Here is a 70,685-nt window from a genome sequence, read left to right on the forward strand (position 1 = left end):
CACACGCTCCTCTAAGCCAAGGTACGGATTTTTTTTTTCAAAACCTTAAATAATTACTAATTATGCCGTTTGTCTACCGCGGTAGTCGAGATAGAATAACCTAAGTCCTCGCCTAAACCTTTACCATAACAGGGGTGTCATCCGCATTAACTAAGGACATGTTTAGTTATTATTTCATGTTGTTGGCTGGAATGTCCTGTAGTTGCCACATCCTCCAAATATTAACCCAGAATTAATCCTATCTTAAGTTAATTCTTTTCTTCTTTGATAACACGAAAACTGTTTAGAACTGCCGTTCATCGATTCATACATATTTTGGCACTCGAGCCTAATTTCAATTTCTCCCCGGCTTTGATCGTGACCTTTTTTTATCAATCAATAATCAAAAATTTATGTAGAGCTCATTGATGTTTAATTGACGAAGTGTAATTAACCAAAGGAAATTCCTGATTTCCTTAAGAGTTTCCAAAAGGAATCATCTCTGAAAATCATCCAGTAATGTGGTTTGTCATCATTAGTTGGGGTGTGAAATGTAGCGGGGAACCAAAAGAAGAAAAGCAAAGAGTGAGGAGATTTCTACTGCAGATAAATATCAGGATTTGTGTGCTGTTGCCGACTCTAGTAGACGCGTTGAAGCCAGTCCACCACCTTCTGGTAATTTTGTCTCATCCAGTTGAGATTGTTCTTGGCCCGGTCGATCGCCTGTTGAGTAGCTCGTTCCGCACCACTAAGCTCTTCACTCCTGTCCTCCCGGAACTGAATAAACTATTGCGTACATGAAACAGGAAATTTAGCATTGATCAGTCAGTCATTTTTGCAACTTGATTTACTTCTTTCAGTTCAAGTTCGGTGTTGAACGACTTCGCCACTGCTTTGATAATGTAAGAAAAGAAATTGGTCGGAACCCTACATCAGAGAGGGTATCAATCAAACAAATTATTTAGGATGAAGGATACAGGCAGTAGTAATCAAGCACTTACACTTTACGCAATTCCGTCCACTTTTCACGAATGAAGTTGAAAGTCATGTAGCGACCCAGTGAATTGGAAGCAACTTGGCTGATGACGCGACCAGCGTCTTGTTTTCGGATTCCTGAGGTCGGGTTGAGACTCATCTCCAACATCCTATACCAAAACAAGAATTTGTCATCAAAGAATTGAAAAATCAAATCAAATTAAAAATTCTATTTTAAAGCTGATTTTACTTAGCTAAAATCCAGGGCTTTTCTGAACACGACATGGAAGTAAGAAGAACATCTCGTTCGCTGGCCACATTGCTGGCCATGTAGCGGTTCAAAGCGAATTCCCATTCAACTTCGTCGCCTTCCGCGATGGCTGTGCACGCCACAGTGCCTTTCAGGTTAGGTGAAATAATACTTCAAAAAAAGGAAACAAAAAGCTGTAAGTAAATTAAGACTAGATTACTAAAAAAATCTGATTTACTCAATATTCTCAGGATCGGCCATCCACTGAGCGTAGGAATTGACAGCTCGGCTGATGCAGTCCTTGTTGCCTATGGAACAAGCCCACGAAACGGCCTTGGTACGCAATTTGGTCAATAGAAGATCCTCGCCGACCTTTTGGTCGAACCCCACCAGGTTGTACAGCGGCATGATGATTGTGCGGAAATGTTTCTTCAGCAACCCGTATCCGGAAGTGCGAGACATCATTGAGGAAATGTAATTCATGCCCGCTAGGGCGGCATCCCACGGAACGTAATCGGCTTCGTGTTCCAGGTAACGCGTCAGGTTCAGCGCAGTTTCGTAATCCAGCAGGCCGGCTTCGGCCAAATTAAGTGAATCGTCCATAATTTGAGCTCGGTTGATGGCGGAAATGGCCAAGTGGTTGGTCATCAGCTGCTGGCCAATCATCTGCCAATTTTTCGAATCATAGTTGATGCGATAATAACCTGAAATTATAATGCGCGTTAATAGTGAAACTGGCCGAATCATGTTAAACACAGAAACTTACCCATCTGGTCAACGTTGAAAATGACCCATTGATTTTTATCGGCTGGAATGCTCAGTTCGTGTTTCTTGCTAGTCTGTCCGTCAGCTAACCAGGTGGATCCTAACGTCTGGAAGTCTGTCGTGTAGGTTAGTGGTACCCACCAAAGGTAAACCGTTTTGTCCTGGCTGCTGGCGTTGGAGCGTTGCATCAAGAAGCGTTCCTATATTCTCCATTTGAGACACATTTTATTGTCTGTCGAAATCTGATATTCCATTTGTGTTACCTGGCTAAGGAAAACGGAATTGTTTTCGTATTCTCGAGTCACCGTGACGACCGGGAAACCTGCAACAACACCATTTAAACAAGAAAATTAGATTGAGGCACATTCGAGAGCTTCAGTACGCCAAATTACCCATTTTTAAAGTCCAGGTGTCCATGATTTGTTTCACGTCGGTGGGCAGTGGGACCTTGTCGACTTTCGCTTGTTTAGTTAGCGCGTCCCAAAGATCATCTTGAACGGCGTTACCGTATTGGCTTTTGGCGACAAACGGAATCAGCTCAAGAAGGTCTCAAACAGCGAGCAGGGTATTATTACGCTATAAGGCATCTTACCGTGATTTTAAATAGTTTGAAAGTCCTTGTCTGAAGGTTTTTTCACCGAGGAAAGCGGCCAACATCCGGATGATGGTGGCACCTTTTCCATAAGAAATGCGGTCGAAAATTTCGTGGATTTCATTCGGATGGTGAACGACGACGCTGATGGGGTGACTTGATTCAAGGGCGTCCAAGCTCATCACGTTCTGCAGTTCGCTAGTCACGAACTGCTGCAGCCATTTCAGCCCTGGTTCGACATGTTGGGCGCCGAGGTACTCTGCATCAATAAATTAAAACATTCAATACTTATTGAACCAAGATATTTAGCAAATGAATAGCAAATTAAAATAAAACCTGCGTAGCTTGCAAAACCCTCGTTCAACCACAAGTCCGTCCACCTTTTAAATGATTAAGTAAAAAAAGAAAACACAGTGGTGAATGTATTAAAGTAAAAAAGTAATAATAAAAATGGCAAATATCCAATCCTTACCAGTCCATTGTGACGAGATTTCCGAACCACTGATGAGCCAATTCGTGGGCGATTACCTCACACACTCTTTCTTTGTTGGTAACCGACGATTTCTTTTCATCGTACAGCAGCGCAGTTTCTCTGTTAAATTACCAAAAATAGAAATGAACATTATTATGTTTTCAAAATGCCAAAGAATTGTCTTAATTTAAAAACCTGTAAGTAATCAATCCCCAATTTTCCATGGCACCTGAACTCGGAAAAATGCAAGCGAATCTCAGTTAATAAAACCCAAAGCAGAGTCAAAACGAAATTGAATGAAATGAAAAAGACCTGAAGCAAAGTCGGGAATGGCAATCATATCCTGCTTGGGCAACGGAAATGGAATCTGGAAATAGTCTTCAAAGAAAGTTTGAATTTTCGGCCCAATTTCGCTCGCGTATCTTTGAGAGATCACACAAATGAGATTATTATTTCAAATTCAGGAGCGAAAATTTGATTAGTGAACATAAGGAGGAAAGAAAACTCACTGGGTTTGGTTGCGAGCCGAAGGGCGTGCGTAAATGTTGAACTTCCACGTTGCGTTGCCGACGTCGGCCTCGACTTGCGTAAAATTGGCCACAATGAAGGCGACCAGGTAAGTCGACATGGGGACCGAAGGAGCGAAATGGTCCCAATAAAATTCTTCCATGCCTTCCCTGTCAAGCCAAATATTAAAAAAGGATATTAAGAATCATTTTAAGGCGTGAATGCATGTGAAACTGCCGTTAAACCGAGATGCAATCACCAATACGGATGCCAATTGAACATGAAATTGTTAAATAATAAGATAATAATGTCTAGATATTTTATGAGATGATGCGCGACTTGCATTTGTGTTGTCTTGATCAGCGGCATGTTGGAAAGAGCAGTCATATCGCGATGACGACCCAAAGTGACGGTGAAAGTTGCCTTCATGTTGGGTTCGTCGAAGCACGGGAAAGCTCGGCGGGCATCCGTCGGCTCCATTTGAGACACGGCCATGGACCTGATGTCGAAGAGTAATTTATATCGACGCTTTCGAGGAAATTCGCTCATCAAGGAAATTTGATCAAGTGGGAATTTGATTGGATCGGGTGAGAGAGGCTGCAGACAATTAATCAGGTAACTTATAGTTTGCGTGTTTTTACTTTTCAACTCCATCCTCCTTATAAGTGGAACGGTACAAGCCCCGCAGCTGATCGGTCAGGTTGCCAACGAAATTCATCGACAACGTGTAGTTGGCGCCTTTGGCCAGCTTGTCCTTATCTTTGAGACGAATGATGAGAAACTCCATATCCGTTTCATAATGGATCCCGTCGCTAGCAACCGTCAGGGTTTTCCCACCTGGTTTTCCCTGTTCAATCACCTGGGAAAGAAAACAAAATGCTCCAATTAACCTTCAGCATCCCCTGCTGGATATATACTGGGCCGTAAATACCTTGACGGATTGCGGATCGACGACAATGTCAGCACTGTGGAGGACTATGCGGTCCGTTTCCATTTGGCATTGCAGGTCGATAGACACTTGACCCAGAATGGAAAAGTTGCCTTTCTCCAAGACGGGGAAGAGTCGGACATCATAGTGAATAGGCAGGACGGTCCGCGGCAAACGAACGTCCTTCTTGCTGGTGGTGTCGTGCTGAGGCTGGTCTTTCTTGTCGCTACCAGACGAATCGGGAGCAGCGGCTTTATTGGTGGTGGCCTCGGGATCGGGATCGGGCGAAAAAGAGGCCAATTGACCACCCACAGCATACGCAGGTGGAACGGCAGCTGGAACAGCGACGGACCAGGCTGGGTAATAGACACCATGGATGTGGTAGAATTGCTCAGCAGCTTCCAGATCCTGGGCCTCCATGGCGAAGACGCAAGCGGCCAAAGCCGCCAAAACCCAACAAAGGGGCTGGAATAATAAAATGCGATTGCACAATTTAAATCTTTGGTAAGAAGAGAATATTAAATTGGAATATTTACCATTGACTTGTACATGTTGAGGATGAGGAGAGTTGCTGCTGGGCTGATACTTGGCGATCAAGTGTGTCTTTTTCATGTTTCGGCTGGGCCAATTTATACCCCGAAAATTGCTGTCCGAATCCGCATGACAATCCTTCCCTAGATATGGGCCACACCCAAAGTCCCATCCCTACAGGTGCATTCACATGAGCCAGCAACTGGTTTCTCATCTCGCTCGCATATCTTTTTTCTTTCTGACTTTGGTGTATGACCGATGCACGACATTGAATTGATTCTTCGACATATAGGAAGATCGAGGAAGATTGGTGGTGGCTGGGTTTTCCAACAGTTCCCCGGTTACGGACATTGGCCTTGAAATTAATATCAAAACATTTCGCTAGTCATTTTGGAAAAGGAATCGCGCGCGGATTGTAGGCTATAAGGGCGTTGGCCACTCTTGGCCATGGCGGCGGTTGTTGCACCTTCAGCAGAAGAGTTCGCAATTTCAAGCCAGTCCCGGCCAGTCCCAACAACATTACTATTTATGGGCCTTTCTTGAATTTTCCAGTTAAATTGACTCATGCGTGCTTTCATTGTTATCTCTAACTGTGGACGACTCGATCGTGTGCTGCTGTTCTATCTCGACACCCCCTCCTGTCGCTCTCCAACGATCGCGAAACTTCTTTCTTTTCTGAAAAAAACAAAACAAAACAAAAAATAACAGCATAAACAGGTTCCAAAGAAAAATATCATCAAAATAACGGTAACGGGTATCTCTGGTTGTCATCCCTCGCTTTTCATATCCCAAATTGGAATCTCTTCTAAAATTTTCTTGTGTTTTTAAAAATAATAATAACAATAGTCAGAATGAGACGTTCATCACCTATAGACAAGTTTCTATATCGGGAGCGCCAACGAACAGGTGCAATCGAGTTCATTAAAATTTATTAGAACCAAAATAAATCAGTAAATAACGATATCAAGTAAATTACTTTCCTACAATGTCGTTGCTTTTGGTCACAACATTTTTCTGTTTCTGACCTGTGTGCCGTGGAAAAGCGCAAGAACGGGGACGGTTGCGGCTAGGGAAATCCCATGACAATACACAAGAGCAGGTTTTATTCCATTAAAAACACCAAAAATTGAATTATCTGCTGTTTTACCCCAGATTCCCCATGATGAAACATCTCGACTGACGGTGCGGGTACGCAGCAAATGCTTGAATGCTATTGCGGAATTGGGAAATTATTGACGCAATCAACTTCATCAACTTAATTTCTAAATTTTACATTTTAGGAAATAAGAAAAACAGATATTACAAAGAAATAAGCTATATACCAGTTACCAGTGGCCTGGTAGAAATATAATTGCAATAATACATTTGATTACAATAATAGTAATCAAATGTAATCGGCAATACTTTTGATATCAGCAAATAAAGTTAAACGCAATTCAAAGATCTAATTCTGTAATTGGCAGTTATGGCACCGATTGAGGTGACTTGAGATGGATTTGCATGTTCACTTTAGATGAGGAGGAAAGTCCAATAACAAAGGGTCAAATGGAAAGCAATTGACAAAAACAGAAAGGAAGAAAATGGATATCAGCCCAACTACAAGTGTGCAGCCCAATCACATTCATGCCAAACGATTTGGTGTACGGCGCACGTCTTCTGATGAGCTGGCTATGGAAATGTATGGAGACGAATTTCAAAGCTAAGCGCCTAAGCCTTTTCCAGTCCCGCAATAAACTCGCTAGAATCCTGTATTGTAGCAGATGGATGATGTGGATGTACCCACTACCAAATGAGACACTGAACGACCGAATTGCAAATCACTTTGGGTTACAAGAAAGAAAGGCATCAAGGTTCGGTTACTCATCAAAGCTTTCAAGGAAAAGAATTTAAGTAAGCCTAAGCATGGTTCATTTTCGATAAATAATCCAACAGGTATTAGACGGCAACGGAAGATTGTCTTAAAAAACACTTTGAAGGCTAAAAATGAAGATCAAATAAATACGGTACGTAATTTGCAATTTTATATATCGTTCAAAGTGTTGCATAAAATGCAGACAACAAAATTTGTGGTCGCGATTCGATTGGATCGGGAAAACTTGAAAGGTGTTCTTCTATAATATTTCCGGACATTTCACTGTTTACTGTTGGACATTCTCGAAAGACATAACTAGTTTCTGTTGGTCGATTAAAATTGATTTACTTGGGTGAGTTTCTGCAATTTGACGAGGATGGAATTCAAGTTGACTTGGAACTGTTTTGAAATAAAAATCAACATAGACGCACAAAGACGCTACCACAAAGAAGCCAAATTTTTCTTTAAAAAAATTACTTAATAACTGTCGAAAGTTGAATGTATGAAGAAGAAACCGAATTTCAACACACTGATGGCCTGGCACTTTAGAGTTTAGAAAGAAAAGCGACTGACACAAATAAATTCGCAGGCATCAATCACAATAGGAGGACATTTCCGTGCTTATGTTCGTCGCAATCCAATTGACCGAGAAATGAATTGACCAGAGAATGACACAACAACAAAAGTCCGAAACTAAAATATCAAGGAATAATTTGCAATCTCTGTTTGCACTTGACCATGGCCATCTATAGTTCACGGCCCATCATCATACGCTTCTGTGTGGTACCAATTTTGGGTTCCCTTCCCCTTTCCCTGCCCCTTTCCTGTTGCCATAGTACATAGCCAGGGGGTCGTAAGTATTGGTTTTTTTTCCACATTTCCGCAGATTCTTTCCACCCTTTGGATGCCTGTGTGTCTGACTTGCAATGAGCCGTGGTCAGAATATCCAAAATGTAAGCGAATGACAGTCTAGTTGGTATAGCGGCGAATTTCCACAAGAGTAGTGATAGGTTCAAATCTATGCATATCACAATCAATTTTTCATAATTTTTCCTTGTTTTTTCTATATTTTTTAAGGGAATTAGATGGAATGCCTAGATTCTGTAAAAAAATGCGAGTTTTTTCACTTTTTTAAAACAAAATCTGAATTTGTTATTTTTTCTAAGTCCTTGCAAAAGACCGGCAAAAGAAAACAAATTTAGATTTTGTTTTAAAAAATGTGAAAAAACTCGCATTTTTTACAGAATCTAGGCATTCCATCTAATTCCCTTTAAAAACATAGAAAAAACAAGGAAAAATTATGAAAAAATGATTATGACCAGCACAGGTTTGAAACTATTACTTCTATGTTTCTTGAATGGAAATCCACAGCTATATCCATTAGACTGATGATCGCTTGCTTCTAACCGACTCTGACCATGGGAGGATGCAAGTCAGACACACAGGCATCCAAAGGGTGGAAAGAATCTGCGGAAATGTGGAAAAAAAACCAATACTTACGACCCCCTGGCTATGTACTATGGCAACAGGAAAGGGGCAGGGAAAGGGGAAGGGAACCCAAAATTGGTACCACACAGAAGCGTATGATGATGGGCCGTGAACTATAGATGGCCATGCACTTGACAAGACAAGTAAAATGCAGCAGGCTGGAAATCGGTGTGGGCCTGTGGGGTGTGCCATCGAATGGGTACGACATGAGCGCCACCAACAGCGGGGCCGAACAACTCGGGCATAAGCTTACGTCAACGATTACGTCTTAACGTGAACGTTTACGTCGATTAAGTCGCAATCAAACGATATCGGATATCAATACATTGCAAAATTTTTTGTTAAAATTTTACCAAAATAAAATAATTAGAATATAATGATATGTAAGGTAAGAATAAAAAAGTTCCTTCAACTTATTGCTTTTGATTTCATGGCATCTATGCTTTCATCACAATTTATTTTTGAAAAAGTAAATTGAATACATTAGATAGTTTCTTATTCATACACACTTGTTAGACCTATTATGAAACAAAACCGATTGAAATTCAGTGTGTTAAAATTTTACCAGTTTTTATCGTTTGTAATCATGAATCATCGATACAGCAGATTCCATGTTTGGCGATCGTCCGATGAAATAAAAAAATATTACCCTTTTGAATTTATTATCATGGAGGAGGAGCGGGTGTAATGGATAAGGCGTCGCATCACGAATTAATATGATGCACCTTGATACCAGAGTTCGAACCCCCTGGTGAGCAATGTTAGTTTCTCACACACCCGCTATGGCGCCACTTTGATGTGATTCGGAGATCGAATAATCTGTGAATTAAGACAAGGTAGCGGGTATAGGTAAGTATAGTAACGGTAAGTTAAGCAATTCTTCATAAATCAAAAATTTCCCACTCTACCATATTCTCCGACAACGCCCCGATTACGTATAAGCCATTACGCATGTTGCTAAACGAAATGCACATGTTATAAGGTAGCGCACTAGCGAAGCAGCTAAATGCGTGTATGTAACTCGAAGGTTTTAAGGACTAATAATTTAAATAGGATCTAGGAAGCAACTTCCCGCCCCAATTTACGGACTAAATAGGGCATGGCCACCGGGTGGCCCCTTTTTTTCGTTCTTAACAAACTAAAAAAGTTATTGATGATGTCGAATGTAAGCAAATGTAAGCTCAATAACACAAAAGAATTAGAACAGAAAATGATTAGAAAGAGGGGGGTATGAAATAAACTAACCTGAGTTACTAAGGTATACATGCAATAGTAGCTACCAGCTTTATTTAAGGATCAGAGTATGGCGATACTGAAATCAAGCGTTGTTTTTTTAGGCAGAAACCGCCTTTCGATGGTAATACGTATTTAGTCCGTTCAAACTCAGGGGGGATCTCTGCAGGGATGTATAATATGTTTTAAACAATGGGAATCGAACAGTTCAGTGGGCATTGGTCAACTAAATTTTTTTCTTGAATTCTTTGAACTATGTACCATACAGCAAAATAATACCAAGAATATCTAAAGAAAATGACAGTGAAACAATTTAGCACAAAAGAATTTTCAACCCATGAAAAACCGCCAGGTTAGCGCAGATAGCTGTAATTTCATGGTTTAAGAACTCTTAACATGCTCGTTCAACAGTCGTTCAACATTTCGGAAGTAAACGCCGTTTTTGTCGCCGTTATCGGCAACACCATGAAAACGGAGTGACAACAAGAATTTAGTAATCAAAATTCGTAATTTATAAAAAAAAAAGAGTCGTAATCAGGTTACAACAGCTATTTCTTCATTTTGAAAAGCTGGTACAACAAGTTATAAGTATCAATTCTTTAAAAATCGCTAACAGTGTTGGTGGTTACGCATTTATGTTCGGAATTTTTTCATTCGAAAATATTTAACTTGTGCTCAAGGAAATATCTATGTACATTACATTATTAAGAATTAAACATCTTACTGCTTATGGTATTGATCAGTGAAACTGAAATATACGATTATTGAACTCTTGGTTCAAAATTTTTTGAAATATACACGGTGTTATCCTCTATTTGTAGATAGCTAAGGCCAACAGTTCAAATAAAGATTATTTTACTTATAAATAAAACGACCGACGATTGCCTCATCGCAATAATTTACAAGCTTATTGAGCGCATACATGTCTAGATTAACTATAACACAATGTGACCTCGTTCAATCACATGTAATCAACGTGATGGACTGTAAAGAAACGGGCGCATACCTATTCGTAAATCAAACGTCAAAGTCCGAACAATCGCACCATTCCGTTTTTTATGGTTATATCCGTGTTTACTACTTGCTTGCTTATCGACGTTTGGCTCAGTACGGGGCTACTATAAATGAAGAAATGAGTGTACCAGTCGTTTCAGGAGATCTGCACTGTTCCCCAACAGAAGTTCACCATGAAGTTCCTAGCTCTTTTAACGGTTTGCGCCATTGGTGCTCTACAAATTGATGCATATGCAGGTGAATAAAAAATGTAGTAAAACGTAATTCATTCCATTTTATACTCACAAATTCTATCAATAGTTGAAAGGGCAACAGTCACCGATGCTGAGCTCCAGGCTCTTTCCCAGCAGCTCCACATCGATGACGTTAACGCTGTCCAGGGTATTGTCCTTAACATGCAATCAACCACGACATCCGGAAGCACCACAGACCGTTAGTCATTATTCGTATTATTATTTTTAAAATGTACTTGTGTCACTTTGTTTATTATTACCTCTTTTTAGGCTATTTACGAGCGTTCCGGCTGATGCCTTTTCCGGACCGACCATCAGCGCTCTGTTGGCTCTTTTCGATAATTACGACGAGAACTGCAAAGTGACTGAAGTGATCACAGCTGCAGAACAGACCGAAAACGATGCTTTCTTGGACGCTATTCTGGCCACTAGTGTTTTTCAACAAGCCCACGAATTCCTTGTTTCCAAAGGTATTAACTTAATTCATTTAAAAATTCTAGTTAATATTTTATTGGTTACCAAATCAGGATTGGCTGATGCGGATATCGCCGTCTTCAAGGAGTACTTGCGTCTCATCTGGATGGGCCAATACAATCGCGGTGGGGGAATTGAAGGCTCTTCCGGACTGGAACACGTCTTCCTGGGAGAAAAGAACGGAAACAGCATTTCCGGATACCACGGATGGATCAAGTATTATCGCGACGAATTGGCCGGAAAGATGAACTACCTGGGCTACATGACCAAAATCGATTTGGGCGTGGTTAGTATTTCAATTATGAAGACAGTGTACAAAAGTTATTTGAAAACGATAAAATTATTAATTTCAATTCGGTTGGTTATTTATTTACCTAGAGCTCCGTCGTTGAAATGCCCATGAACTGGGACGGCATTTACAAATCAATCAGTTCCATCTCTGTGTCTGGCAGCCCCGAAATCGAATTGGCCCTGGCCACCGTCTGCTTCCTGTCCAGACCCAACGCCAAGTGCCCACTCCTCGGCGCTGATGGCACACCCTACGCTTACCAAACTTACACTTTGGCGTATAATGGAAATACCTATGTTGGCAGCGCATACCCTACCTATTAAATTTAATTTACCCACTGACCAAAACCCAAACTATCATCACCTGCCGGTATTGAAAATTTATGCAAGCCTTCGCCATTGGCTTATCTTCAAGAAATATACTAGTATGCGTATTGCTATAATATGTTAAATTGTTAAATTAGGTAATAAGAGCGGATAGGAACGAAATATGTTCAAGAAATAACAGATAAAGTAACTCTACTAACTACTAACTAAGTACTTTTTAAGGCGAAATAAAAAAAGAAAACCAATGAAACCTAAATTTAAAGAATACGGGGAAAAAGGGAACTTAGTCAAACTTAGTTTCTCTATTTATGCTTGGTTCAAATAACCCTCCCCGATAGCTCAAATACACACAGCAAAGACACTAATATAAGCATTTATCACCTCCCAAAAGGAAACACGAAAGTTTCTTTTACTTCATCACTGACGTATAAATTTGCCGTATAAACACGTCACGTCAGCAAGGGCAAAAGCGATACGAAAGTAAGCGGCATCCTTACCAATTTAACCAATAATATTTGATGAGATGAGAAGACGAGGTGAGAAGACGTGGTGAAAAGACGCGGTCAAAAGACGTGGTGAAAAGACGTGATGAAAAGTGAAGGTGGGATGAGCGAAAATCAGAGCGATGAGTATTTGACAGGAGGGTTTTTATACTATCACGCTTTTATACTATCAACAACTACTAACCTCCTTAATGTTCACTTTTCAATTTTAATTTAACTGGGAATAAAATCGTGGTGACCATAAATATCGACCTTTTTCAATTGTAATCGAAGCCAAAAAAATTTAAGGGAATGTTAAGATAATTCTGGAAATAGATGAAAACCGTAAGTTACTTTTGAATCGATACATGTGCAAACTGCATGAGCAATCTGCTACACTTTCTACGAAGTTCCGAGTAAATCGACAATGGTAGATAGAATGGTACCTGGAACTTTATTAGTAATACTTCTTGGCAAAACTTATAAATAGCCGGAAAATAAAAACGTAAACCAAACACTGAAAATGAAGAATTCTCCTCGACTATACTAAGTCAAGCGATAAAATTTTAGTACCCAGGTAGCAGATACAAGAGAACACTAATATACTAAACGGAATTAGAATAGTCAAATGGTTGGTTCCATAAGATTTTGCCGCCAGCCTTGTGATACTGAGATATATGAGCCTTTAACCCAAAAAGACCGAAGACCTTCCCGCAATACTTGAGATACGATACATCGGCAGGGCTATAAAGACTTTGCATTTTCCTGAAAATGATCAATGGTGATGTTAAACATATGAAACCCGATTACGATTAAGATAATAGTATCATCAAATATGACTTGCCCAATTCCGTATCGATACATGAGGCGGTACGCACCTCAATCGTCCTTAAAACCGCTTGCGTTCCGCTCCTCGATGTCCTACCACGTCGATATGTAGGCCAAACAACAGATAAATAAACACAATGAGCTTACAAGGGCAAAATATAAAAACTATGGTTCGAACTAAAGAAAACTGATAAAAAATTATAATTGAAAAACTCACGGATCAACGATGCCTGATGTTGAGAGTTCTTAACAGTGTTGATACTGAGCAAAATTATGTGTCCCACCATTTCGAGATGTTTTATCTTGTGCCACTTAATAAATGTAGGAAGTAATTCGTATGCATACTGGACAGCTTTGAGGGAAGGGTTGCTTTCCATCGATCCTTCAATGTCTTCCCAGACGCAAACTGCCATTTTAGAAGCGCTCCACAAGTATTCGAAGCATTCGATGGCTTGAGAACGCATTTCAAACTTCACAGAATCACGAATTTCAATCGTGGTGGAAGCGGAAAGTTCTAGTAAACGCTCCAGTAGAGAAAGAACCCCATAAAGGGTCGTTGATGGAGAAATTTGCGCCCTTAGTTGGCGAGCCTCTTCCTGGATTGAGTTTAGCCGATGAGATGGAGTAGCCCCAACTGGCCGCGATTGGCTTGACGATGGTGGGTGTACATCTGGAGGCTCAACTCCCACGACAGATGAAGGGGAACTACTGTCATCGCTTCTCACTTCCATGTCTACAACATTTTCTAAATCAGTGATGTTCTCCTGTCTTGATCTGTAATGTAATGCTGAATGGGGTTCCGGTCTTGCCACGTCTTCTATTTGAAGATCAGGTGGGTCTTGCTCTATGGAATGTGAAATACATGTAGACAACCTGACTGACCAAAATATTAAATAAAATTTATTAAAATGAAGATCACCTTTAATTTCATTTTCATCATTTCTACTGAACCCTATCGGTTCCTCCTCGACATCCGTCCGTTCACGGTTTTCGCTGCTAAGAGTAGAACTACACAATTGACGAATGAGCATCATCTTCAGATGAATTAATTTTGGCAGATTTTTTTAAAAGTACGACTTACTTGTCAATCACCGTCGAAAACGACGACTGTTCGTCATCTGATTCATGCATTTTCATGTGTTTCATTAAAATAGCCATTCGTGCTGCAGAATATTTGCAGAGAGTGCATTTGAATTCCTTGGTATGCATATTTCGGTGACGAAGGAGAGTGGACGGATATTTAAAGTTTAGATCACACATATCGCATTGATACCTGTTTGAAGTGGTGCTATAAAATGCAAATCAGTAAACTGTTTCAAAGCTGCTAATAGACTGTTTATTACCTTTGGTGATGCCGCGTTGCGGCGTTTTGTTTCAGGGACTTGTTTTTGACAAAAACGCTGCCATACTGCATATACTTGGACCTTTTCCCGTGTTTGTGTTTCATGTGGTTTTTCAGACCATTTTTGTAGTTGGTTTCGTATTCGCAGAGGGTACACTTGAATTCCTTGGAATCACCGTGGACAAAGTTCTGATGATTTTTTAGTACAAATTTGGAAGTAAAATTTTTATCACAGTCAGGACATTTGTATCTGAAATTTACGATAGTTAATAATTTGTCAAAATCAGTTCACATTCAATTTTAAAGCAAATAATTTCGACTTACTTATGAAGATGACTTGTAGAGATGTGGTTTTTAAGGTCCTCTTTGCTGGTAAAACTGATACCGCAACACTCATTATCTCCGATAGTCTTGTCGTGGACTTTCTTATAGTGTTCTTTTAACCTGTGCCGCAAATCGTTGCTGTAGGGACATAGTGAGCAGGCGAAAGAGCCTTTTTCTTGGACTAAACGCCACTTGCGTCTCCTCCCAACTTTTGGCATTCTATCCATTTGATGTCACCAAAACCGAAATCTGTTGGCTCGGCTGAGCTAGGATGTAAAACAAGCAATTAGATATTTGTACTTGGAATCTTAGTCAATATCAATTTCAGTGACACATTTAATTGTTATAATAGCATTGATATAAACTAGAGGGTATAGAGGGATCAGACTTACACTAAGTTTCAAATGTTGTATAGCTGAATTCCAAACAGCGATATTTGGCCAAAGTTAATCAAGTTTACTTTCCTATTTTTTCACACACAATTTCAAACTGGAAAAACTCCCTGCCTACATACTTTTTGTCTCAGAGTTAGAACATGATCTTAATTGATGGGGTCATCTTGCAAGCATCACAAAAGGTAATTAACAGATTATTAGCTGCTTTGAGCCTTTGAAAACAGTTAACTGATTTGCATTTTGAAGCACCACTTCAAACAGGTATAAAAATATCAAAGCGATATGTGTGATCTAAACTTTAAATATCCGTCTACTGTCCTTAATCACCAAAATATGCATACCAAGGAATTCAAATGCACTCTCTGCAAATATGTCTCTTAAAAAACCACATGCACAACTTCACCACCTACAGTACACAACTACACAAAATATATTAATTACTTAATTTTGATGGCCCGGTTAATTCGGTTTACTTTTAGCCAAATACTGACTGTGCTGACTAAAGACATAATTTGTTGTTAACTTACCTTATGGTTTTCAGACGATAATAAGCATGGGCGACGGTTTTCTATTTGTGAGCCCAAAAAAGCTTCCACACGACCACACGTTAACAAGATAAGCTTCAACGTTAGTTTAAATTTATTCTTCCGCTCTTTTTCTGGTAACAAATTTTATTTTTGGACTTCTGGAAATGAAATTTTGGAATTTCTTTTGTTTGTGATTCGATTAACTTCATTCATCAATCATCATGACAGACTAACAGCTGTCAGCTGAAGCAGTGTTGTCAATTGCCGAAATAAGTTTCAATTTTGTATTCAGTCTACACATTCTTGATTTGAAATTAAAATTAGCTAATTTAAAGTCATCTAAGTAAGTAGTATTCTCCAAATGAACTATCAAATCCAAATGAACTCAAAGAAAAAGGGCGAAAATTAGAAGATAAAGTAATCAATGTAACAATAAGCGCTAAAAGAGAAGAGCAATGGCCGAAAAAGAAACAATTTATACGAACATTACCTAGATAAGGTTATCTTAACACGTTTGGCATCGCACTATTTTAATAAACTGACCTTTTAAGTCAACTATAGAGTACATTTATTTTTCGTTTTTACGGTCAGTGACTTTTCCAAAATCCAGATTCTGACACTCCCTCCCTCCCTAGCACACCACTTTCTCTATCATCGTCTGTGTTCACTTTTGAACAGATATATCCAATTACTGCAGTTTAAGGTGTCTTTTTCCCTAGTATATAAAAAGACAGACTTTTTTAGAAAAGAGCACAGTTCCTACCATCTCCTCGGTGACAACTGACAAGTTCAAACTTCACTCAGTAATGCACAACAATTTTCTTGGCTCCATTTTTCAGTACACCCTGAATTCTATTTTATTTTACATTAGGTATTAAACAGAAAAGGAAAAGTTCGAGAAAGTATTTACGGTAAAATCTATTGCACTCCGGAGTCCGGAGCGCTCTAGTGTCAAAAGTGGCTATTGCACTCCGGAGTCCGGAGTCCTCTAGCGTCAAAAGTGGCTATTGCACTCCGGAAAGGAAATATGTAGTACTTTCATTTGGCGACCGATGGCATTCTGTTTCTGTGTTTTGAAATTTGAATGGTTTAGATTTGAATTATTTGGAAATTCAAATAAAATGTATTTATAACAATAAAATATATTTGAATCTCACTAATAAATAAAAATAGTCAGTGAATAGAAGGAACTTTTATTTCGTTATCGTTAACTTAGCTAGAGTACTGAGTACAATGTCCAACATTGAATCAGCTTAAAATTCAAATTGTTAATATAGTTAAGTGTCTTGCAACAGGAATAAAGTAGAATTTATAAACATTTCAATTCAGGGTGATATTTCTTGTTAACCATTTCAATGTCTTGCTCTATATGCTCAGTGTTATTATTTATATTATATCATTATATTCAAAGTAAGGATTTAAACAGGTTGTTAAACACGCTATAAACGCACGACATAGTGAGTCACCCTCTGTCGCCCCCTTACTTGCCCGAAGGTCGAGCCGGAGTTCTCAGAACGGGGCTTCGAGGGGTTCTTTGTGACCTTTAAACGCATTGACCAGCAACTCACTATTTCTGCTGATTGACACGTAACGTGTGATTCAGCTGATTTCACGCTATAAACCATGCAATGCCCGTGGGTCTTATTCCAATAAACTAACAGCTAAACACGTCTTTAATATCTTGAAACAAAACAATACAAAACTAAGTTAACATGCAGATGCAGTTTACTTTATTATAGTGAAAATATCAAAAGACATTTTAACTGAATTGTGAGTGCGAAAAATACTTGGTATTTTCGTGTTCAGTTTCACTCGGTGCTTTGTCATCACATGAATGAACTGACAATGAAAAAATAATTGATTTAAGAGGGGAAAGAATTGGCACATGGTGCGGCGTCAATCAAAGATCCTTTAAGAGCGGAATATGGAAGCGCCTTGTCCTTTGATGATGGGTTGCTTTGGGTTCCAACGCCACGGAGATAATCATAAACAAAGTTCAATATACTGAAACCTCAGAAAATAGAGCAAGAAGTTGAAATGGTTATCAAGAAATACACCCTGAGTTGATATGTTTATCAATTCTAATTGATTCATGTTGCAAGACACTTAACTATATTTGCAATTTGAACATTAAGGTACTGATTCAATGGTGGACTCTAGCTAAGTTAACAATACTAACCAAGTTCCATCTTTTATACTGGCTATTTGTGGTTATTAGTGAAATTAAAATATATTTGATTGTTATTATAATTACATTGCAAATTTATTTCTTACCTTTAATTGAATATTTAATGAATTCAAAACCATTGTAAAGTCTAAACACAGAATCAGTCGTTATTTGCAATTCGTCGCCATACATTTCCGGAGTGCAATAGCCACTTTTGACGCTAGAGGACTCCGGACTCCGGAGTGCAATAGCCACTTTTGACGCTAGAGGACTCCGGACTCCGGAGTGCAATAGCCACTTTTGACACTAGAGCGCTCCGGACCCCGGAGTGCAATAGGCGTGACCAGTATTTACCATGGCACCTGCATGGCACCCAAATCATTTCAAATCCGCTGGTTCTTTTGGATGCTGGTCGCAGGCGTCGCTTGGGTGTCATCAGCCGAAGAAAATCAAGTCCGTCAGTACAATTATGGTGACAACGGGCAAACTATTTGGATGTGGAACTGTGACTGGATTAATAACGACATCGCCCAAAAGCCAAGCTCCGCAGACCAGTGCGGAGGCGTCTGCATTGCTAACCCCAATTGCAACCATTTTACATGGACCAATGGCGTTTGTTACATGAAGAGAGCCAAACTCCCAACCGAAAATAGAAGAGTCAATGGTATTTGTGGATGGGTCTTGAGTCGTGCATATTGGTCTAGCTAAATGTCAACAAATGTTTTTTGTTTCGTGAAGGGAAAATACATGTGCTGTTTCTGTAAAAATAATTAAGTATTGCACCTTCAGTATTTACGGTGAAATGTTAAAAAAAAGAAGAAAAAACAAATTTTTAAAAGACTTTTTGTAATTCATCGATAGCTTCAAACGTATTACATTGAAGACAAAAAGAAATTAATTGTACGATCAGAACTTTTCTCGGTTTAAGTTTACGGCGGTTTCTTCTAATTCATCCGGTTGTCAGAGGCAGAAGCCGAGTTCGTGCGGATTTCAGCAGGTTCCAGGCCATTAGTCTCTGAATCCGTGTCGCTCTCGTCGCTCTCAGGTTTCAACGTCTGTGTCGTTGCATCCGATTTCTGTATTTTCACGTCCGGTTGTTGAGGGACTTTGGGTGGAGCTGCCGCTCGTTCCAGAGCCTCGAAGCAGGTCAGCAATTGTCTCTGTCGGGTCGGGGTAATCGAATCACAATTTTCTCCGGGTTCAGCGATGAGCAGCGTCGTCAGGAAGAGGCAGAGTTGCTTAACCGATTCTTCAGTGACTCCGGTCTCGAGACGGTAGATTAAAGTCTCGGCACAGTCTGTGATCCAACCGTCCGGCACTCCGGGCATTTCTCTCTTGAAAATGGCGGCCATCAGTTTGACGTTGTTGAATTTTTCGACTCTCGACTTGCCATTTTCATCGTCACTGTCAAGCGGCCGGTTGAATTCCTCGACGGCGAGTTGGAACAAGAGACGGACGATGTTTTGTGTCCAGCCTTTCTGGTCGCCGCTCCTAAGTCGCTTCAACAGTTTGGCGTAAAGGTGAGAAATGTTTCCGTTTCTCAAAGCTCTGCTGAAAATGGCATCGACGAGGTCTTGTTCCGCTTCCGATCGATGAAGTTGGTGGTAATTCATCAGGACCTCGATGCCATTCGCCACACTCTCGATTGACTCTGGCGTATTCTTCAACATGTCCAGGTAGCGGTTGATTTGGTTGCACCATTCCAAACGAGAGACGACAAGAGGTGCCACTTCATCGTCCATTCCGTTTTCTATGAACGCCGCCATTGTGGATTGGATTCGACGTTGGAATCTCATCGACTCGGGTTGGCCATCTTTGCGGGTCGGTTGTACTGGTAATCCTTGCAGTTTCAGCTCCGATTTGGATGGAGATTTTATCAATGTGCGTATTGTGCGAACGCACCAACTGGCGAAAAGACCCGCAAAGATGACAACAGTAGAGACAGAGACGAGAGAAATAATCATGTTGGTGGAAGACATGGTTGAATTCAAGTTTTGATCTGTGAAATTCGATTTACTTAAGAAATCTTCGGTCCCCCATAAGTAACCTTTGGTCTGACTTGCAGCAGTGGCATCTCCATTTTACCTAGTTTAAACGGTTTTACAAGTAAAATTTAAATGATTTCAAATTAGTAATCATGTTAATCAAATGTAAAATATTTTTCCGAATATTACTCAATAAAAAATAGTTTAAACAGTTGAATAATAAATAAGTAAACTTTTATTTTAATGCGGATGTCAGTGTCAATGATTACATCACCAACGCTTTCCTCAGATTGTGGCGCCATCTACCTATTACGTAATTACAATATTGGTCTGACAACTGAAAAATGTCAAAGCTTACATAACTAACTTAACACCACCGCCACGGCCGACCGTCTGCTGCTGCTGTTGGTGAAACGGAGAGGAGGCGATGAGACAGGCGGCCACTCCGAGCGTCTTGGCGTCGCTGGACGTCCAGGCGTCGCAGTACGAATCAAGTTGGCGTTGGCCGCTGGGTCCGTCGCCGTGCCAGAGAATGTCGTCGAAGATGCTGCGGTTGTTGAAACTGTAAATGTCGTGTCGCAGCTGACGGGCAGGGGATAATTCGCTGGCCCTCCCGCCGCGGAACAGATCGTTCCACGTCCGGAATAACATCTCACCCTAGTCGAAAAGGAATAACAATATGAAAGTAAAAAAGAAGAAGATGAAAGGATGTACCCTCATACCCTGAGGTTGATGACTGGATACCCACGGTCGCCCACGGTAGGGAGGACGGACAATTTTCTCAAGTTTCTGGACAAGCGAGGCCAAAAAGGCTCGATAAGTTCCCTGGAAAGAAACTCAGAAGTTGAAGAAAAGAAAACTACTACAGAAGAGCAGGTTTTATTCCATTAAAAACCAAAAATTGAATTATCTGCTGTTTTTTAAATTTCGTTTTCGCCCTAATCTCCCATGATGAAACATCAGTGCTATTGCGGAATTGTGAAATTATTGACGCAATCAACTACATCAACTTAATTTCTAAATTATATATTTTAGGAAATAACAAAAAAAAGCCTGTCAGAAATATAATTGCAATAATACACTTGCACCACGCGCGTCATAGGATGGATCCAAATCAGCAACTAGTCAAAAGAATAATATACAAGACTAGATGTATGAAAGGAAAGGACTAGAATGTATAAAGAAGAAACCGAACTTCAACCCGGTACTTTAGAGTTTAGAAAGAAAAGCGACTGAAACAAATAAATTCGCAGGCATCAATCACAATAGGAGGACATTTCCGTGCTGATGTTCGTCGCAATAAAATTGACCGAGAAATGAATGACCAGAGAATGACACAACAACAAAAGTCCGAAACTAAAATATCAAGGAATAATTTGCAATCTCTTTTTGCACTTGACAAGACAAGTAAAATGCAGCAGGCTGGATCAATTCCGCTGCGATTCCGTTTGTTGTTTTTTTTTGGTTTTCTTCTTCTCCCGTTTCTAATCTCTCAATACCCGCCGAAAAATGCTCAACCATAAACTGCGTACAACACACACCGGCGTCCGTGTTTTCCTACTTGGAACAACAAAACAACAGTTAAGGGTGTGTGGGGTGGAAGGGAGAGAGATTCTTTATCAGTTCCGGAATTCCGACATCCTCCATCATTTTCTCTCTTTCTCTCTCTGTGTGTACTGTACTGGCTGGATGGATGGGAAGGAATTAGTATATTTCCGTGCTCTTTAGTTTTTCCTTTTTCTGTTTTCACAAAAATTTGACGTTTGCGTGTTAGAAGACGTTACGGGTTCCCGTCAATCTCCTTCCGAAAGGGGACAAAGTTTAAATAGCCGACACACACACACTGTGTCATGGTCTCGGGATGGAAAACAGGAAGGTCGCCGAGCGTTGCGTGCAACTCCACGTCACGCGCTTCAAACGGATACGCCCCCCTCACAGCTGACGCCCTTTTTTTCAGACAATTATTTCGTTTTTCTTTCTAGCCCCCCCAAAAAATATTGAGCAACAGTCGTGAAAAAATGGTTTTCCCCCCAAGTTTTGGCTTCATTTCTATTTTTTTGACGAACGGGCAATGTTGGAATGTTGACAACAAACGCATTTTGTGTGTGCGAGAGAACAGAGCCGGGCACTTTTGATCTTCTGCGTTTATTTTTCCTCCCCGTTTTTTGGGTTGCGAAGGAGAGACGCAAAAAGAATCCCAAGAGAGAAGAGGCGTGGGAGGTACACACATAACAGTTTGGACGATGGTTGGCCTGATTCTATCCGGGGAAAAAAAGACAAGAGAGAGAAATCTATTTTCGGATAGGAGAGAGAGAGAGAGAAAGCTGTTTAGTTCATCTTGAAATTGTCCTGGAAGGAACAAGGAGGAGGCACAAAACCCTTCTCTTAGACTTTTGAGTGGGGGGATATACGTATGTAAAATAGTTGAAGTTGTTGTCAACTTGGTTACGCAACTTTGCGTCTGCTGTCGAGTGGATCCGGCTGATTTTGTTTGATTTATTTTCATTTCTTTATTTTCATTTTCTTATACAGACGCTGAAGCAGAATACTCAAGTCAAATCGCCCAGCCAAGATTCGGCCTCGTCAAAAGGGGGTGATGAATCTCTATCGCCGTCTCAAAACGGCCCATCAACCGAGAATGTCCGGCCGGCAGCCAAAAAGGAATCCGTTTCCACTCAGACCCCGTCACGTTCCGCTTTGGTATTTCTTGACATTTTCTTCCATTTTTGAAGGATTGCGAAGAACATTCATCAAATGTTTTTCCCTTTTTTCTTTTAAAACAAATTCAGAGCCGGAATGATCGCAATGGAAGCACTGGCGGAAGCGGGACCAGACGCAGTGTGGAAAAGCATCACGAGTCTTCTCGGCCTTCGTCCGGCGGAGGAGGATCGGTCAGCGCTATGACCGGGACGGGGACTCAGACGTGCTCGACGTCACCTGTGGCCTCGCCACGCCCTCACCGGCGTCACCACCATCACCATCATCATCACAACCACCACAATCACCAGTGCGGAAGCACTTCGGGCAGCATCAACAAGCACGGCCACTGTCAGCATCCGCAGAGCGACGAGGATGTGGACGAGGCTCACCTGGAGCCGCTGGCCCAGCTCTCGGCCCAGCAGCAGCAGCAGCAGAGGAAGGTCCGTCGAGGCACCAGTCACGGCGGATGGTACAACCGGCACGGCAAGTCTCAAGATTCCGGACGATCCAGCGATTCCAGCACTCTCTCGCTCAGCAAACGCTCCGACAAGCTGGGCAGCAGCGCCGGATCGGGTCCTCTGGGCGGATCGTCGCTGACTTCGCCGCTCCGCGGGACTCCGTCGAGTGGGCGGAGGCCGACCCTGGATCCTCCGCCCCTGGAGTTTGGCATCGGCAGCACGGCCAGCACTCCGCTTTCCAGCCGGAAGAAGGGCAGTGGCGGCAGCAGCGGTGGCGGAGGAGTTGGTGGCGGAGGAAGCGGAAGCGGCGGCGGCGGAATGGAATTGTCTCGCCAGCGCAGCCTGGACTCTGAAACGAGTCCCGTGTCGGGATTGATGGGCTCGGCCGGCTTATTGATGGGCAGCAGCAGCACCAGCACCACCCCGACGCCCGTCCGCAGCCACAAACCCAACGACCTCTTTTATCGCGACGGATCTCTTTCCAGGAGTTTGAGCTTCATGCAACAACGACGACCTCAAACGGTAACGCAACAACAACAACAACAACAACAACAACAACAACAACGAAAAAAGAAGAGATTCGAATCTATTTCTTTTCTTGTCTTGTTGTTTTTGCCCTTTTGGGATGAGGTGAGGGGGGGGTTGATGGTCTCTGTGTGTGTGTGTGCGGAGACGGACCACCAACCATCGCTGAGAGATCCAGGGGGGTCCAGAGCCAACGCACAAAACCGCCCGAGGGACTTTTGATGGCTTCTCGTTAACTGGCGAGAGAGATAACGTCCGCTCGTTAACTGAAAATATCTTGTCCTCGCTTAGTATTGGTCCAGATTGGGCGAAATCTAAACAGCAACAACAGCAACAACAACTACCAGTCCAAAAACTTCAACTTTGGACTAGCACCTAACTACTTTTTTTGTGTGTCTTAGTTTTTGTTAGTTTAACTCGGTTTTTCTCCCCTTTGGGTGGGATATCGTAAGATGGGAGGTTGTGGGGGGGTTAGATGGTGTGATCCATTAAAATTCCTCCGAGAGGGCGGGCCCGCCCAAGATGCTGTCATGATCATTGGACGTCATGATGGGTAAGGAATAAGACAAACGAGTGTTGAGGCCCTCCAACTAGAAACTTTTTTTTAAAGAACTTTTACACGTAACAACAGAAGAAATATACATACAAGTCTTGTGCATCATCTTGTCGCAGCCCCGCGGTTCTCTGGAGTAGGTGGATCAGGATCAAGAAATGTCAAATGGGGGCGCGGTCGTCTTAGCTGGTTATATCAAATGCCGGAGGTGCCAACAACCCGTAACGGTTTTTTTGGTGTGAAATCCTATTTTTTTTCTTTTTCCTATTCAATGGGAAATATAAAAGGATGGGTATAACAGAAAGTTATTTCTCTTCCCCTTAAAAAAAAGTTGGGTGAGATTCAAAGAGCGGGGGGAACGAACAAAAAACGGACGTGAGTATTTTTGAAATGAAAATCCTTTTTGGAAGGAATCAGACGTGCTCTGACATTTGCCCTTAATAGTCACGCCTATGACGTTTTGAAATCTCTATTTTTACGCGTTTTACTACGTCTGAGGATGATTGCATTTTCTTTTAACGATTTTTTTCCTCATCCCAACAACCGAAAAACACAAATTTCAATCTCTCCCCATTTTTGTTGTTTAGATGAGAGAGAGAAAAGAATTTGAAAACAACTGGGTCCCGTCGTAAAATATTAACACGACAAAATGAGAGTGGCGCCGCTCTGATTATTATTCTATTGCCGTTAAAAAAATTTCAAAAAAGATTTTCTCAGTTTGGCATTCCCGAAATATGTATATAAAAAGAAGAAGAAGAAGAAAACAAAAGAGGGCCCTGGACACACCGACTAATAATCAAACCAAATTTTGAATGGATGGCGGGGCGTGTGTGAAATATCTGGGAGGCGGATCATTATTTATGGATGCTTGATTGTCGGTCACGAGGAAGAACAAAACAAATCACGTCTCATCTTCAACAGTAAAAAAAAAACAACAACAACCGGCTCAAAGGGCGAATGCGGAATTCGTGAGGATAAACGTCGTTCCAGATTGTAGCGTCCGTGTTTTATCTCTTGTTTCTGATTTTTGATTTTATTTCATTTTTTGATTTTGATTTTTCAAAGGCTCGCGGCCAGGGTCCGCTGTTCGACTTGTGGTCGCCCCAGCGGGAGCACCAGCTCCTGTCGGGAGCCAACAGCGAGAGCGCTCCAGGAGTGGATAGTCTGTGCACGCCCATGATCAATCGCAAGCAGCGGTCGTTTGAATCGGGCGGCAGCGGAGGGTCCACGGGCAAACCGGCCCGGGTCTACCACCACTCGCAGCTGGACTCGCCGAAATTGCAGCACTTGTCGTCGTCGTCGTCCCAGCAGCAGCAGCAGCAGCAGCCGAGGCAGCAGAGGCCACTGGGCTCGTCGGCTTCGTTCCGGACGTCGTCGTCGACCGGAAGCGGCGGAAGGGATCATCCGCGCCAATATGGAGGCCCAGGCGGCAGCTTTGGGTCTGATTCCAGTCCTAGTCCAAAACGGGAGAGCAAGGAGCAGCGGGACTCGCTGGGCCGCGTCCTCCGATCCACCGACTCGTCACCTCACTCGGCCGGAGATTCCGGATTGGCAACGACGGGCAGTCGGGCCTCTCAGGACAGCCGGACCAAGACGAGCGCCGGCACCAAATCATCTCCTTCTTCCTCGTCTCCTTCGGCCCAGCTAGGAGCTTCGGCCATGGGCAATCTCTCCTCATCTTCCCAGCCGTCGAGCGCGTCCGCAATGGCGGCCGATGCCAACGGCAGCGCCGTGGAGGCGTCCGGCGGTCCCGTTTACGACCCGGTCCCGCTCTACTCGAACATAGATTACAATTATTACCTGGACTCGAAAGCCCAGGCCCATCTCTTGCCACTGCAGCAGTACATCCTGGAACAGGCCAAATTGTCCGGCTACCGATTCGGAGACTCGTCGCCCATCGCCGAGGACGGAGGCGGAGGAGTCGGCGGTGGTGGCGGCGGGCGAACCGGCGCCGATCACTTTCGATCCGACGACGAGGAAGAGAACGACTCACTTCGTCACCGCCTACGGGTTCCCACTCATCTCCATCCGCCGGAACACGACGACAGCGATGACTTTGCCGATGATGAAGGTAAACAATTTGATTTGCGACTCTTATTAATTGAGATGATGAGATGAAATGTCGTTTTGCTTATTGCAGGCATGTCGAACGTGGAGGATTCGTCGTCACTGGAATACCTGGACGAAAGCCAATACCTGGAAGAAGACGATCACTACACGCAGTTCCTCTTGCCACCGGCTCCGCCGCACCGCCAGCAGTCAAAGACTTTGCTGCATCACTTCGGCCCCGGGTCGGGGCCCAATCCCAGCGGCTACACAGTCAGTGCGGATGTGATTGTCGAGCCGGAGTACACGGAAGCCGATCCGGGCATTTCCGGCGGCACTTACCGCAGCCTCCCCGACGGTCCTATGGCTTCCGGCTCGGTTGTTTCTCCCAACTCGTCAGCCCTGATGCATTCGGGTTCCACGTCCTCACTCCGCCCTCGCCCCAAAGAATCCATGATGATCCATCCGTCGAGTTCGCTGTACTCGCCAGTCATGGACCGAGCCGGGGTGAGTGTTAGGTTTCCATCGATTTTCCACTCGATCCATTAATTGGTTTTTATTTTATTTTGTTTTGTCTATGTCCGCAGCCGTTCGCCATGGAAGGATTCCGTCAGTCAGTGGATTCCGCCATTCCGGCACCTTCCAGCAAGACTAGTCCGTTGCAGCGATCTTCGTCAACGGTAGTAGTACTTGAATACTTTCCGTCTGCACTCTGAGCTTTAACTTGATCGATCCTAAATGTTCCTTGCAGCTTGGGCCCAACGGCAAGGGTCCCACCACTCCGACCGAGGGCGACATTGAAAAGTACGCTCAGAGCCACCTCAACATCCACAAGAAGGGCCTGTTCCGCAAGAATTTGTCGATCCGGGACATGCTCAGCTGGTCCAAGGATCCCATCCGCAAGCCGATGCTCCCGCTGGAAGACAAGACCCTGAAGAAGGAGGCCTGCGATCTCTTCAAATTAGTGCAGATTTACATGGGCGATCGCAAGTGCAAGCCGGGCATGATGTGCAACTCTGTGGCCCTGGAACTGTGCAATCACGCCTGGAACAAGCCGGCCCTCCGTGACGAGCTCTATTTGCATGTCTGTCGTCAGACGACGGAGAATCCTCGCAAGTACGTCTTTGAGATGGCCGTTTTATTCTAAACATTTATCTGGAATGTCTTTGTGTTTATTCTGGCCCGTTTCCAGGGAGAGTCTCAGACGCGGTTGGGAGCTGATGGCCGTCTGCCTCTATTTCTTCCCACCTTCGCCCAAGCTGGAGCCTTATCTCGATGGCTACATCAACCGTCATCGCGATCCCGGTCTGAATTTCACCGAAGTCGCCAAATGGCCCATACACGTACGCCGATTGTTAGACTTGGACGCCATCTGTTGCCCAAATTTTCATTCTTCTTTTTTAAACTTTTAGGTGCAAGTGTCTCATTACGCCACGATTAGTTGTCGACGGCTGATGCGGATCGGTGCTGCCGGACGACGCCACGAGCGCAAACCCACTTTAGAAGAAATCGAGCAAGCCAGGGTGTGTTTTGAATCATTTCATTGATAATCTAGGGCGTCATTTGAATAATACCTGTTTATTTACTTTTTTCCTTCTCTTCCGGCACTTAAGTTGCAAATTTTCCGGCCCAGCATGTTTGGCAACACCCTGGAGGAGATAATGATGGTCCAGCGCGATGGCTTCCCTCATCGCAAACTGCCCTGGATCCAGACAACGTTATCAGAAGAGATCCTTCGACTCCAAGGCGCTCAAACCGAAGGCATTTTTAGGTGCCCCAAACAAACTCCGCCCCTAATTGCCTCCTGCCTTTAACCTCATTTCTCTTTTTCTTTTTGTTATTGTTTCACGTTACAGAGTTCCTGCAGATGTAGACGAAGTCAATAGCTTAAAGAATCGAATGGACCAATGGGAATTGTGTCCCGTTAGCGACGCTCACGTCCCGGCCTCTTTGCTGAAACTTTGGTACCGCGAACTTTACGAGAGTCTCATCCCTGATGAACTGTATCAGGATTGTGTTCAATACTGTGCCGATCCCGAGCGAGCCGTCGCCATAGTTCACCGTCTGCCAGAATTTCACCGACTGGTTCTATCGTATCTCATCCGCTTCCTACAGGTTCTTCCGTGTTCTTTTTTCTATTCTTCTTCTATTCCAGTTGCTCATTTTCTTTTCTTATCTATGCAGATCTTTTCGCAGACCGAAGTGTCTTCTGTGACCAAAATGGACGCCAGCAACTTGGCCATGGTGATGGCACCCAACTGCCTCCGCTGCAACGCCTCCGATCCTAAAGTCATCTTTGACAACGCCCGCAAAGAGATGGCGTTCATCCGGACGTTGATCCAGCACCTCGACACCTCTTTCATGGAGGGCGTCGTTTGAATCTTTGGAACTTTGTGCCGTGCTGGGAAAAGAAAATGAAGAAACAACCCAAAAACTCAGCAACAAATCCCCCACCCACATGTAGCATGAAGATATATAGTCCTTCTTCTCTGTCTTTTTTCTGTTACTTTAACCCGGTAGTTATCTCGACTTCATTTTTTAAATGATTAGCCGCATTTTTCTTCTCGTTTTTTTTTCCTCCCCATTTTTACAAAAAAACTTGCAGGTTCAATTTTACGCAATCTAAGTCATTCGATTTCAAATGCAAACCACGAGGTCGCAAGCTCCGCCCCGATTTTTTCAACACAGCTACATCAAGAAACTGAAGGCAGCTTTCTTTCGTTCACCTTTCGTGTGTTTGTGTTTTTACAAAAGAAACAAAGAAAAAAAGAATTTTTACTTTTTTCATATGCGACGGTAATAATTTAGTAATAAAGATTTAATATAAATATCTCGAAGCTAGAAGAAGAAGGAAAAAAAAAAGGAACCGATTGCAGCTCTCGTTTGCATTTTGTCTTGAGGAAGGAGGGAAAAAAAAGTAGAATGGAAGCAGACGAAAAAATTAAGAAATGTCATTTAATTAAATCCCCCTAAAGACAAACCTATTCACGAGATATGCCTCCAAAGTCAATAGTTTTCGATTGTATAAACTCTTCTTAACATCCTCATTTGTTGGATATTTTTTTTTCTTCTTCTTTTGTTTTATTTTTTTATTTTGTTTCGATTAAAATCAACTGAAATTTTTGTGAATTCCTCTGTGGTTCGTGCCGACGTTCGATTGGCCCATACACTCACGCTTTTTTTTCTTTTGAATTATCAAAATTTTTGCAATTTCACTCTTCAATAACGTCTTGTTTCTCTCTTGTCATCAATTTTCTCATCAACAATATGGGGCAGCGATGTTTCGTGTTGGAAAACTTCGGCCACATTATTTTTATCTGCTAGAAAAGAAAACCAACAAAAATGGCGTTGACAAAGTTCAATCGAATAAAAAAAATTATTATTTTTTATTTTATTTTTCTACCTTTTCATTTGTGTTGTGTGTGTTTTTTCCCCCTTTAAAAAAATTTCCATGAAAAGATGTTCATCAAATCCGCTCGGACAGCTTGCAAATGTTCTTGCATGTTCTTCCGCCTGTCTCATCACATTCAAATCTCCAGTCCCCTCGGGCTGTCTAGCCATCTTTAATATTCTCTCTTTTGCCTTCAATAATTTGATGATATGTGCCCATTTGAAAAACACTTTTTTTTTGTCTTCATCTATTTTCTTTTTTTGTTGTTGTTGTTTTCTTCACGAAACTGACACACACACACATACACACTGAACCTTTTATATATATAATCTATTTCTCGTGCTTTTGTACTATATTATACGGCCGCCAACTGAATCCCTCGTCTGATTTGTTCTTAAGCTTTCTTTGTTTAAGAAAAAAAAATCTCATGAAAGGAAACGGTACGTATTATACAGTCAATCTGACAATCTGTCAAAAAACGCATCAAATTTGAAACTACGTGTTAATTTCGATTTTCTTATGTATAAAAAAGGTAATTTTTATTTTTGAGGAGAATCTGCAGCTCAAAAGCTCTCGAGAAATTCGGAGGGGAAGATATTAAAATTAATAAAAAACGATAGGATGAAAAAAAAAATTTATTTTAATTTATTGTGTAAATATTTATAGTTTTTTTATGAAAACCAATAAATGAGCTTTGTTAATAAACTAATTTCCTACATTATAAAGTTTGTTTTAACTTATAATACCTTGTGCTTGTGGTTTAATTACAATATCATTTGTTTAAAACACTATCGTCATAACATTTACAAGGCGGAATAAGTGTTGCCAAGTTCTTTTAATCGAATTGTTGCTCAGCTCAGATGACTTATTGGTGTGATGCAATCAAACATACTAGATATGATATTGTAATTAAACCACAGGATATTATAAGTTAAAACAAACTTTATAATGTAGGAAATTAGTTTATTAACAAAGCTCATTTATCCATCCATATATAATAAAAGAGCAAGCTTTTGGGGGAGGAGCTTATTCATGTCACGGACATTTTTGGGGGAGGAGCTTATTCATGTCACGGACATTTGGGGGGGAGGAGCTTATTCATGTCACGGACATTTGAGGGAGGAGCTTATTCATGTCAAAACATGCCCAATGCCCAAACATGCCCAAACCAATCACCACCAGATGTCTATAGCGTCGCCGTGATGACGCAATCTTTGATGACGCAACCATGAAGCAACAACCAGCATCACCACCAGATGTCTAAAGCATCACCGTGATGACGCAATCTTCAAGTTAGGTACTAACTGGGCAGATTTCCCACGAAAAAATTCTGTTATGGGCAGATGATTAAGCTACAGAAAACCGAATAGCTAAAGAGTCCGACTTTACGCTAGGCCAAAGTTCCCCGAATTTGACCGGGGCTCAGGTTACTCGTTGGTTTTCATAAATGTTTCACAATCTGAGGCCTGTTAGATAAGTTGGATAGAGCGCCGTGCTAATAACGCGGCTGTCATAAGTTCGATCCTCTTACGGGCCACTGTCATTCTTTCATTAAATGTTTTTCACTTTAAAAAGGTACTGATGGTTTCCAAATGTTTTTCAAAGAATGTTATTACAGATATGGCCGAGTGGGTAAGGCGACTGACTCGATATCAGTTTCCATCTTGGAGCGTAGGTTCGAATTCTACTCTCTGCGTTTAGTGACATTTAATTGGTGAATGAAAAGACACAACATTTGATAAAGTGACGCCAAAAGTGATATCTGTTCTTTTTTTGGGAGAACAGCAAGTTTAAAATTAGTAGGGGAGTACAGAGTGAGACAAGAACGAAAGGTCTTTAGGTCTTTAATATATGTGATGGTCTTGGACAAGACAAGTCCTGACAAGACCAACCAAGCACCGGGGTGAACCTGGATAAGGCATGCTAGGAGGCCGGTGCCTTATCCATTAGGCCACAAAGGCTAATAGTGGAGTCAAGATATGAAAAAGGGGGGAGGGGGTTACCGGGAACAAATTGCAACACGAAATTTTTTTTATGAGCTTTGTTTTTACTATAATTTTTTATTTTTGGTAAAAACCCTTCTGAGAAATAATTATTTTTACTGTAAAAAAAAATAGAAAACAAAATGTAAAAATTTCAAAATGTATTATAATTGTTATAAGAAATAGATATAATTTTTTTTTGACAGCTAATAAATGTTCCCCGTCTTTTTATTAATCAGGGTTCCAATTTTGAATGTTCTAGCTTTAACGATTTTTTTGTAATTAAATATACTGTGAGGGACTATGCCTCAAATTTTATAAAATCACCAAAAGGTGTTTACAAGGGACCTTATGGCGGATAGTCCCTCCGTAAACTCATTATATCTAGTCATGTAATTGTCCTAAAATTTTGATCTTTTGTGCAAAATTTGTTAAGATGTCAATTTTTCTAACTGTAAAAGTTGTTTTTTAAAATATTTAATAGCTCTTTAGTTATTCATTGTTAAAGGTCGCAGAAAAAATTTGTTTTCCGCTCTGGTTCATAAAAATGCCACCTCATACAGATGGCGTTTTTACGAAACGTGAAACGAGACGAAACGCCACCTGTATGCGGCGGCTCTTTTATGAACCATAGCGGCAAATAATTTTTTCTGCGAACTTTATCATTAGCTCGGTTATAGAGCCACCCGCTCATGGGGCCACTGCACCAGGTGGCCCGATTACTGGACCGCCACTGTATTCGATCATAATCTAAAAGCAGTGTTAGCTAATTACTCGTACTCGTCCGATGTTAAGACCGTTACTTTGATAAATTAACTCGCAAAGGAAAATATCTTTATTAAAAGACTCCTAACTAATATTTCTAGTTTCGAAAAGTAGCAACAGTTCGCTGAATCGACTCTTAAGCGTTAGTTATTTAAAATACTTGTAGTTTTCAATTTCAAGACCTCAACCTTGGGCGTAAAAAAGGATGGGTCAATTGGCGTCAAAAAGAAAGAAATTGTTAATATGTTAGAAGGAGAATTTGATGCAAGCGCTCCCTTAATTAAAAGGCTTAAGCCGAACATAATCACATTAGAAAACGAAAATGAGCAAGACTTTTCCCTAATTGAATGCCCTCCAATCGATCTCTACCAAATATACGCTTCTATATTACGTAATCTGACACCATTTGAGCAAAGTCTGTTTAAAGGGCTCGATCAATTGGAGATCATCATCAAACACAAATACAACAACCAATTGATTCTTTTAGAGGCTTCAACACATCGAACATTTCATAATCCTTTATGCTCAAGCTATGAGAAGCTCGAATACCTTGGTAATGTCAAATTGGGATGTCTGGATCTTATAAAATAACTGTAATAAAAATTGACTGTTCTATTTGAAATAGCGTCCGTCGTTTCGTAAATCGTTTCGGATTACTCGTTTGGGACAAAAAAAAAACACTCCTGGCGAAATGACCAAAATTATGTCAAAAGCTCTTTGTAGCCTTATGAGGCCTTAGGAGTCCTTGTTGTGCGACACGGTCTGAACGATTTTTAAAAACACAACTTTAATACGAGCAAACTACACGACATCACTAACTTTGTTCAGAATCAACAACTTTGCCGGCACAAATTAATCGACGACGTAAGTGCTACTTGGCTTACCCTACTTAATACTTATAATTTGCTAATTCTTTTTTTTTACAGAAAATTGGTTTTGAACCAAAGGGGATTCGTAACGAACAAATGTCCGTTCGGATCGAAATCCCTAAAAAGCTAGGGGGAATTTTTTGAGTCTTTAGCTGGTGCGGTTTTTGTTGACAGCGGATGTTCTTACGAGACTGTATGGACAGTTTTTTTTAGAGTTTTTTCTAAAGCTTGAATTGGGTAAACAAAAAACGTGTTCTTTAAAAAAAATATATATTTCTACCGCTATTTCGTTTTTATTTTTCAGTCAATGCTAAACAAAACCCCAAGTCGGTTATTCAACAGGTGGTAGGGCTCTATCCATCCGCGAAATTTAAGTAAACTTATTCCCCATTTTTGGAATAAAAAATTATCTTATTTTATTTCAATTATTAGAGACCTTGGCGTCGTTCGAAATAGAGCATCCGCAAGTCTCAAAATTGGAAACATGATCTTCAAAGAAGCGGGATTCAATTTCCAAACTGCAAAGAAAGCGGCATCAAGCTACGCCCTCAAATATTTCGACATAAGAGTTACTAAAAAAATATAAAAAAACTAACACGCTGTAACATAGCATTTTCCCCTTTAAAGCCAATATACCGCGGTTCCATCCCTGCTCCACTTCGCGGAGTTTCAACAACTGGTACACTATTGTACATGAAATTGCATTCACCCTTTCTGGAAAAAAAATCTATAAAATTTAATTTGAGAGCAAGAACTCTTCATGATAAATTACATACCCATACAATTTTAAGCGAAAAATAGTCTAGTCATTTACTGAAAAAATCTGTTATTGGACTTTAGCCCAACCCAATGATGCTAGACTGGGCGTGGTCGATTGGCATCCAACAGAGTGCAATCGGTAACCAGCTGACCTCTTTTGAGAAATTTGGATTGAAAAACGTCGCTCTCATTCAAGCTAAGTAAAACGTCAACGGCACCAAGACAACAAAAGAGAGAAAATGAATGAAAACGAAGCAATTTCAGCCGCTGTCTGTTGATAATAGCGAACTACAATATAAACCAATTAAAATGTAGACTGCTGAAAGCAACAAGTTGTGCTACTTTTGAGGCTGCCAAAACTATCGCAAAGGAAGAGACCAACTGTTTTTTTTCTCTAGTTTGGAACCAACAAGTAAATTGGAAATAAACCTTATCGAAGGCTTGCTTCTATTGATTTATCAATTACCTAATTAACTTCAACAAATACAAGCAACAATATTGAAAATATCAATACACATAAAAAACTATTGCTATTACCCATCTACGACTAAAGCAATTGAGTCCTTCATGTTATAATTTGCTGAAGTTTACAAGTATATTAAAAACTGATTAAATCCTACCGTAATATGGTGCAGCTCATATGCAGATGCCAGCAGCAATTACCAGTGCCTGATGTTCCATTAAAAAGATCGATGCCTATTTATAAAAAAAATAATGTGAGATTATTAGAGCATCACATTGGGCACAAATTCTAAATTTTCTCATCTTACAGTGTTTGTTTAGGTTTAAGTTTGAGTAAACAAAAAGGAAAGTGTTGCCTATAATAGACCTCTTGCACCGTGCGGATAGCAAGATTGTCGGACTACAAGAATCCGACAGCTGATAAAACCACACACTTTTAGTACACAGGCTCTTATGGAAGTATTTTTTCAAAGTGTTTTTTCTCTTAACTGGATAACAACTTCGACCAAAGAAAATATTGAAAAATACTACATCATTCAGGTAATCCGTAGCATGTAAGTTTTCCACTATTGAAGTTGTGAAAGTCATCATATTAATAAAATGTTTTGTACATGGCATCCCCAAAAATTTCAAATCTTTATAAGTAGTCAAAGGGTTGTCAAAGGGTGTTCATTCATTCAAACAATGCAATAGGAGATAAGTCAGTTGGCGTAGTACGGTTCTTTGGTGTTCCTGTTTCTCCAGACAACAGATACCCATCGGATCCAATAATTATTAAACAAAGAATATAACTCTGGTTAGCTAGGTTATACATCAGTAATGGTAACATCAAAACAAGATACTTAGTGTGTAATCGTCATTTTGTATTTGGTAAGCTAAATACACACTAAGAGGTTTTCCTCGTAAGTGACTTGTGAAAATTTTGGACAGCGGATTTGGTAGAGTAACTTTCAATCGTAAAGGGATGAAGTTTTTGCTGTAGTCCAGAAGTACTGTAAGAAGTGCAGATTGAATACCAAAATCCATATATTCTTCCATCACCACTTTTTATGCATCCGTTGAGATTGGTGATGTATCTACTCTTACTTTCTTAACTTTCTTAATTTTAATAAAGACTGGTCTAGAAGTCTTCTTCATCCATTGCATTGGCTTTTCCGTGACAGATAACTCTCTCTTTTGTGCATTGATCAATTCAGCTGCAAATAACACAGCACCAACGTGCCTACAGTATTCACTAATATAAGACAAAATATACAGTTAATAACGAATAAACATATCAACTAAAAAATAGGTACACCCTAACCCTCCTATACAGCCGCTTCATTTCGCTATCAGTGTAGAGACTCTTTCCATATAGACTAGATAGTTCCATAGGTCACCTCTTTCAACTGGTGGAATGACATTATTTATATCCGGTCTAGAAGACCAGAATGTCTTGGATATTGTGCATGGACAATCACAGCCAATGTCAGCCAACTAATAATAATACCTAATAAAACTACAAATAATACTGTCAGACAAATATCTAATGCAGGTCTGGGTAATAGGAGTGTTCCACAAACAATAAAAAATGACAGGAGTCCATAATAGAAATCCATAGAGATAGCCTTACCCGAACTCTCACTGTCTACATCACACAATATCAACTTCAACTTACAACTTCAATTTCAACTATACCAATTACAAACTCAGCATCTACTTTTAATGCCAGAATGTGACAAGGTCATGGCTAAGATGGAAAAAAGTTATTGATGACATTGTCTTACCCTACTTTTGAGTTTGATCTCAACAATTGCATAACCTATTTTTGTTAATGTGTTAATGGAGCAGCACAGGGTATGCTTGGAGAAATAGCAAAAAATAATTGTTCCATCTAAAGAGGATATAATATTGTTTCGATCAAAATTTGAAGCAATTTCCTCATTAACACTTAATCAAATTGATAACATTTTTTTTTGGTTTCGGTACAGAGCATATCGAAAAACAGCTTTGTAAAGAAGGCTGTGCTCAAGACAAGTATTGATAAACTAACACAATTGCTTTAATAAAAGAAAAGTGATACCTAGAATTTTTCACTGAAGCGAAAAGGTTAGTCCGTTAGTGTCGTAAATTGTAGTCTCATTTGTTATAGACCTGACTTAATATCGTAAATTTTTGTTTTTATAGCTGGGGCTTGAAAAAAGAGTCAGCCTTGGAGGAATTTGAAGGAAAATTGAATCATCTCAATGAACATCCAGGATTTACTATCTCAAGAGCAGGTGCACTCATTTAAACTGAATTCCCATTCCTTGCTGCATCACCTGATTCTATATTTTTTTTCGTGTAATGGCAGCGGAGTTATAGAAATAAATTGCCCGTTCAAATTTCAGAACGAATTGATAAGCACAGCATCCAAAACTTTTCCTTTGATTTACAGCGAAGAGAGCAAAATGTATTCAATGGACAACGATCATGCATACTACTTTAGTTCAGCTCCAACTTTTCATTGCTGGGTATCGCTTTGCTTTTGTGGTTTATACTGCGTTGATCTAGTTTATGTAACCGTTCCCTATGGCGCTGATCTACTGTCGGCGTCAATCCCTAAAGCAAAGAAATTTTTCGAAGTCATCATGCCTGAAGTTCTAGGGGGATACTTCTACTTAAAATCAAACATGCGAACGGAAGTACCTCCCATCAGCATTGTTAATCAATAACTGAGGTGTTACTGCCAAAAGAATTACCTGAAAGTTAAAAAACCGTGTTTTGTGCGGACGAAAACTGCAAGAGGAAGAGATTTCACGAATCCTCCATAAAATTGCAACTGAATGCACCGAAAAGGATTACCAAGCTTTGGAAATGTGATACTTGCAGGAAGATTTATCGCACCGCTGCAGCAAAAAAAAAGGATACATACCTTACTTCTTGTTCCTGATACCAATCTGGTGCAGAGAAATATTCTTTCAAATGTTTCAAATATTTTATAACTATAAAATGTGATAAATGGAATGAAAAAATCCGTGGTTAAAAACGATAAGAAACGTATTAAACCAAGATTAAAAGGGTAACATTACTAAATTGAGGGAACCACTGAGGAGAATGGATTGTAAAGCGCGCAACATACCATTACAATCTTATCAATTATTGCGGAGGTATCATCTTTACAAATTGCAAGAGTCGAACGATGAATAGGACCTTGAAAAATACTGAATCTTTGTTTGGTTGCACCTATAACTCACTACATGTACTCTTATGTGCAAGTCCTCTCGAATCCTAAACTTCTTTGTTTGACAGCTGTGTTTGTTTACCAAGAAAAGAAGGAATCGCAAGAGTTGCATTTTTTTAAACAACATTTTTTTCAGCCATGACCAAATCCCCATATTTTTTTCTTTTTTTTTCTTGAATGACGAAAACATTTTCTTCGCAAAAGTGGGTACGTTTGAAACACTCAATGAGCCAACCCTGAACCAAGTCAGACTCTTGATTCCGTGGAACTATTTCATGGTGAGTATCCTTTGCCAAGCCTGCCTGGACATACCAAGTTCAAGAAACAAAATTCGGAATTGGAACTGGAATTTGGTGGACCTTATCTAATGTTAAAGAAGTGAAAACAAAAGAATGTCTCCAGACTGATTAGAAAACCTGTTTCCTCTTTCTTACTATTTTGGATTATGGAAACACGAGAATCCGAATTACAAACGATAATACAACGCACAGCTTGTCCCTTTAAGTAAGCTCGATTATTATCCCTTCTGCCTGGCAACCTTTTAAAATAAATGTTAAAACAATAAAACATTATCAATAATGCACATCTATAGAATTAGTGGCTCACCTAGTACCAACATGGTTGTGATTCCAAATAGACTACTTCGTAGACATTTAAAATTATTTTTAGTGGGTGATGGACTGTGCAGTGAGGCCTGCAGCAGGCATGTATAAAAATATTTGCTTTTAGCAAACAACACAATCTGATATTGAAAACAAATTATTAAATTGATACCTAACAAAATAAATTTTTACAAATCTGAAGTAGGGAAATTATTTGATACAACTGGGTAAATAAACAGCGAATTCAGTTGACAGCGGCTGACTTGCACGAATGATTAATTTCATCTAAAAAATTCCACAACATTTTGAACTTAAAAAACTTGAATTTAGACATAATGTCCTGTCATAGAATTAAGCAAACCAATTGAATGTAGATGTAGGTACACTAGACACATAAATGATAACCAAATATATAGCCTACAACTATCAGACATACGTTTTGTGACTGCCACGAGAACATTTTTTATTACAACATGGAAAATGTTGCCTATAAGCAATAGCAGCATCTAACGGTGGAATGAAAATCTTCACATACTTATTTGAACAAAATAGCAAATGAAAGGACTAATAGAATAGTATTGTAAACTTAAATACCTAAATTGTACTAACTATCACCTACTTGTCAGAATCTTTCAAACCTTTGTCACCTAGAATATACTCTTTTAACTACCGTTTCAAATTAGAAATCCAGATTTCAATGTAGGAAAACTAATTGATGACATTTAGCCATGTTTTTTTGTGTGATGCCCAGATTGTGTAAGTAATTCCTTTCTTGATATTGAGGGAGCAACACACAGAATCGATCCCTCCAGCAAATTTTTTATGCACAAACAAATTCTTTATCTGCCACCCTGATCAAGAAAGGTGACGAAACATTAAAATTTTCAAGAAATTCAAAACATGAGTTAGTTATCTTCAGAGAATCGACCAGAGGAAAGAAAAGGGAGAAAAGGACAGTATGGACCCCCCTTATTTTCATATTTTCCTTTTCTCCCTTTTCTTCCCTTGGGCCGATTCTATGTGGATTCGGTCTCATAACCGTAAAGATTAAGGATAAGATTTAAATTAGACGTATTCTCATAAAAATACGTCCCAAAATACGTGGAAAAACTAATTGATGGCATTTAATTGCCATGTTTTTTTTAGTGTGATGCCTCACATTGTGAATTGATTCATTTCTTGATGTTGAGGGAGCAACACCCAGAATCGATTTCTCCAGCAAATTTGTTATGCACAAACAAATTCTTGATCTGCCATGCTGATCAAGAAAGGTCACGAAATTTAAAAATTTTCAAGAAATTCACAAAATTTTTTATCTTCAAAGAATTGGTCAGAAAAGAAAAGGGAGAAGAGAAAAGTACCCCCCCCCCTATTTTCATACTTTCCTTTTCTCCCTTTTCTTCTTTCGGACTGATTCTGTGTGCTGGATTCGGTCTCTAAAACCGTAAACATTAGGGATAAGATTCAAATTTGACGTATTTTCATAAAAATACGTCACAGCAATTAGTACTTAATAAAGCTATTTCACTTACCTTTCGATTCAAATTATTCCCGAGATCCTAGTGCAAACTGTTAATATACAATTCATAGTTTTGCGAGACAACATTTTTTCCCATAAGAAATGCACGGGGGAAAACGAATTCGGGGATAACATGGCGAAATCCCTAAGAGTCAATTCGAAAAAGGGAGGTACATGTCAGTCACTTCCTCTATTCCATATCCGTCAAAAAGAAAAAGGCTTAGGCCGAACGTAATCACATCAGAATACGAAAGCGAGCAAGACATTACCCCAATTGAATACTCTCCATTTGATCTCTACAACCTATAACCTTCTCTATTACGCAATCTAAAGTCATTTGGGCAAAGTTTGTTTGAAGGGCTTGATCAGTTGGAGAGCATAATTAAGTACAAGTTTAACAACAAATTGATTCTTTTGGAAGCAACAACGCATCTCGGACATTTCATAATCCTTTGTGTTCCAGCTACGAATGCTCGAATACCTTATTTACCGAATACCACGTCAAATTAGGTAAGTCTGCCTCTTATAAAAAACTGTAATAAAAATTGACTGTTCTATTTGGAATAGGGTCCGTCGTTTCGGATTACTCATTTGGGGACCCAACAAAGAACGCGCCCGGCGAAATGACCGAAATAAGGTCAAAAGATATCTGTAATGATGCCTTGGAGTCAGAGTTGTCGACACGGGCTAAACGAGTTTTTGAAACACAATTTTAACATCAGGAAACAACAAGTCATCACTAACTTTGTGCAAAGCCAACAACTATGCGGGCACAAGTTAATCGAGGACATAAGTGCTACTTGTAATATTACCCTACTTAAAACTAATAATTTGCCAATTATATATTTTTTAAAGCAATAGGTTTTTGAACCAACGGGAATTCGTAATGAACAAATGTCCGTTAGGATCGAAATCCCGGCCTAAAGAGCTAGGGAATTTTTTTAGGCTTTAGCTGGTGCGGTTGTTGTTGACAGCGGATACTACGATTACGACACTGCTATGGAGAGTTTCTTCACCTTTTCTAAAGTACGGCTTGGGTAAACAAAAAATGTGTAAACTCCTTAGTTTTAGCCTTGAAGATGAGAATCATTGGATTTTGTATCCTTGGAATTTGAGAATCCCGATCAAGAGGTAATTAGGTTAAGACATCATCTGTTAAATATAAGGGTTTTAGAGGTTTTTGAAGTACTTTGTGGTCTTGATGCAGCTGTTGAAGTTTTAGCCGTTAGTCAAGAACTCCAAATAGCAACGTAGCATATGGGTTTCAAAAATGTTTTTTCTGAATTCTGATAGAAGCATGTGTACTAAATATGTAGGCTACCACTAATTGAAATGTGTAAACTTTACTTTATGATTTTAATTATTTTTCTTTCAGGGGGTAAGTATATTGCGTGAACGCAAGATTCGAAAAAAAGCTGCGAGATTGCGTCCTTCGTCATAATCAAGCCCCGTGGTCGTCCAAGGTTGCGCTTCGAGTCAGGGGACGACAAGCTCACTGCATTATTCGCATAGTACAAAGCCATTCGTCAGGGGCGCCGTCGAGTCCATTCGCTGGCAGGTGACGCCTGCGGTCACGGATTGGTTCTTAGTGCTATTCATCAGCTTATAGGATTAGACTTGCAAAGAGGCCATCACGACTTAACGACAGCTGGCGTAGCCCAAAAACACATGGGAGCCGGTGACCTTATGCTTAGTCTTCCCCAGAATACCTTAGCTTCGAGGATCAGGTTCCAACCAAACTGGGCCTCTCTTGCCGGGTTCAGAGGTCTTATGGTGACTATAGAGAATTCCGTAGCAATGGATGAAGAGTTTCAAGAATATATTTTGCTGCCGGGAAAGGGCCCGAAAGAGCAATCGATCCGCAGCTCAATTGGCTCGTACCTCCCTCAATTTTTCTAAGGACAAAGAAGACTTTAAAGTTTTGCTTAAGTTCCTCATAATCGAATATTCTTCTGGTTATAGCGGGTTTGTGTCCCTTTGGATTACAATTTATCAGTGTATTGTGATTTCTTGACCTCTCCTGATAAATCTTATTTGTGTTGTTTTGATTCAGCAATGAAAAAAATGAGTTCCTCTCCAGAGAAAATTTCATGTGAGACTAACACATTCAGCTGTAAGTGATGAATTCCGAAAAATAAAATTGAACAGAAAATTAACTTCTCTTCCATTTCCAGGTCTGGTTACTTCTCTGGAAATTATGACGATCGGCTAGATTATCATCATGGTTTGCGACGCTGAGAATGTTCAATTTGGCGAGGTCCTTTAATTTCGGTTTTGAGAGAAGTTGAATCAGTATTGAATGTAAAGAAATCGTTTTTGAAGGTTTATCTGGTTTTTTTCCTTAGTAATTCTTCAGTTTTGTCAGTTTTTATAATTCCACTTCCTACGTGTGTGATATTAAGTCTGGGGTCGTGTCCTTCCAAGGCGGCAATATTTGTGGCTTAATTGTTCCCTCATCCGTTGAATCGAGGATAATCGAACTTCTATTCAAGCATTGCAAATTTGTAATGCTACGAATCGGTGAATTTATCATTCCAATTTGATAAATTTCTGTAATATTTGTGATTGGTTGTTCTTAAATTTGGTCTTTTTTAATACTTTTTAAATCAAAGATTTAACCCAACATTAATTCATAAGAATCATTCTCTACTTTCTTTTTTACTTTTTCTTTCTAGATTGTTTTAGATTTGTATATTTATCTTTAAATTTATGATATGTTCTTCATACATTTATTTATTCTACAAAAAACTTGGTAAGCAGCAATACTTTTTGTTTATTTTGTTTACAAGATCCTTCTTTAAGATTCTTCCAGGTGTCGGATAGAAATCCGATTTTATCGATGATGATTTCTTTCGAGTTCTTTCCATTTACTCCCTTTTCTTTGTTTGTGTGAGGGTATTCACAAGGACCCGCTTTTGCTATCCCGCCTGGTTGATTCAACTATTCAGCGGTTGGATGAAGCACTTGTGGATGGATGCCTGGCTGTACTACTCAGGCTTCGGATTCTCGTGTTGCTATAGCCAAAAAAGTAAGAAAGAGGAAACAGGATATATTTATATTTAGCAATGCCTCCAAACTTAATCATTTTCAAAAATCATGCAAGATGCAAATGGCGGAGCGTTGCTTATCCAAACACATTTCTGTGTGTCCAAACCTGTCCAAATTCCAATGCCAAACAAAAGGGGCTTTAACAAAATGGTTAACAGGAATTCTCGTTAAGTATCGTATCGTGCAGATGTAGAGATCAAAACGAAAAAGAATTTTGTCCAAAACAAGAAGGAAGTTCAGAAGATGTGTGTAGAATCCATGTATGTCTCCGCCCTTCAGTTTATTCGTAGCTTGAATCTGCCCGACCGGCCGATTGAAACGTGTTTTGTTTCCCGATTAACGGTTACTTTTCTCTGTAACAATTCCGTTGTTTTGTGTCGTTGCTTCCTCTCAACTTTCCGTTTTGAGAATCCCTTTCGTCACGGTGAATTAAACTACACCCGTTAAATGCAGGATTCTCAGTGACAAGTAGCAAAAAAAAGCCTTTTACTCAAGAAACTTTCGTGTGGTAAGATTCATTAAAGAGCAAATGAATTTAAAACTGATTCAGATTTGTGTGTAGCTGTAGCCCTATTAACCCATGTGTAAATCAGCATACTACCACGCCATTTGCCTGAATTTTGACTTAAATGAATTTTTCGTAAAAACACGCCTCAACATCAAGGAAGGCTAGGGTGTCATAGTCGTAGTAGCAAGAGTGTCATTGTTACGTTGTGTTTTATTGGCATTGACACTCACTCTTAAGTATCACACTTTTTCCTTTTCTGGTCTGCTTTGCTATTCGATGTAGATTAAAAGTAAAGTTCCCCGTCACTGATCCAGATGAGTCTCTCCATCTCCCTAACACATAACTTGAAGAGAGAAAATACAATGTGTTAGTGAATGAGTGAAATTCAATGCATCAATTATAGTTTATAAACATGTTTCTTCAAAGGGATTTAATCATCCACATACCAGCAGAAACAAAATTTTGGTGGGACAACTTGATTTTATGCACCACTTGCTGTGACTCAACATTATGTTATTTTGAAGTTTCGATGTCAGGATGGAAATATGCAACTATTTGTATTAACCAGACCCTCTAAAAAAAGAGGGTGTCAACACTCTCCGATGTCAACACATATCTTCCAAATGTGAATTCCTGCCTCCCAATAATTTTTTAAAACAAGTAGATAACATTTTGGTATCGCTTAGCTGAAGAACTGAAATACCGTCTTAAATAATCTGGTAGTAATGTCTATCTGGATTGCCAGAAAACATGACCATATTGTTGTTTCGTAATACTTGATAGTTAAGTCGAACGTTCCATTTTAAAAACAAGATGACATGATGAATTGGTAACTCTTGCATTCACGTTTTGATTAATTTTTACGTTAAGTCACGTCTCTGCTCTCCGCTCTTTTGCTGTGTTGCGTGCAACGCGCACAGCGTTCACTATTGTTCACCGTGAATTAAAAAATTTAAGACTGGGAGGAATCAGAGTCCAGTTATGTTCAATTTAGAGAGAGAACAACACAGCAACTGAGTTGTGTGTCTTTTGGTTATTACTTTTTCTCACTTGTCAAAGACCATTTTTCTGCGTTTCTATAGATCCCTAAGGTAATTGCCACCAAAATACGTTCATCTATTTGTTGCTAACATTTAATGAAATTATTTAGAAATTGGCTGAAGCTGAAGAAGCTCCGGTTAACAGCCGTATGACTTTCATAGCGAACGACGGGATGAGTCGGCAATCCACCTCGTGATTTATTCCCATCATCATAGCAAGAAGCAGATGGGATGTATTGCAAGAAATACTGGATCAGCAAGCACGGTCCGTGAAGAAGAAATGGAGAAGTTGACCAACGAAGTTAGGCAGGTAACTCCATCACATATTACTTGTTTGTTTTTTATTTCGATTAGTCCATTAATTGCCTTGTTTGACAGAATGTTTTAGGGACGACCAAAAGTAAGAAAGAAAGAAGAAAAACAGGTTTTCTAATCAGTCTGGAGACATGCTTTTGTTTTCACTTTTTTCACTATAGGTAAGGTCCACCACATTCCAGTTTCAATTCCGAATTTTGTTTCTTGAACTTGGTAGCCTAGGTCCAAACAGGCTTGGGAGAGGATACTCGCCATGAAATATATCCATGGGATCAAGAAATTGACTTGTTTCAGTGTTGGCCCATTATACCCACTTTGGTGAAGAACGTTTTGTCACGAACAGGTGATGGCTTCTCCACCAACTATTTTTGGTGTTGAGCTGGTCACTTTGCGTTTGCATAAGTCCCGGCGGAGGTAAAGTTCCAACCATTGACAGTCAACTTTTTAACCGTATCATGAAGACAACCGTTAGGCCAAGTACCAAGGCAACAGCCGTTCAAAACCTCTCTAGACAAAAGCAACCACAAGGCCAGCAATGACCGGTCCGACAGCAACTGCAGCCATAAAAGAAACATATACAGCTACGACACGCATCCTCCTTGACATCCGTCACCAACATGACCTTCAGCCCATCAGCGTTGAAGACGTCCACCACCAATAATTAATAAAATAGAAACGACAACTCAATCGTCGTAGCCAGTGTCAAAAGTAGGGTAAAACAGCGAATCCGGACAATCTGGTTAATTTGGGTGAGGCGATTAACGACATCAGACGAAGTCATTCGATTTTTTGGTTCTTTTTCTAACATTTCTGTGATTGTATCACGAATGTTGTCCGTTTCTATACCGAATAATTTTTGTAATAGGCTTCCACTCAACTCACTGGGAAGATTGGCTGGTTTATTTGTTCGTAAGTTGATTTGAATTTGATGACTTAAGGTGCCAAACGGATGAATCCCTCCCGAAATGAAGTAGGGTAAAACAGCGAATCCGGACATTGTTTTTCTTATTAAGCTTTCTTATGGCGTTTGTGTGTAAATCTGAAATGCGAATGTTCGGACAAAATGCGAATGCCCCGGACAAAAATTCGAATTCCGTACAGAAATATTTTCAAAAACTAATTTTTTTATTCGATACAGTTTTTAATTCTGAATCGAATTGCTTAAGGCATCAGGTATGGTGCAATGGAAATATATTAAGGTTTTTTTATTTGAAAAATCAAAACATTGATCTGTCAAAACCATTTTTCGTCTGCCTGAAAGTTTTGACTTGAGTTCAAAACTGCCAAGCAACAGAAAAATGATTTTTTATAAATATTTTATATATCATTAGGCTAGCTAACTTTTACTGAAGCAAATAAGCCCAGAATACTAAAATAAAAACTAAACTAAAATCGGTGGAAGAATTTTCTAGAAATGTTATTGTTAAGCCTGACATACGTATTGCGAATGTCCGAACCTAACGAAATATCGAAGAATTAATACTTAATTCAAATAAATGTTTTTTAAATAAAACTTGGTATAGACAGATTCAGAATAATGCCCTCTACAATTTGAGCTACATAAATATAATAAAGCGTTCATATTATTAACTATATTAATGGCGTTGTTCCCCCATTTGAGCCAACGATGCGAATTCCGGACAGCGAAACTGCAGATTAGCATAACATCCTTTTTATTATTGTTATTAAGTAATGGTATGGCTTAGTGGTAGCGTCTTAGACTACGATGCGGGGAAAATGATGTACGATTCAACTAAGATGCATAATTCTTAGGAGGAATTTTTGCAAAGATACTCGTGAGATGTATCTTCATTACGTATCGGTATGATGTTCTATATTTTGTATGCATACATAACAGCTTATTGGTAAATACCAGACTTAATTAACATCATTGAGATAGATGAAGTTGTTTTGAATTAGCTCAGTGGTAAGACCGTACATGGTGGCATCTAAGTATACCGAGGGACTTGAGTTCAAAATCCTTCATTGCCAATACATTTTTTTTTCGAAATGTATCGTCTAATAAATTCAATTATAAGTCAAAATAAATTTTAGAAAAGAAACCTCATGTTTATTATGAATTAACCTGCTATATTCTACGTTGTATAATACTGATATGAAAATTATATGTAAATCCCATCGTTTTCGGGATTTGAACCCTCACCTAAAGGAGCATCTCGCTAGACTTCATCCACAGAGCCACACAAGCTATCGAATGAACATAATTCTCAGAAAATAATGAATAGGGATAGCTTGTGATGAGACTGTCCGGATTTTGCATCAAGTTCCCTTATGGGAGCAGGATTAGAACGACACATTTAGATTTTTTGGGGGGAATATCTAACTATTTTTACAATTTTCTTGATTAATACCCACTATGTAGGGATATATTTACTTTATTAAAGCAGTATACGCAAAATAACGAAATAAATCTTAAGTATTTTACAAAAAAAAACTTTGGACGTAAGGTACAGCTTTTTTAGAATAGAAAAGTTCAACGACAAAGGGCGGCATGAATCAGCAAGGAACTTATGTTGGCCGGAATATGTGAACACTGATGTTCTGTGTAGTTTGTGACACGACATCATGATCGACGGCACATTATCCACCTCGATTTCGGCTTCACGTTTAACAGTTCTCCCGGCGGCAATTTAGGTGATTCCAGACCCAATTTTACGATATTTGTCTATTTTTAAAAGTTGCCTTGATACATTTTCAAATTTCAATTTTTCCATCAGGATTCAAACCGGAAAACCAATTGACTAGAATCGCGCTAACGTTCTGCTATTTTATAAAATGTCGCATTTCGCAGGCCGTCTATCCCTACTGCGAGGTCGCTTCGTCTCTTGTCAGGTAAATGCTCGACATCCGACTCCTCTGCTTCTGGGGGAAGACTATCAAGTTGCTGCAGGCCTTTTCATGCCCATGGCCACGGAGAAAAAGATGAAGGAGAGACAACACAATGTTTAAAAAAACGACTCACAGCGTCACCCCCTTCTAAAAAGTTGCCAGATTGAGGGAATCGTATTCGATGACCAGGGGTGCCAGTTGGGAGAAAGAAAATAGGCAGGGAACTTCTGTTTTGAAGTCGGTTGTCATGACATTTTGTTTTGACAGTTGTCTGCTTGTTTAATTTCATCAGTGGGCGTGTCACTTCACAAAAAAGGAGTCACGTTGAGCAAACGATACGACTGTCTGTCGTTATGGAAGCAGAAATTTTCCAATACACTATAGCTCAAAGCCATAGATAAAGAAGACTGGTTTCGCATGTGAAAATTTAGAATGTGTACCCTATGTGATGCTCTAATAGTCTCATATTCTTTTTTTTTCAAATAAATTGGCATCGATCATTTTTATGGAACATCAGGCACTTCCGCCTGGTGTTTGATACTGGCATCTGCGTTTGAGCTGCATCATATTACGGTAGGATTAATTCAGTTTTTTAATCTTCTAGTAAACTTCAGCAAATAAACACTTGAAGGACTCAATTGCTTTAGTCGTAGATGGGTAATAGCCATAGATTTTTATATGTGCTGATATTTTTCAATATTGTTGCTTGTATTTGTTGAAGTTGTTGAGGAAACTGATAAGTCAATAGAAGCAAGCCTTCGATAAGATTTATTTCCAATTTACTTGTCGGTTCCATCTGCCAGGCAAGAGAAAAAAACCGTTGGTCTCTTCCTTTGCGATAGTTTTGGCAGCCTCAGAAGTAGCACAACTTGTTGCTTTCAGTCTACATTTTAATTGGTTTACAAGATTCCTTCGGTAATGTCATTCGGGAATATTTTTAAACGTCCAAGAGACAGAAAATCAAGGTTAAATAGTAGATTAATACATTCTATAACGTTTGCTTCACGGTGTTCCCCTCAACAAATCCTCTCCACTGGATCATGTCGCACAGCTGATTAGAAACGACATTTCAGAAAACAAGTTTCATGAATTTGTTGACAAGTGTGGCCGACTTGTACTTTTGGGACAAGTGGCAAACCTAAAAATATTAATATGTTGGAACTGAAAAACAGTGATTCAAGTACATACCGCATTCACTGCTATGATCGTGCAGCCAAGAACGGTGTTAAGGGCTTCAATTTCTTCAATGTTTTGCACGGCAGTAGGGGAAAAGCCTTTTCAAAGCCTTTTGCGTGAGCAGAATCGTTTCTTTTTGCATAGTCGACTACGTTTCTGTAATCAACTCGATCAAGCCGATGGTTTATTTTTACAAACTGGCTATAAACGTGTTGCTTAAAATGGGCCAGTTGTTGTTGAAGGGAAAGTCCAATGACTTTCTTCAGCGTTTGCATATCAATGGAACTTGTTTAGGCACCTGTATGCGATTAATATTCATTAACCAACAACTGCGGTGTACCTCACTTGATGAGTCGTCATCCAATCCTGTTGCCGGCAGAGTGTTGGCTTCGGCGTAATAAGCAGTATGCCTAATTGGTGGCGGAGCAGTTTCCTTGATGTCAGAAGTCTGTCTTCGAATAAAAGTCGAGAAACGTCATGTTTTCTTTTGTCTTTTCGTCGTTACTGGCATGGTTGTTTTCATTGCTGCAAAAAATATAGCTCGTTATTGATTGTCTGTTATGCAGAATGAAAAAAAAATATTTGGCCAATATTAAAGTCAAGCAACAAGGGACATGGTGAATGAAAGATTCCAGTAAATATATGTTGCCAACGTTAAGACTATTATTGAAGAGATGAAATTATTTAAAATTGAAATTGCACGGTCTGAAGCTTTTTATTTTTATTAATATAAAAGAAAAAATTGTCGTTGATTTCTCGGTCGGTCGTCGTTCAAACTCAACAAAAACCCTTTTTTCTCCAAAATTTTCTATCTTAAACAAATTCCGCAATAACATCTGCATAATGAAAAATGGGGCAGTTGTTGTGTGAGTAAATTTCGTGGATAATCGTCTGCATATAAGTATTTCAATCGAGTTAGTGCTGAGGTAGGAGTTTTCAAGACTAGAAAATGCGCATACACAGCATTTAGTCTCCAGTTGCTTCCAAATTTATTTAGCTTCCAAAATAGTGTCGTGATTTAGTAATCTACAATGTGAACTGTACAGCCGGCAAAATGTATGCAGTGCCCCACAGAGTAACTGCACCTTTATAAGTAGTTTCTGACATATTAAAACGATATTCTGTTCAAAAATGGTACGTTTCTCTCCTGAGACACACACTACCTGATGAATAAACGTATAGCGTTTAAAAAAATGTATACCCCTTTAATCTCGTCTTTTCCGACTTATGTCTTCTTCAAGACAATCCATCTTTTGTTCTGAAAGACTCTTTATTTGTTACTTCTCGGTTAATTTTGCTATACTTGAAACTATTTTTGCATAGTTTTTTTTAGTTTCACATAAAGCATAAAAGCGTCGCGTAAAATTATACGTGTAATGCAGCGAAACAAGAAAAAGGTTGGCTGGGGGTTTTGTATTGAAAACAAAATAAATGTTAGGCAATATAAATGGGGTATTTGAGGTGATTACAAAAAATGGCCTCGAGTGTTCGCCCTGGCCGTATTCTTTATTCGATAATATGACGCAACCAGGCTTACCGTCTGGCTTTTTTAAATCTAAAAATTGAAATCCTCAATAAAGTAAGTCACACACGTATAAAAATTACCATTACCCTATCAAAATGCTTATTGCGACTAAGGCGTTTTAACCGAGCTTTAATGATGAATTCTTCAGCTACCCTTTTGGATATAACTTTTCATCGCCTCACATACGGGCTTGAGTACAGCATCAGCATCTTGGAGGAAGCAAATTAAAATATTCCTCAAAATCTAAATTAAATGTATCCAAGAAGTGTAAATCGGTGTGTCTATACGAAAATTTTTTTTACCTTTAATTGCAGTGACGGCTTTTTAACTATCTCAGTGTTTAATGAAGAGATGTAAGTAAGCCATCGAAGTGGATGTTTGATTATGATAGATAAACAATCAATAACGAGGTCAAGACCAAACCAAGGTTACATATAAACTCTTACTGCCAACGTTCCTCTCCATACTGCATAACTGTCTCCTTAGTGTTTGCCCTTGATTAGTGTTTGCGACATATTGTTGTTCATTTTATAAGGAAAAAAAGTGTCGATTTTTAGACAAATAATTTTAAGGAATAGTTATTAATCAAGAAAATAATTTAAAAAAGATTGTAGTGATGTGGTAAAGTGGATGGCAACGGAAAAAAGAACGTTGTAAATGTAAATTTTAAGTAAGAAAACTTAATAGGAAAATAATCATTTTTTAAGACTGAAAGTACCACTAAATAATAAATCTAAATTTGTAGAAATAAAAAATTCTCTCCTGTCCCTTTTTTAATTTTTGTTTCTAATTGAGTAATCATATACCACATGACAAATTATTTTTAAAATCTATTTATCTCTCAAAAATATTTCAAGAACAGAGTTCATGAAAATTAACAACGCATTCTGCATTTGCAGGCTTTATTGGAGTTACTTTAAAAGTCGCTATACGACTATTTTGAGAAGACCCTCAATTTCCCAAGATTTTTCTTCGATTCTGATCCTGCCCTTCCCGAAATTCTCTAGTTAAAAGGACGTAAAGCAAAGTCATGTCTAGTACTAGAGAGACATGATATGACAAACACTGACTCGTATATGCTCATATTGGCGTAATAGGAAAATTCTAGAAAGCGCAAGGAAGGGAAAGAGAAACACAGGGAAGTAGTAGCAGGGATAGAAAGATTATATTTTTTTACATTTCCCCTTTTCTTATATTTCCCAATTTATGCTTTCCTAACATGAAATAACCGTCGCCAACATTCATCTAACAATCATCCACCAGCAACCATATTCAACCATCTGAATAGAGAAGATGGCCATGGACCCTCTCTATTTTTTCCGTTCCCCTGTCTGGATATGCTGCTGTGACTACTAGCGCTTCTTTTCTGTCATGGAGCCAAAAACGATAAAAAATTTAATCATCCCTCAAGATTATTCCCCCAAAATTACTTTAATTTTTAGCATGACAAGCATAAAAAAAGTAACAGCTAATTTTTCAACGAATGTTAATGCAGATATGGCCGCGTGGTTAAGGCGACTGACTCGAAATCAGTTTCTATCTTGGAGCTTAGGTCGACAACAACAATGATAGAGTGGCCGAGTGGTCTATGGCGCTGGGTTAAGGCACCAATCTATTTGGAGGCAAGGGTTCGAATCCCTTCACTGTCATACTCTCTACATTTGATTTTTTTGGAGGGATAACGATTTTCCATCATTCTTGACCAGTTGTTAATGTGAGGCCTGTTAGCTCAGTTGGTTAGAGCGCCGTACTAATAACGCGGACAGCCTGAATTCGATATTTTACGGGCCACTGTAATTTTTTCATTAAATATTTTTCACTGTAAAAAGGTACTGATCATTTCCAAATATTTTTCAACGAATTTTAATGCAGATATGGCCGAGTGGTTAAGGTGACTGACTCGAAATCAGTTACTATCTTGAAGCTTAGGTTCGAATCCTACTATCTGCGTTTTGTGGCATTAAATTGGTGAATGGAAAGACACAACATTTGATGAAGTGACGCTACAAGTAATTTCTGTTCATTTTTTGGGAGAACAGCAAGTTTTAAATCAGTAGGGGAGTACAGAGTGAGACAAGAACGAAAGGTCTTTAGGTCTTTAATATATGTGATGGCCTTGGACAAGACAAGTCAAGACCAACCAAGCACCAAAGTGACCCTAGATAAGGCATCCTCTTCACAGTGGCCCGTCCGAGTGCTAAGAACAGTCAGGTTCATCGAAGTCGAGGTCTGTGATCGTAAGCCAGGTTTAGATAGTTTCTGAAAGTAGATGAGAGACAACAAGTACACGGTTCCAAGAATGCACGTTACCATCATGACCAGCGTCTTGAAGTCAGCGCGTTGTTGCTCCGGGAACCAGTGAAGACGGCAGAGGAGGATGAAAGAGTCAGAGTTCACCTGTTAAACAGCAGAATTAGTTGCGCTGAGAAGTAATTGTTGCTGACAAAGGTTACCAAGTTTAAAAATGCTATTTCAGCGATTTCCCGAATTTCCAATAGATGTATCGCTATCTTCAAGATCGTATGAAGATATCTTGTTCCACTAGGGACTGCACAGTTCATTTTTGTAATCTTGCGTAAATATGAGATAATAGTAAACAATTGAAAATGATTTCTTCATAAGAAAATACTAACAAATGAAATCAACATCATTGCAACACAGTTGGTAGGGTTCAAACCTACGCCCTCAGAGAGGAATAGATTTCAAGTCTATCGCCTTAACCACTCGGCCACAACTGCCCCTGAATTTACAGACAATACAGTGATAATTACTATTTTGGTTTACCTAAATTTCGGTTTTATCTCTCGTTTTACTTTTGAATAGCAGGTAAAATGAGAAATTCGAATTCCTAGTACTTTTTTTCTTCGTGTAGGTCGTGTGGCCTAATGGATAAGGCGTCGGACTTCTATGAAAGTAGTTATCCGAAAATTGCGGGTCCGAGTCCCGCCAAGATTAATAGCATATGACGTAATTATTAGTTCATTAGTAGTAGATATTCAAAAACAATGGGGAATCAAGTCTGATCAATTAAACTATAAATCTATATCGAATACTCAATGAATATTACAGAATTGCATTGCCTTCACAGCGACGATTGAAATTGGCTGCTGATATAGGGTTGGTTGGTAGATAACATAAATCAATCTCTCTCAATATACAGTACCCACCAAACTATTAGGTACACCCCCCTTTTTTCAGTGCATTCTTATGGCACTACGTGTTTTTTAAAAATGCAATAACTCTTGAACCGCTTGGGCTAGATTTTTTTCCTTTTTTCCCTGAGTAGATCTAATGATGATCTACATTTTTTATACACATGAAGTCGTCGTAGGATTAACCCCCACGGCGCTACGGTATCGTTCACTTTATTAGGTACACCCCGTTTTCCCCCATATACGCCGTGTTAAATACGGCGTTTTAAAAAATTTACAAAAAATACTAAAAATCAAGCTATAATCTTTTTCTTTGTGCCAAAAGATGCACAATTCTTCACCCTATACGAATCTAAAGAATTATTTACAATAAAATCAACTCAGAGAACCCTTCCCTATACCTCAAAGTTTTCCACTTCAACATTTTTACGGCAAAATCATAACTGGCGCTGTCGCCACCAGAGGCACTGCAAGCTACGGGCTGTTGCTACCAGACGTCAACTTTCACAGAATGTAATTTGGGGTAGAATCTGATATGTTACCTCACCTCCTCGCCGGGAAGAAATTGAAAGAATCAATTACACTAAATTGGAAAATTCTCTTTGTTAATGGAAGAATATCTTGCCTAAACCCCAAGGAAATGACTACAGCTTGCAATGCCTCTGGTGGCAACAGCGCCAGTTATGATTTTGCCGTAAAAATGTTGAGGGGGGTAAACTTTGGGGTATAGGGAAGGGTTCTTTTAGTTGGTTTAAATGTAAATCATTCTTTGGATTCGTATAGAGTGAAGAATTGTGCATCTTTTGGCACAAAGAAAAAGATTATAGCTTGATTTTTAGTATTTTTTGTAAATTTTTTAAAACGCCGTATTTAACATGGCGTATATGGGGGAAAACGGGGTGTACCTAATAAAGTGAACGATACCGTAGCGCCGTAGGGGTTAATCCTACGACGACTTCATGTGTATAAAAAATGTAGATCATCATTAGATCTACTCAGGGAAAAAAGGAAAAAAATCTAGCCCAAGCGGTTCAAGAGTTATTGCATTTTTAAAAAACACGTAGTGCCATAAGAATGCACTGAAAAAAGGGGGGTGTACCTAATAGTGTCGCGTTGATCATTGATCACGCGTTGGCCATTGCCCCCGCTATAGGATCCCGTTGGTATGTAGGCCAACCGGTAGTGTGGCGTCAGCATCCGCCGACGCCCAACACCTATATAACCATGTAGCTACACTTGTATCGCTCTCGCTCTAGTGCAGTAGTCAGTACAATACACGTTAGCACGTTACATGGTGGAGATGCAGAGCTGGTAAGTGCGAATTTTCACCCTTATTGTTTTAGACAAGTTGCTTATTGAGTGGTGTGACTAGCCGGCGGTTAAGCTTTCGGAGGTCAGAAACCATCGGTGACGAGCTACTTAGGGGTGGAAAGATCGAACACTACTAGTAAGATCTCAGTGCGCGTGTATACTGCAGGTAGGCGAGCGTGGAAGTGTTGGTTATAAGCGCACAGTGAGCAGCGAGCTTTTTTTGGCCGCGGGCAAGACCTGGGGTCGCTTGGGAAAAAACGCACGTTGAGGGAAAAAGCGTGAGCCTTTTGTCCGCGAAACGGGGTCGTTGTAGGAAGCGCACAGTGAGCAGCGAGCTTTTTTTTGGCCGCGGGCAAGACCTGGGGTCGCTTGGTAAAAAAAAACGCACGTTGAGGGAAAAAGCGTGAGCCTTTTTGTCCGCGAAACGGGGTCGTTGTAGGAAGCGCACAGTGAGCAGCGAGTTTTTTTTTTTTTGGCCGCGTGCAAGACCTGGGGTCGCTTTTGTGGTAGTGGAACTAGAGATGAACGGACTGAGTGACTAGTGAAAACGGTGGGACTTGTCAGTGATTAAAGTGAACTTGTTTTAGGATTTTTTTTGTTTTTTTTCGTGTGAGTGAGAATAAGCACGCGGAGGGGCGTGGTGACTGTATGACGTACCGTGATCTACAACAAACGGTGTCGTTCTGGGTTGTGTTGGTTAGCGCAGTGTAGTGCATGAGCAAGTCGGAATGATCAGTGACTAATTGAACTTCGTTTTATGCCGTTTGTTTGTGTGCGCATACGTGTGAATGTAAGAGCGAACTGTATGCCTTAGAAACTGTATGTCACGCCGCGATCTACAACAAACGGGGTCGTTTTGTTATGCTGGTTAGCGCGGTGTAACGAATGAGAAGGTCGAGGAACATCGGTTATTACGAGAGAAGCAGAGACGCACGCGGACGCTTTGTGGCACGAGCAGGATCACACGGGAGCATCACCAGCCCGCGAACACACAGTCAACCAGGTCAGGAGAGGAGCCCAGTGGGAGTAGCCACTCGTCAGAGTCAGGAAGAGGTAGAAGAGACACAGCCCGAAACGCAGCCCCTTTCTGCACACGGGGTGTATCAGATTTCGTTCAGTGAAGAAGACACAGAGCAGTGGGAGGACGTCGAGGACGACGACGTGAGCGAACAGCCAGCGTGGGATTACTTGGACTTCCGGAGGCGGTCTTCGATCCTCAGTGGACTTCTGCGGGCCGCCAACAACCGCGGGAGTGCAGGAACTGGACAGAGGCGGCAGCCGCGCCCACAACCAGTGGCGGTGATGGCAGCGCAAATTAAATTCCAGTCCCCCCCTGTGTTCACAGGGGGGAAGGACGAGGACGTCGTGCAGTGGATGCACCGCTACGAGCGAATAGGAAGATACAACCGCTGGGGAGACGACGCCCTGCGGGACCACGTCGAGATGTCGCTCTCCGGAGCTGCACTTAAGTGGTTTACCTACAAGGACGCAGCAGGGCAACTGGCGAACGAATGGCAGGACCAAGCAGGTCCCCCGGCCATCCCAGGGATGAAAACCCAGATCCTGGGGCAGTTCCGGCCAGTAAATCAAGATGATTACAATGAAGAAAAACTGAGGGCTCGGAAGCAGGGAGCAGAAGAAACAACAAGGGAGTACTACTACGATGTACTGGACCTCTGTCGGAGGGTGAATCCACGGATGGTGGAGGCCGAAAAGCTGAAATGCCTCTGGAGAGGACTAAAGCCGAGTGTCATCGAGAAACTCTGGAGCCTTAAACCTACAACATGCGACGGATTCCTGGAGGAAGTAAAAAGGCTCGAAGAACTCACATCGCGGAGCGAGGTGTGGGCTCTGGGTGTGCTGGGTGAAACAACTCCGCCGGCGAAGGAAGAGCGGATGAACCGACTGGAGCGGATGATGGAAGATTTGCTTGGAGCGGTAGCAGCGAAAAAACTGGGAAACCCACCTCAGCAGGGGTGGAAGACCGGCGACGCCCAACGAGGACCGCCCGGGCAGAGACAAGGTAGACGACCCGTCAATCTGAGATGGACTCCGGACGGGAGGCCGGTGTGCGGCAAGTGTGGGACGGAAGGTCATGTCATGAGGGATTGCCCGAGGTCCAATCGGCAGCAGCAGATAGACTTCGGGCGGACCCCGGATGGCCAGATCGTGTGCTATGGCTGCGGCGGAGCCGGGCACATTCAACGGTTCTGCCCGGGAGGACAACAACAACAACAGCAACAATATGGACCTCCGCCCCAGCAGAGACAGAACGGTGCTGGTCAACAACTGATTGGTCTAGTCGGGACGGCGGACAGGAACACCGAGGAGAAGGTATGGCCAGTACTGAAAATTGACTTTAAACGTTTGGTGGTCCAAGATGTCTTGTGTGGAGGAAGACGCATCCCGGCCGTGATCGACACGGGGGCCGCGGTATCCGTGTGTTCCCCAAAGCTAGTGGGAGAACTTAAGCTAACAGTGAGACCATGGAGTGCGAATCGCTTAGTTTCAGTGGACGGGAAGGAAATCATTCCAGGAGGAGCCGCTCAATTGGTGATTTAGGACGGAGAGACCAGAGTGGAGGGAGAGGCACTTGTGCTGGACGGAGATATAGACCTGCTGTTAGGGAAGGATCTATTGGAAAAACTTGGAACAAGACTGAAGATTGGCGTACTACCTGAAATATTCATCGGTGAAATGCCCATCGGGGCGATAGCGGAAGAGAGGCCAGAGAGTGTCCCAAAACTAAGGATGCAGACTGGTTGCTGGGTACCGGCCAGATCCCTAAAGGTAGTAGCGATCAGACCCCTGGAGCTGACGAAATATGGGGACTGCGTGCTGGTCGAGCCGTCAGAGAAACTGCTCGCCTCGAAACGCCTCTCGACTGGGAAGGCGTTGTTGAGCACCGTAGGGGTACTGAAGCAAATAGCAATCACCAATCTATCAGAACAGTAACAGTGGCTGGAGGCCGGAGTGGTGCTAGGGGAGATCCACGAAATAGACAAGATAGCGGATGAGGACTCACCGGAAGCAATGATCGCAGGAGTAATGGCAGAGGAAGAAGACAGCAGTGCCAGAGGGCAGGACTTCGACAAAAAGATCTTTGAAGGGCTGAGTCCGAGTCAGCGGAAGAAAATTTTGCAAGCTCTCTTGGAGTATGACGACCGATTTGCGCGAAAGGGAGACAAACTAGGAAAGTGCACGGCAGCAGAACACACAATCGAGACAGGGGACGCCAAACCCATTCGACAAGCGCCGAACGCCAGAGCATGGAAAGAGCGAGTAATAGTTGAAGAACAGTGTAGGGAGATGGAAGAGGCCGGGGTGATCGAACCGTCGAACAGCCCGTGGGGAGCGGATGTGCTACTCGTGCTAAAAAAGGACGGGACCTGGAGGTTCTGCGTGGATTACAGACGCCTAAACGCGGTGACCATCAGTGACGTGTACCCATTACCCCGCATTGAGGAGACGTTGGCTCGCCTGGAAGGGGCGGCATTCTTCTCGATCATGGATTTACAGTCCGGGTACTGGCAGGTCCCCATTAAGGAAGCGGATCGTCCCAAAACAGCGTTTGTGACAGCGGACGGCCTGTACCAATTTAAAGTTATGGCCATGGGGCTATGTTCAGCTCCCGGAACATTCCAGAGGATGATGGATGTGGTGCTGAGTGGTCTTAAATGGACTACCTGCCTGGTCTACTTGGACGACATAATTGTATACTCGCGGACATTCGAGGAACACGTTCACGGGTTGCGATTGGTATTGGACCGGTTGCGAGGCGCAAATTTAATGGTAAAATTGGAGAAATGTGAATTTGCCCGACCCTCGCTGAAGGCGCTGGGACACATCGTTGACAAGCACGGTGTCTCACCAGACCCCGAGAAAATACAGGCGGTTCGTGATTTCCCGCGGCCGACACTGGAGACGAGCCACGCGAAACAAATTAAAGCTCTGCGAGCATTCCTTGGATTTTTATCTTACTACAGGAGATATGTCAGAGGGTTCGCGATGACGGCCAAGCCACTCCATGACCTGGTTGGGGCAAAAGGACCTATGCAATGGGAAGAAGACGCCGAAAAGAGCTTTCAGGCTTTAAAGAAGGCACTAGAGGAGGCCACTCGGCTGGCCCACCCCGACAATTCAAAACCGTTTGAGATCCACCCTGACGCTTGCGACTACGGGATTGGGGCAGCTTTGGTCCAGAAAACTGCGGAAGGGGAAAGACCAATCGCTTTCGCGAGCCGGCTGCTGACAAAAGCTGAACGTAACTATTCCATTACCGAGAAGGAGTGTCTGGCGCTTGTGTGGGCGGTTAAAAAGTTCCACAGCTACATCTGGGGAGCAGAGGTAAAGGTGGTAACCGACCATCACGCTCTTTGTTGGTTGATCACCAAGAAAGACCTAGCGGGCCGCTTGGCACGATGGGTGCTTTCCGTGCAGGTGTACCAGCCTCAAATTGTTTACAAGAGTGGTCGGCTGCATGAGGACGCGGATGCGCTGTCTCGGTACCCGGTAACCACCAAAGGAGAGGACGATGACGAGGACGATTTGTTGCCGGTCTTTTCTGCAGCCTTAGAAACAGAGCGTCACCGGACAAGGGAACGTCAGGAAGCCGTACCGAAGTGGCGAAAGATATTCATGCAGTTGGAGAAGCGAGAGGGTCGAGCGCACAAGAACTTTGTTGTATCTAACGGGTTGCTGCATGTACGCACGTTGGGTAAACAAGGTATGCGCCTGCGACTTTGTGTCCCACCAGAGCAGCGGAAGAAGATATTGGATTCGTGCCACGGGGACAAATGGGCAGCACACCTTGGGATGACACGGACCATAAACCGGATTACAGAGAGATTCTACTGGCCACGGATGGTGCATCATGTGATGAACTATGTGAGGGCGTGTACACTTTGTCAAACCAGGAAGTGCCCCCCTAAAGAACCACAAGGATTAATGGAAGTTATTCGGGTGGAACGACCATTTCAGAAAGTGGGCATTGATGTGTTGGGTCCGTTTCCTGTAACTACGGGCGGCAATGTGAATATTATCGTCGCAGTGGACTATCTGACGAAATGGGCAGAAAACCGGGCTATGCGAACAGCAACGGCGCGCGAAGCGGCTGAATTTTTCGTCGAGGACATCGTACTGCGCCACGGCGCACCGGAGAGTGTAGTGACAGACTGTGGCAAGTGCTTTATTGCGGATTTCACCAGAGAGATAATGCGACTCATGGAGGTTGACCACAGGACCACGACGCCGTATCACCCGCAGGCAAATGGGCTAGTGGAGCGGCTAAACCATACGCTGGCAGATATGCTGTCAATGTACATCAACAGCACTCACACCAACTGGGACGAGATTCTACCGTACGTTACGTTCGCCTACAACTCCAGCAGGCAGGAGTCGACGGGAAGAACTCCTTTTTATCTCACCTATGGGCGAGAGGCGAGGTTGCCAGTGGATGTGGCTATAGGGGCAAGACCTTCGATCGGATCTAATGACCCACTTACAGTGGCCCGAAATTTGGAGACGGCGAGAGAGGAGGTAAGAACGCGTTTGGAGCAGGTACAAGAACGCCAAAAGGAGCTCTACGACGCAAAGCACAGGGAGGCCCTGGAATTCATCCCTGGAGAAGAGGTACTCGTATACAAACCTTTTCGAAAGGTTGGGCGGTCTGAAAAACTGCTGCATCGTTGGTTAGGGCCCTATGTAGTGGTTCGTCGCGCATCAGCGCTCAACTACGAAGTGAAGAAGCCAAGGAGTAAGCAGAAAGAGCTGGCGCACGTCGTAAGGATCAAGAGATTTGTGAGGAACAGAGAATGGACGGTGACTGAAAATGGACAGAATAACGAGGTGACAGGTGTGTCAGGAAGGACTGTGCCCAGACCCCTTGAGAAAAGCAGTGGGTGCGTCGGAGCGGCTACACAAGTGGAGACCGGGCGACCCAAAGGACGCGCAGTGGAGACCTCGGCTGACCAAGGACAACAGGAGGAGGCTGGGACAAAAAGTCACCCGGAGACGGAGGGAGCCACACTGCGGCGATCTACGCGAACGCGGAGGGCCCCGGACCGGTTCGGACCTTCGGGTGAAGCATCAGCAGTTGGGGCTCTTCTTCTGCTACTGGGCCTACTCGGGCCCCTCATGGGGGTACAGCCGAGCCAAGGAATGCAACGCGGGTCGTTTTTGAAGGACGGAGTGGTCTTTAAGTTTCAAGGGGAAATTTTTTTCAGTGACTCGGAGTGGGTGGTGGTGACAGATGTCTCTCTCGGGTCCATCGAAACCGCGATCACCGCACTGCGTCACTGGTTTTCAGTAATGGTGAATGAGGACAAGGGTGTAACGGACGGAAAAAGTGAGCATCTACGTACCAGGGTGAAAGACCGAGCAATGGAAGGACTGGAACTTCTGAAAGTAGTGAACGGACGCTATCAGACGCTACGAGAGGCGCTGGTTGGGCCGGAAAAAGGAAGCAAACGAGGCCTGGTTGATGCTGGAGGTACAGTGCTACAGTGGCTATTTGGAGTGGCCACCGGACGCGATTTGGATGGACTGAACGGACAGTTACAGGCCCTGGGACGAGAGACGACAGGAATCATCCACGCCGTGGCGCAACAAGCAACTCTCGTGAACGAAACCTGGCGGGAGCTAGGTGAACACGTCCTCGTCATGCAACAATTGAACAAAGCCCACATGTCCCTGGAGAAAGAATTCAACCGGTGGAAGGTGAACATCGTTGAAACTGTGTCCTCCCTGGAACGACAGATACTCTTGGAGGCGAGAATAGACGACGCATTTCGGACTGCCCAACAGACTATGGACTGGGTGAGGATGACGTTGGAAGACGTCAGCGTTGGTCTTGCACTACTGGCCACTGGTAAGCTACCCCCTGAATTATTTCCACCTAGTCAGCTGCGGATAGTGCTCAAGGACATTCGGTCGAGACTGACGACCGGTTGGGACCTTACGCCAGCTTTACAGACAGGTGATCTGTGGAGGGCATACCAGGAGGCGCAAGTCGTTTCGGCCGCAACAAAAGACGGACTGCGACTATTCATCCACCTGCCTATTATTGAAGTTACACAATCTTTTGAGTTGTATGAAATTTTTGTCTTGCCTGTATTCAGCACGGCCGGGAATATTGGGTTACGCTACGCGCCAATACCCGCTTTTCTAGCCGTTGGAATGGACCGTCAGACTTTTATGGAGTTAACGGAGTCCGAAGTTCGGGTCTGTCATGGTCGTTCGGGCTCTGTTTGTCCACCTAGTAAAGCCATCTACCGCAAGAACTTTAAGAAGACCTGCGCAATGGCGTTATTCTTACAAGATTCTGGAAAGAAAAAAAATGAATGTGACCAAATTGTAGTTGAATGGAGAGGCCCGGAGGCCATTTACTTGGGACAACGCCAGTGGGCGGTGTCTATGAGTAGACCACAATCACTCGTGATGGCCTGCCCTCAGCAAGTGGACATGCGGAATCATCCGAAAGCGGAATTGCCTTCTGTCGGCATTGTGGAAATTCCTCGTGGATGCTCGATCCAGACAGACGAATGGATTTTACAATCCAGCCAAAAATTTTCTACAGTGTCTACTCGGAACGCCAGCGTCTTTATGCCTCGGCTGCGAGAGGTGAACTGGGCTGTGGCGCAGAACCCGGGTGACGTAAGCACAGACGCGGACGGGCGTTCGGTCAACTCATCGCTCCAGACGTCATTGGAGACGTCCTTGAAGCGAATAGCCAGCGGCAAAACTGGTGCTTATGATTTTGGTAAGACTGTTAGGGCTCTTGAAGAAGGCGACAAGGAAAGGCGAGACGGAGCGCAAGGCCTGCGGCAATATCCATACGAGCTGTGGGGCGGAATGCTGATGGCGTTTGCTGCGTGTGGCGTGGCAATATGGATTCTATGGCGCCGTGGCGGTGGGGGCACTGCAGAGATGACTGAACTACGCATTCGTTTGCTGGCCTTGGAGGATATCCTACGGGCTGAAGCGGAAGACAGGAGAGGCCGCCGGGGAAATACGTTGGAGCGTCTGACGAACTTAGACGGCCGTATGACAGCCCATGAACGGACTTGCATGTCGGCGTTGAGCAACCTGGAGTCAGCTGTTGGAGATCGGCCCGGGAGAGTCGGCGTGTAGGCCTTGCGGTCTACTTTTCATCGACATCTTTTTTATTTCGTTTTATTTTTTGTTCGCTATTACTATTCATTTTTGCTTATTAGTCTTGTTTGTTTTTGTATTCTCTATCTGTATTCTCTTTTACTATTCATTTTGCTTGTTAGTCTTGGTTGTGTCTGTATGCTTGCCTTGCTATGTAGTATTTTTTCTTGACAAGACGTGTAGTGGCAGTCGGGACGTCTGCGTCTAGTGGGGGGGATGTCGCGTTGATCATTGATCACGCGTTGGCCATTGCCCCCGCTATAGGATCCCGTTGGTATGTAGGCCAACCGGTAGTGTGGCGACAGCATCCGCCGACGCCCAACACCTATATAACCATGTAGCTACACTTATATCGCCCTCGCTCTAGTGCAGTAGTCAGTACAATACACGTTAGCACGTTACAATAGTTTGGTGGGTACTGTAGATAGAGTATATCTGACTCACGCATGAATTAGAATGGTTAATTAAGAAAAAGCTAGACAATTAGAGGCCTGTTAGCTCAGTTGGTTAGAGCGCCGTACTAATAACGCGGTAGTCCTGAGTTCGATCCTCTTACAGGCCAATGGAATGGAGGAATATCTGTTCAGTGCAACAGATAAAGGAACAGTAATGAGTTGTACATGATTACGTAAAACATATGAAGAGACGAAGCAAGAGTTCCAAAAAGTGAACTTTCTCACGAAGAATCTGCAGGGATGGAATTATGTCAACACCTTAGGGTACATTTACAACAATGATAGTGTGGCCGAGTGGTCTATGGTGCTGGTTGTAGGCACCAGTCTCTTTGAAGGCAAGGGTTCGAATCCCTTCACTGTCATACTCTCTACATTTGATTTTTTTGGAGGGTTAACGATTTTCCATCGTTCTTGACCACTTGTTAATGTGAGGCCTGTTAGCTCAGTTGGTTAGAGCGACGTACTAATAACGCGGAGGTCCTGAGTTTGATATTTTACGGGCCACTGTCATTTTTGCATTAAATATTTCTCACTGTCAAAAGGTACTGATGGTTTCCAAATATTTTTCAACGAATTTTAATGCATATATGGCCGAGTGGTTAAGGTGACTGACTCGAAATCAGTTACTATCTTGAAGCTTAGGTTCGAATCCTACTATCTGCGTTTTGTGGCATTAAATTGGTGAATGGAAAGACACAACATTTGATGAAGTGACGCTACAAGTAATTTCTGTTCATTTTTTGGGAGAACAGCAAGTTTTAAATCAGTAGGGGAGTACAGAGTGAGACAAGAACGAAAGGTCTTTAGGTCTTTAATATATGTGATGGCCTTGGACAAGACAAGTCAAGACCAACCAAGCACCAAAGTGACCCTGGATAAGGCATCCTCTTCACAGTGGCCCGTCCGAGTGCTAAGAACAGTCAGGTTCATCGAAGTCGAGGTCTGTGATCGTAAGCCAGGTTTAGATAGTTTCTGAAAGTAGATGAGAGACAACAAGTACACGGTGCCGAGAATGCACGTTACCATCATGACCAGCGTCTTGAAGTCAGCGCGTTTTTACTCCGGGAACCAGTGAAGACGGCAGAGGAGGATGAGAGAGTCAGAGTTCACCTGTAAAACAGCAGAATAAGTTCCGCTGCCAAGTAATTGTCGCTGACAAAGGTTACCAAGTTTAAAAATGCTATTTCAGCGATTTCCCAACACTAGGACAAATGAAATTTTTTGCTTGAAAACAGTAAAACAAAAGAAAAGTAATTGCCAATTTAACGACGATTTTCGATTATTATAGTTATGATGACTGTGGTTGTTGAAAAAGGTGCTATAACCCCGAAAAGACTTCTTCTGTGGCCAAACGTCAATGACTGTTGTTTTAGGGAAATGAGAAATGACTTGCGTTGGATGGGGAAGAATTCCATAAACACCGGAGGGGAATCTATATAGATTACACCTGAACCTGGAAAAGTAGCACCGGACAAAGGAAGAACATCATGAGCGTGCACTCTACGCTGCAAATGTTCAGTATATTTAACAGTCATAAGTTAAAGAAGCCATATCGCGAGTGTGCGCTCTTCATTGGTCGCTTTAGTTGGTTAAAGGAGTCATGAGGCGAAGAAATTGAATTAAAACAACAGTAGTCATTCACCATGCGCCCCTGGGTGGGATCGAACCACCAGCCTTCCGTTTTTTTTAAATATTTAAACGATTTATTGTGACGATTTAAATTTAAATTGCTTTACAGATACTTGGGGCATTTACGAGATTTGTGACATAAGTGACTTGCTGTGGCCAAGGAGAAACATTACAAAGAAAAAGAAACATTTCGAGACGGAAATGAAAGAGGACAAATGATTTTGGTGAAAAATGTGAAATTTAACAATACGACATCTGGGGGGGGGGATCCAAGAAATATTAATTGTAATGAGAGAACAATTTTGTATAAAGATAAGAAGAAATCTGTTGAGAATTTTGAGAGGGAATATTTATGGATTAGAAAGTGACATCTGGGGAGAATTTTTTGAATGAAGAAGGCTTGACCAGAGAGACTGTATTTCATTTATGGCTGGGGTGAGGTTTTGGCTGCGGGCGGTCCAGACGGTGATGATGTAGGATTGGATGAGTGCCAGTATTTTCTCTTGATTGGGGCCATTTCCAACGTCCCCATTGATTGTTGATTTTAGTGGTTTTTGACATCCAAGTTTCGTTAGTTGAATTCGGAGCCATAAACTGATGTGAACTTTCTCAGAACATAGTAACATAAGATGGTCGAGGTATACGTAACATAAGAGGCCACGAGGGAAGATATCGGATGAACAGCAACGCAGAAACCGGCCAGGAGGGATGATGACGGCCGTACAGCAACGCGAAAAACCGACCGCGTGGAAGATATCGGCCGAACAGCAAAACGGGAACACGGGAACACGGCAGCAAAAACAGGACACGGCACGGAAAGTTACCAGGCTGGTGATGACGATGAAACGACGGCAGGCACGATGGGAAGATTGGAGATTCCGTGCCACTCTAGGCCATTGCCTTTTCGTCTCTTTTTGCTGCTGGATCGCCACAACAAGCTGTCCAGCTTAATCATCATCGCGCGTCTACTTCTCGTTTCTTCCTTTTTGATGCTGGATTGACACGGCAAGCTGTCCAGCTCATCATCGTCGTTTTCGCTTCGTTCGTTCGTTGCTGGATTGCTTCGGCAAAGCCGTCCGGCTCATAATCGTTGATCGTATACTTTCGATTCGTCTTCTTGTGCTGCTGGATCGACAAGGCAAGCTGTCCAGCTCACTCATCGTTAATCTTCGACTCTTCTTTCGTCCGTTTATTGCTGGATTGCTTCGGCAAAGCCGTCCGGCTCATAATCGATAATCGTCCACCTTTCGTCTCGTCCGTCTGCTGCTGGATCACTTTGGCAAAGTTGTCCAGCTCGTCATCGTTCATCGTATATTTTTCGTTCCGTCTTTTTACCGCTGGATCGCCACGAAAGCTATCCAGCTCATCATCGTACCTCGTCTACTTTTCGTTTCGTCCGTTCGCTGCTGGATCACTTCGGCAAAGTTGCCCAGCTCATAATCTTCCCTCGTATATTATTCGTCTCGTCTTTTCGTCGCTGGATCGCCACACAAAGCTATCAAGCTCACTCATCGATCGTCTATTTTTTCATTGCGTTTTTTTCTGCTAGATCGCTTCGGCAAAGCGGATCTAGTTCGTAATTATTCAATTAAATCGTCGATACCTTGTTTTGGCACGTCGATTTGAATCGTCATTCTTAATTTTTCGTCCGTATATTATAAATGAAATCGTCGGAACCTTTTTAGGCGCGTCGATTTACATTTCGTCGGATCGTTTCGTTCGTGCATTATCTTTTCGTTCGTTTATTATAAATGAAATCGTCGGAACCTTTTTAGGCGCGTCGATTTACATTTCTTCGGATCGTTTCTTTTGTGCAGTTAATTGTCGATACCTGTTTAGGGCCGTCAATTAATTGAATTTTTTGGTTTCGCCTTTTCATCCAGCTAGCTGCAGCTTCACCATTCCTCGCGGGAAGAACAGTCCGGCCTCTAAGGCCAGGTGGAAGCTTAAAAGAAAACTATTCCGCCAAGCCCTTCTCCACCGGCAACACATAATCGACAGAGAAGTCGGTTTTCATGAACGGGCAGAAGAGACTACTCGAAGGATTGTGGAACAAAGAAGGCAACAAGCTGCCAAAATGAATCCTGAGATGAATCGTATTTAATTTATAGATTTAAAAAGTTTTCGTGCGTTTATTTAAATTTCATCTCCACTTAAAGAGCCTCCACCACTGGAACCTTCCGGAAAAGAAGTTAATATTCCAGTGCCGGATCGAATTGAACCTCAACGGATTCGTTTGGATAATTTCCGAAATCCTTGGAGCCGTGACCTTACTGGAAAACCGTCGCGATTGCAACGACCCGAACGAGCAAGTCAACCTGATCAACGTCCGCGTCCAGCTCAAGATCGTCCGAGTAGGTCAAGAATTCCGGTTGTCAATAAGCAACCTCCATCTCGTTCGTCTCGTCCGGCCGTCGTGAAACCTTCCGACTTCATTCCACCAACTGGCAAGGATCGTTTTTACCATCCGTATAGTCCCAGGCCAGTTCGTCTTCGGCAGCGCTCTATCACACCTCCGGGATATCCGGAATCCGAAGAGGACGAGTTCATTCCGCGATTAGAAGATTGCACGGTGCGCAGCGAAGTTGGTGATTGCGACTATCAACCGGAAGAAGAGCCCCAAGTCGAGAAGGAACAAGAACCTCCAGTAAGAAATTGGAGAATCCGAAACACGAAGACCAAGGCCGTCCGTCACGTCGCTTCCAGCGAGCTGTTCCGTCCGGAAAAGGCTCATCGGATCGTCAACAAAAAATAAATTTTCCTGATTGATGTAATTGTCCTTTGATGGATATTAAGTCATCAATATAAAAGTGAAATGATTCTAATTTGTTCATCGTTTCTCTCTCAACGTTAATTGAATCGTCGGTACCTTTTGAGGCGCGTCGATTTAAATTTCGTTCATCGTTCCAGTTCGTTTTGATTAAATCGTCGGTACCTTTTGAGGCGCGTCGATTTAAATTTCGTTCATCGTTGTATTTCGTTTTAATTGAATCGTCGGTACCTTTTGAGGCGCGTCGATTTAAATTTTGTTCGTCGTTACATTTCGTTTAGATAAATCGTCGACACCTTGTCAGGCACGTCGATTTACATCGTTTCATCGAAAGTTGTCCGCCTTTTGTTGGCAGTGTCAACTTGAATAATTTCCTTTCGGCTTCATCATGGCTGCATCAGAATCGACAACTGGTAGGACTATGCCAAATTTAACTGGTCAAGTCCCTGGAGTACCAGATGATACTGGATTAGGCGGTTTGCGAGAATCGGTTAGAGACCCCTTAACTCCGGAAGAGAGATTGATCGCAGTCGAACGCACACGGATTGAACGGGATACGTTAGCCGTAGTCCTTGAAGAACAATGTGACGAGCTTGCTAATTACGTCATTAACAGAGGAAGGAGGTCTATAGTGAATCACCTTAATGTGGGAATTGGTCGGCGTATTGAGCAACTTCGACAGGCCCATTTAGACCATAATATGGCTTTGCACGCTAATAATGATCCGTTTGACAATCCTTACGCCTACATCATAGGCTTTGAGATTCGCGCCAGGGATTGTTCAAAACTGGCTGATGATTATCTTCATTTACGGCGAAATTCTCCCGCCTCTTCAGTTCATTCCTCTCAAACGGATCAGGATCCAGTTAATAACGCGGATCAACCACAACCAGACCCGACTCCTACACCATTTGGGAGGCCCTATACTCCTCCACCATTACAACCCGGATTTTACCCTCCGACACCTGTGACGCCGCCGATAAATTTTACTCCTCATCTACCACCGCCACTTGGACGACGTAGCAGTGATGATTGGATTCACCGGCGTTTGCCAACACCAGGAGCCGGAACACCTGGATTGGGAGGATTTAGTCCAAATTGGTTAATGAACGCGTTACCCCAGATAAAAATCGAGCCGTTTAATGGAGATCCAAAGGAGTGGCCAACCTTTATATCGTCTTTTCGAGATATGGTACACAACGTAGTGCCATCAGATGCTCAGCGTCATGCTTTTTTAAAGCAACTTCTTTCGGCGGAAGTTCGGTCATATATAGCTGAATATTTGGAAGATCCTTCAACTTATTTTGACGCGTTAGAAGAGTTGAAGAAACGTTATGGGCAACCTCAAGTAGTGGCTCGAAGCCATTTAATGGCGCTCATGAATCTCCCAGTTATCCGCGACGACGATCCTCATGCCTTGGCCAAATTGAACCGGACTCTTCACGGTGCTATGCACGCATTGAGAACCGGCGGCTACCAGCAAGATTTGGAATCCGGAATGACGCTGGAGCATATAGTTTCTCGTCTACCCCAGCGACTGCGCAGCAGTTGGGGAATAAAGGTGTATCGTATGACACCCAATCGAGCTACTCTTTTAGATTTAGCTAAATGGTTAGATGAGATGGTGATGGGCGAGTTGATGACTCGGCCCACTTCTTCAAAACACGCATCGCCCTTCAAGGAAAGAAAACCGGAAGGAAGCCCTTTTGTGAAGAAACCGGCAGCCTTATTTGGAAAAAAGCCACTCGTGTTTCATACTAACACGCCACCACCAGTTCATCAAATTCTAACTTCTCCACCGTCATCCCCGTCCGTTTCGAAAAAAAGCAACTTAAGAAAATGCGCGTATTGTGGAGCCGCGCATTCATTAAAATCGTGCAACACTTTCAAAGCTCTTGACTTAACTGCTAGAGCAGAGTGGGTGAAAGAAAAAAGGCTATGTTTTAGATGCTTAAATGGCGCACATCGTGTTGCAGAATGTGACTCTACCTTAATTTGTAATGTTTCAGGCTGCACTCAACGTCATCATCCTCTATTGCATGGGGCTCCTCGAGTTTTTCCTGCGACTCCCCCGACGTCTTCATCAACTACTCCTGCTAGCAAGCCGCCAGCAAAACATAAGCCAGTTGCGATGGCTACAATTGATAAAGAGCCTGATGACAACACATCACTAGCCATCGTTCCAGTGATAATTTCGGCAAACGGAATCGACTTCTCCACATTCGCCTTTTTGGATCCTGGAGCAACAGTAAACGTAATGCGTGAGGATATCGCAGAAAAGTTAAAATGCTCAGGAAAAATGGAAAAAATTTCCTTCGGAACATTTCATGGTATTGATCCGGAGTTTGACTCTATGAAAGTCAGCGTGACAATCAAATCTCTCGATAGGTCGTTTGAAGCCGAACTACTGAAGGTTTCAACATTGCCGAAAGGGTATTTAAAGCTACCTCGCCCAATTGAAGAATTAAAGGAGGTACGTGAACGATATGCTCATCTAAGCGACATCAAACTTGCATCGCTAGGAGAGCCGACTATTCTGATTGGCGGAGGAAATCAATGGCTTCATCTTCGAATGGACGAAAGACGTCCTCCTGATGGGATCAACGCACCCTTTGGAATTCACACTCCGTTCGGATGGACGTGTGTAGGAGAGTTCACCTCACCATCAGAAGCAACAACCGTATGCAGATCGGATAAACCGCTGCTCCCTATTCAAAAACTTTGTTATAGTATTCAAGAGTCGCCTACAGAAGAGCTCCTTCTCCGTCAAGTGGAGAAATTATGGGAAACTGATAGTTTTCCTATCGTCACCCCTGTGAAACCGTTAGAATCGGCTGAAGATCAACTGGCAAGAAACAAGCTGAACGCAAGCATCAAATTCGACGGTACCAGATTTGAAGTTGGTCTGCCATGGATCTCAGACAAGGTGACTCTTCCGGATAATTATTTACCAGTTCTTCGTCG

General features: G+C 41.9%; 5 protein-coding genes, 2 non-coding genes and 1 pseudogene across 11 annotated transcripts in view; 4 read left to right on the plus strand and 4 right to left on the minus strand.

Annotated features, from left to right (window-relative positions):
* Positions 1–404: 404 nt before the first annotated feature.
* LOC124321106 (aminopeptidase N-like) lies at positions 405–7,493 on the minus strand. Its single transcript, XM_046784013.1, has 19 exons — positions 7,200–7,493; positions 5,005–5,674; positions 4,472–4,933; positions 4,182–4,399; positions 3,884–4,039; positions 3,543–3,710; positions 3,346–3,455; positions 3,229–3,262; positions 3,034–3,153; positions 2,898–2,941; positions 2,562–2,820; positions 2,362–2,483; positions 2,233–2,291; positions 1,971–2,169; positions 1,443–1,908; positions 1,205–1,375; positions 981–1,124; positions 831–906; positions 405–765 (listed from the first exon to the last, which is right to left on the minus strand). The coding sequence occupies exons 2-19, from the start codon at positions 5,017–5,019 to the stop codon at positions 619–621; spliced, it is 2,970 nt and encodes a 989-aa protein (XP_046639969.1). The 5' UTR covers positions 5,020–5,674; positions 7,200–7,493; the 3' UTR covers positions 405–618.
* A 3,178-nt stretch (positions 7,494–10,671) lies between these two features.
* On the plus strand, positions 10,672–12,024 carry LOC124321107 (annotated as a pseudogene).
* A 632-nt stretch (positions 12,025–12,656) lies between these two features.
* On the minus strand, positions 12,657–16,050 carry LOC124321108 (transcriptional repressor CTCF-like). Of its 5 annotated transcripts, none has more exons than XM_046784017.1 (9): positions 15,807–16,049; positions 15,621–15,698; positions 14,885–15,150; positions 14,562–14,810; positions 14,300–14,506; positions 14,138–14,226; positions 13,436–14,062; positions 13,235–13,311; positions 12,657–13,155 (listed from the first exon to the last, which is right to left on the minus strand). In XM_046784017.1, exons 3-8 carry the CDS (start codon positions 15,109–15,111, stop codon positions 13,280–13,282), a joined length of 1,431 nt encoding a protein of 476 aa, XP_046639973.1. In that variant the 5' UTR covers positions 15,112–15,150; positions 15,621–15,698; positions 15,807–16,049; the 3' UTR covers positions 12,657–13,155; positions 13,235–13,279. The 5 variants fall into 5 exon arrangements, with proteins under 5 accessions (XP_046639973.1, XP_046639972.1, XP_046639974.1 ...); XM_046784016.1 differs by lacking the exon at positions 15,807–16,049 and adding an exon at positions 15,277–15,397 and having other exon boundaries at positions 15,621–15,637; XM_046784018.1 differs by lacking the exon at positions 15,621–15,698 and having other exon boundaries at positions 14,300–14,491; positions 15,807–16,050.
* A 2,302-nt stretch (positions 16,051–18,352) lies between these two features.
* LOC124321254 lies at positions 18,353–20,118 on the minus strand. The gene is made up of 2 exons (XM_046784163.1): positions 19,991–20,118; positions 18,353–19,878 (listed from the first exon to the last, which is right to left on the minus strand). Exons 1-2 carry the CDS (start codon positions 20,011–20,013, stop codon positions 18,918–18,920), a joined length of 984 nt encoding a protein of 327 aa, XP_046640119.1. The 5' UTR covers positions 20,014–20,118; the 3' UTR covers positions 18,353–18,917.
* Positions 20,119–22,469: 2,351 nt separating this feature from the next.
* Positions 22,470–29,140, plus strand: LOC124321266. Its single transcript, XM_046784182.1, has 11 exons — positions 22,470–22,658; positions 22,748–23,638; positions 25,260–26,265; positions 26,335–26,747; positions 26,828–26,920; positions 26,992–27,356; positions 27,433–27,583; positions 27,653–27,763; positions 27,854–28,011; positions 28,097–28,355; positions 28,425–29,140. Exons 2-11 carry the CDS (start codon positions 22,859–22,861, stop codon positions 28,617–28,619), a joined length of 3,531 nt encoding a protein of 1,176 aa, XP_046640138.1. The 5' UTR covers positions 22,470–22,658; positions 22,748–22,858; the 3' UTR covers positions 28,620–29,140.
* A 22,981-nt stretch (positions 29,141–52,121) lies between these two features.
* On the plus strand, positions 52,122–52,203 carry Trnas-cga. The gene has a single exon. It is a non-coding gene; the product is annotated as a tRNA-Ser (tRNA).
* A 706-nt stretch (positions 52,204–52,909) lies between these two features.
* Trnas-uga lies at positions 52,910–52,991 on the minus strand. The gene has a single exon. It is a non-coding gene; the product is annotated as a tRNA-Ser (tRNA).
* A 16,987-nt stretch (positions 52,992–69,978) lies between these two features.
* Positions 69,979–70,685, plus strand: part of LOC124312071 — a 3,834-nt gene continuing 3,127 nt past the window's right edge. Inside the window, exon 1 of the mRNA XM_046776561.1 lies at positions 69,979–70,685. This exon is cut by the window's right edge and continues 3,127 nt beyond it. Within this exon, the coding sequence (XP_046632517.1) occupies positions 69,979–70,685 (707 nt within the window).

The sequence above is a fragment of the Daphnia pulicaria genome, chromosome 1 (genome assembly GCF_021234035.1).
Source record: "Daphnia pulicaria isolate SC F1-1A chromosome 1, SC_F0-13Bv2, whole genome shotgun sequence".
Classification (NCBI taxonomy): domain Eukaryota; kingdom Metazoa; phylum Arthropoda; class Branchiopoda; order Diplostraca; family Daphniidae; genus Daphnia; species Daphnia pulicaria.

Coding starts and splice junctions, on each gene's coding strand:
- LOC124321254 (XM_046784163.1), bottom strand. CDS start 20,013: ATGGGGGACCGAAGATTTCTTAA. Junction 19,879..19,990: donor GGGGACCGAAGATTTCTTAA/GTAAATCGAATT, acceptor TCTTTTCGCCAG/TTGGTGCGTTCGCACAATAC.
- LOC124321106 (XM_046784013.1), bottom strand. Junction 2,292..2,361: donor CACCTGGACTTTAAAAATGG/GTAATTTGGCGT, acceptor GTGTTGTTGCAG/GTTTCCCGGTCGTCACGGTG. Junction 1,125..1,204: donor AAGCCCTGGATTTTAGCTAA/GTAAAATCAGCT, acceptor GTTTTGGTATAG/GATGTTGGAGATGAGTCTCA.
- LOC124321108 (XM_046784014.1), bottom strand. CDS start 15,111: ATGGATAGAATGCCAAAAGTTGGGAGGAGACGCAAGTGGCGTTTAGTC. Junction 14,811..14,884: donor TCTACAAGTCATCTTCATAA/GTAAGTCGAAAT, acceptor CGTAAATTTCAG/ATACAAATGTCCTGACTGTG. Junction 14,507..14,561: donor GCAACGCGGCATCACCAAAG/GTAATAAACAGT, acceptor TGCATTTTATAG/CACCACTTCAAACAGGTATC.
- LOC124321266 (XM_046784182.1), top strand. CDS start 22,859: ATGACCGGGACGGGGACTCAGACGTGCTCGACGTCACCTGTGGCCTCG. Junction 23,639..25,259: donor AACAACGACGACCTCAAACG/GTAACGCAACAA, acceptor GATTTTTCAAAG/GCTCGCGGCCAGGGTCCGCT. Junction 27,584..27,652: donor TCGCCAAATGGCCCATACAC/GTACGCCGATTG, acceptor TTAAACTTTTAG/GTGCAAGTGTCTCATTACGC.